The sequence below is a fragment of the Patiria miniata genome, unplaced genomic scaffold, assembly GCF_015706575.1.
Source record: "Patiria miniata isolate m_02_andy unplaced genomic scaffold, ASM1570657v1 HiC_scaffold_2, whole genome shotgun sequence".
Lineage (NCBI taxonomy): Eukaryota > Metazoa > Echinodermata > Asteroidea > Valvatida > Asterinidae > Patiria > Patiria miniata.
Genome location: NW_024037058.1, coordinates 3,376,124 through 3,448,212, shown reverse-complemented (window position 1 = coordinate 3,448,212; position 72,089 = coordinate 3,376,124). Strand labels below are relative to the sequence as shown.

General features: G+C 39.9%; 3 protein-coding genes across 3 annotated transcripts; 2 read left to right on the top strand and 1 right to left on the bottom strand.

Moving 5' to 3' along the window:
• Positions 1-34,781: 34,781 nt before the first annotated feature.
• LOC119726836 lies at positions 34,782-39,102 on the top strand. Its single transcript, XM_038198692.1, has 3 exons — positions 34,782-34,868; positions 35,373-35,533; positions 38,073-39,102. Exons 1-3 carry the CDS (start codon positions 34,782-34,784, stop codon positions 38,788-38,790), a joined length of 966 nt encoding a protein of 321 aa, XP_038054620.1. The 3' UTR covers positions 38,791-39,102.
• Positions 39,103-39,198: 96 nt separating this feature from the next.
• On the bottom strand, positions 39,199-61,693 carry LOC119727018 (protein ABHD11-like). The gene is made up of 7 exons (XM_038198902.1): positions 61,289-61,693; positions 51,192-51,333; positions 49,724-49,900; positions 49,051-49,221; positions 45,832-46,016; positions 44,579-44,739; positions 39,199-41,925 (listed from the first exon to the last, which is right to left on the bottom strand). Exons 1-6 carry the CDS (start codon positions 61,405-61,407, stop codon positions 44,604-44,606), a joined length of 930 nt encoding a protein of 309 aa, XP_038054830.1. The 5' UTR covers positions 61,408-61,693; the 3' UTR covers positions 39,199-41,925; positions 44,579-44,603.
• A 92-nt stretch (positions 61,694-61,785) lies between these two features.
• LOC119727019 (ras-related protein Rab-35-like) lies at positions 61,786-69,777 on the top strand. The gene is made up of 6 exons (XM_038198903.1): positions 61,786-61,970; positions 63,952-64,002; positions 65,792-65,915; positions 66,414-66,538; positions 67,414-67,538; positions 68,296-69,777. The coding sequence occupies exons 1-6, from the start codon at positions 61,919-61,921 to the stop codon at positions 68,431-68,433; spliced, it is 615 nt and encodes a 204-aa protein (XP_038054831.1). The 5' UTR covers positions 61,786-61,918; the 3' UTR covers positions 68,434-69,777.
• The last annotated feature ends 2,312 nt before the right edge of the window (positions 69,778-72,089 follow it).

The window sequence follows — 72,089 nt, the reverse complement described above, 5'->3', positions numbered from 1 at the left end:
AAACCAATTTTATTGGAGATTTTCTTAGCGATGTAGTCAATTTGAGCTGACCAGGATAGACATTCGTCCAACATTACACCGAGGTACTTGTAAACCTTGACGTGCTCAACGACGTTACAGTTCAAGGAGATTTGAATGTTGTCAAAGTGTGATAGTCGTTGACGAGTGCCAAGGAGCATGAACTTAGTTTTGCTAACGTTCAGGGTCAGCTTGTGTTCATGTAGCCATTTACTCACTTGTTCCAGGCCTGTGATCATGTCCTTGATAAACGCTGAAGACGTGTCACTGAACATAATAATTGTATCATCTGCATACATATTTATTTTGCACCGAGGAACTGTAATGCTTGCTGGGAGGGAGTCAATATGTCAATATAAACAGTAAAAAGTAAGGGGCTCAGGATCGAACCCTGGGGTACTCCAACCCCAACACTGGCCAAGTCAGAGAGAACACCGTCTATGTGTGTGGCTTGCATTCTTCCACGTAAGTGCGATTCAAACCATCTCAGTTCTAGGCCCATGACCCGGTAGCCAGTCCGTAGTTTTGACAGCAAGATTTCATGGTCAACAGTGTCAAAGGCCTTTTTTAGGTCCAGGAGAATAGCACCTGTCACACTACCTATATCCATGTTATGCAAAATAAAATCAGCAACATCTAGGACTGTTGTCTGGGTTGAATGATGTGGTCTGAACACCGATTGCTGATCTGCAAGGAAATGTTTTTTACCAAGAAAATCGCTAAGTTGGTTATTTACAGCCTTTTCCAGAACTTTAGATACAACAGGGAGCACTGAGATGGGTCTGTAGTTTGTGACCTGATCACCATCGCCACCTTTAAAGGTTGGCGTGACTCTGGCTGTTTTCCATTTCTGTGGGACGATACCTGAAAACAAAGATTTGTTCATAAGGTATGCAAGCGATGGGCAAATGGCTGGACAAGCAGCTTTTAATAACTTGCATGACATACCGTCAATGCCTGTTGCTACAGACGGATCCATTTCCTTAATCTGTTTTTCAACAAAGGCAACTGTAACGGGAGAGAAAGCAAAGTTATCTGCATTATCCACAGTTCCAACTGGTGTGAAGTCTTCTCTAGTCGATTGATCGCTCGGAAACGCTTCAGCGAGCTCAGCATCTATATTGACAAAGAAAGAATTAAAGTTATTGGCTATAAAGGAAAGCTTGTTTGAACAAGATGGTGAGGGAATGTTGTTTTTCTTGGAGCTCGCTTCCTTGGCCAGGGTCCACAATTTCTTGGAGTTTCTCTGGCTGTTGTTGATTTCACTTTCATAATAATTTCTTTTTAGTGATGCAGTGGGCAGAAACAAACGATTACACAAGTACAAGCAGCCGATTTTACTATACACCGTTGTTAATAAGCGAGACTTGTACGTCAAAATGCCACGCAATAAGCGGGCTGGTAATATATTATGGTAGGAAGTATGCACACATTTATAAGAGAGGCAAGTGGCTGTCGACACCCCAAGTTTAATTGAGCCTATCTCTCCTTCAATAATTAAACACGGATGAATGCTACAGATCTGAGCAGGAGTTTTCAAATCTTTAAAAGCCAGTTCGAACGTCCTCCGTTTTGTTTTTGCACGCTTGTAGCGTGGCAGTTTGATGGGCAAGCCTCCCTTATTAACAACGGTTGGTAGTCGGATCGGATGATACCAGAACATTGTGAATTGTTCGCTTTAAAGACTGATTGCTATTCGATAGCCATCTTTGTACATTTTTCGTTATGTTATTTTTTTATTTCTAATAGGTACTTGGAAGTGTCAGGATGGTACTGATGAGGTGGAGTACAGGAATTGGGACACTGATGGAAACGAACCCAATAACTCGGGAGGTTTTGAGGACTGCGCTGTGGTATCGTTTTACTATGGGAAATGGAATGACTTGTATTGTGATCAGCGAGTCCCTGCAATATGCAAAGCTCAGATGTCCCTGCGTGACAACTGCATGCGCTTCATGAGACCCAAGTAAACTCGTGGCAAACAATTATCTTGTAAAGGCCTCTTGCGGGATTCGAACCTGCAACCTAAATATAAAATTCTGTCCGAGGACTCTATCTGAAAACGAAAGCATCTGTTAATATTAAGAAAGATGGAAGCATGGGCGGATCCGGGGGGGGGGACAAAGGGGGCCATGCCCCCCCCCCCACGAATTCAATTTTTTTTAGTTACTTCGCAATAAAGGCAGGCAATGACTACACCACCATCTTTTCCTCAAAAACATCGGTTAAAGTGGTGAGAAATTACTTCAGACCGCACCACAGAGCATCTAGAATCCACAAAACTGTCAAGGCCCTTAAGCAGGCCCCCGAACCTCACGCCGTAAATTGTTTGGACAAACTTTTCGTGGACCAAATTTGTGTTGGCCACCAAAACAATTCTGTTCTGGATCCGCCCTTGGATGGAAGTGAATATGTTTACATATAACTTTCTGGACAAAAATTAAAAGTCTAGTAAGGTTTAAATCAAACTGGTTTTACAAGTCGGTTTTCATTAACAAATTATAAATTCAGACAAATCCAACGATGTAAAATGTTTTCATTACTTTCAATGTAATAGCAAGCTTAGTGATGTATTTTAAAATATTTCATATTTTTATTACATCAGTTGTGAAAGTAATTGTCATGAAAATGGAGTTAAAATTATCTTAAAAATTACAAGATGTAATCCATTCTGCGAAATCTCTACAACATTAACAGTGCAAAAAGAATAATCAGAAATATCGATGTAAAAGAAAGAGGGGTTATTAAATTCGCTTATATTTTGATTCCGTTGAGATCTCTTTTAAAGGTTATATAATGAGTTCATTGAAAATGCTAACTGTTTTCTAACAACTGTCACGAGCTGGATGTGATTGAAGACGATGGAAATAATTCGGTTTTAAGATTAATTGTGGTGGATTTATGTCTTAGATATACGAGTATATTCAGTAGATATAGATATGCATTATTTATGTATTTACTTAAAGGTGAGGAATGGAGGTGCATAGGTATTTTCATCGTCGCACAACTTAAAAACCAAGATCGAAAACAGAGTTCCACAATTGAAACGCACTTTAAACTGTGCAAATTGAAGTATTACGAGATGACTGATGCAAAATTATGAACTTGATTTCATTTCAAGCCGGTACAAAATTGGAAGAATTATAAAAACACTTTTTCATACTTTCTCAAAAGTTGTATAATGAGACCCTTGATAAAGCTGAATATATTTGTATTTCCCATCACTGCCTGCATATCTATCATCAGCAGGTGCAGGTCTGTGGGCAGCAGGTTTTTTTCAGCAATAAAACCCGACATCAGTTTGCACAACTGTCGGCTGAAATCACCACAAACAAATAAACCCAAAAAACTGCGTGCCTCTCTAACCCTGTGTCCAGCCCTCATAATGATGGCACCCCTAACTCCGTCCCATCCTGCTCTTGACCTCCCAAAGATGATGCCAATCAAAATTCCACCAATCCCGCCCTGGACCTCACAAAAACGATGCCACACCCCATCCCACTCTGGACCTCACAAATTAAGTTGGTACCACCTATAACTCCACCCCATCCCACTCTGGACCTCACAAACATGATGCCACCTATAACTCCAACCAGTCCCACTTTAGACCTTACACAGATGATGCGACATCTAACTCCATCCCATCCCAGTCTGGACCTCACAAAGATGATGCCACCCATAACTCCACCCAATCCCGCTCTGGACCTCACAAAAGCAATGCCACCTATAACTCCAACCCATCCCACTCTGGACCTCATAAAGTTGATGCCACCTATAACTCCACCCAATCCCACTTTAGACCTCACACAGATGATGCGACCCCTAACTCCATCCCATCCCAGTCTGGACCTCACAAAGATGATGCCATTTTACCCATACTTCGTGTGTAATATGAATATTGCATGGAAACGTAACACCTAAAATGTATGGCTGGTGCCCACCAATAGATGGCGCTGTTCAATCGCATACCTCGCGTAAATATGCAGAAAACAGTCAATATTTCCTTAAACTCGTTCCCATGGTGTAGAGCAGTGCGCTCTCCCCAATACCTGCTCTCTCACCCTGGTATTGGATGATTTGCATGTTCAAAAATCATGCACATGTACGGAAAATAGGAATCTTCTGGTGCCTGGCTGTGCTTTTAGTCAGTGTTTGTTTTTGTATGCCGTGTCTGTGGTAAAAATAGTATTAATTCGTCTCTGCGTGAGATCCGTTAATACGACATTCGTTATTTTAATGTCAAAATGTTACAATCTTATCCAGCCTATATGCAGTACATGTATCATATTACATATAATTATCAGCAAAGCAGAAAGGACGATTATTACGAAAGTAATATTAGGCGTACCTAACAATAGGAGGCGTATAGCCTATGCCGTGTGTGTTTCCAAATAATATTTAAACGTGTTACCTTAGGTGGTGTTTTTTAATTGAAAATAAATATATGATACTTGTGTTGTTCACACTATATGGGTTCACACGCAGAAACGTACGTCCCTAATCCTTCGCATCTCCTTAGTTGTTTGTTGAAAAAAGAAGGCATTTGAAGCGTTTTTTGAAGCGTGAAATTTTATTTGTAACTAATTGTTAACTTGTAACTTGCATTTATTTACCTTTTTTTTGGTTGCTTTGATATTAAAGTATTCTATTGTATATGATCACGCTTTGTATTGGCATTGTCAATGGAGAGTATTAAATAAATGTTTCCTCAACTGAAATGAATTGAAGGTTTAGGTGATCAAGTTCTACGCCAGCTGACTTATTCATTGATAATATTGGTAAGTGTTTGGACGTTGATCACACCTTTTAAAAATGTTTTTCTTATTTTATTTGTATAGATATTCGTGACTCCAAATAATGTTGCTAAAAACAAAAATAGGATTCAAGTATGCAAAAACCAAATTTAGGGGTGTTAAACGAACGAATTTTGCATGTTAGACATCTAAGTGTGTAAGCACACACATATCAGCCGGTGTTGGGCAGCAGTTATTGGGGCAGTAGGATGCAAAGTTGTCAATATGACTCAAACTTTGAAATATTATATGAAATATAAAAGATAATACATTCAAAGGTCACGTCAGTGGTCGGTATTTTAAGAGAACTACATTATTTCGATGGTTTAGGTATTTCCTTTTTTTTGTAATAAAGTTTGAAATCGAACATTGTCATATACGGAGTCACGTACGTGAGTGTTACGTTGACTGCACTGTTTAAAGGTCAATCTGTATAATTGGATGCATGTATCTCAATTACTGAATCGCACTACTGACGACTGCTGAATTGCACTGCTAACGAATAACATTACCGGCACACTCTCGCAAAAAGTGGTTCGCCCAGCTTTCTATGAAAAACCTCATTGGCTCGTGGTTTTTGCGTAAACCTTATCAGTCAGCTGATCACGCTCAATTGACTTCGGCAAAACCGCTAGTCCCATCATAGAGAATAATTTTCATCTATAACAGATCCTAGGTTTATACCAAATTACAACCAAATCGGGCCTATAGTTCTGTAGATATATGCCATAAAATACTTTAATGTGACGTCATATGACGTGTGATGACGTCATCATGACGTCACTCACAAATTCATCTGTAACATATCCCAGTCCATTACATTATGAGTAACAACCAAATTGGACCTACCGTTTCAAGTTTCATCTATAACACCTCCCGGTCTAGGTTCAACCATGTTTCAACCCAATCGGACATGTAGTTCTGTATATATGGGTCTTCCAAATATGCATCTTTACCATGACGTCACATTTCATGTGATAACGTAATCAAGACATCACTTCAAGTTTCATCTATAACATATCCCGGTCTTGGCACATACCGAATTTTAACCCAATCGGGCCAGTAGTTCTGGAGATAAAGGCGTCAAAATGCACCTTTTATGTGATGTCACGCATGCATTTATTGGCATCCGCAAACCATTCTAAGAGAAGCCAGACTGAATAGTAATGGAAGTAATTCTGAGAGTAACATGCCTTCCATTTCAACTTGAAATGTTGTGAGCTTTGTAACTTTAAGCCTGCAACAATTGGGTAGTTTACCATCATACAACATGCAAAGATTAAGAAGCACACAATCTAACGAGCATACGGCGACGGAATACGGATTGGTGACCATCGAACCATGCAGAATGGCCTTCCATCCATTATAGTTTAGAATTTTATCACGGACGCAATCAAGAGCTTGCCTTCAGATAATAACCAACATGTACCCTTGGAGCTACGGCTTGGCATCAGTGAATGATTGCATTAATAAAGCAATAATTACGAGCGCAATATCCAATGACCAGGACCTTTTCTTTTTTGAATAATTTGGTAATTACTGATGAGTCGTCTATGAACTAATAACTGTAGTGGCTGCTTATTCCCTTTCAATAGCAAATTGACTTCACCTTCAGAGCAACTCTCACACGATATTAGTTTTCTACGCGGCCTTGAGTAAAGGAACCGCCGGTGGCTTCAATTGCATTTTTGGCTGTTTCGGTGTACACATCGAAAAAGCTTTTGTATTTGTATTTTTTGTGTGTGTGATCCCGCCTAAAAGCGGAAAAGCCTGTTTTTGCTCATTTTTTTCTTTTGGTATCCAAACTCCAGACTGGTACATGTATTAATCAGCGCGGCACTTTTGACATAAAACAAAGTCCTACTACGATGAAACTTAACTCAGGTAAAGACCCTTTTACATTTTCTTCTACTAGCAAAATATGACATAAAATGCTATTCGATTGACTTCAAATTAGGTAAAGACAAAGATCCTCAGGTTAGGTATTGGCCCTGGAGAAGTGATATCACTATGATGACATGGCTGGTTTCTGCAATTTGTCATTGCATTATTACGTCATGTTATAGACTGATAGGACATACATGCAGGGTAGAAAAGTGTAGAGTGGCCAGGATCAATAGTTCCGTAGAAAAGTGCACCTGTAATGTAACGTCACATATCATGTGTTGACGTCATCGTGACGTCAATTCAATTTTCATCTATAACAGATCCTAGGTTAGGTTTATACCAAATTACAACCAAATCGGGCCTATAGTTCTGTAGATATTGGCCATAAAATACTTTAATGTGACGTCATATGACGTGTGATGACGTCATCATGACGTCACTCACAAATTCATCTGTAACATATCCCAGTCCATTACATTATGAGTAACAACCACATTGGACCTACCGTTTCAAGTTTCATCTATAACAACTCCCGGTCTAGGTTCAACCAAGTTTCAACCCAATCAGACATGTAGTTCTGTGTATATGGGTCTTCCAAATATGCATCTTTACCATGACGTCACATTTCATGTGATAACGTCATCAAGACATCACTTCAAGTTTCATCTATAACACATCCCGGTCTTGGCACATACCGAATTTCAACCCAATCGGGCCAGTAGTTCTGGAGATAAAGGCGTCAAAATGCACCTTTTATCATGTCACGCATGCATTTATTGGCATCCGCAAACCATTCTAACAGAAGCCAGACTGAATAGTAATGGAGGTAATTCTGATGAGTATCATGCCTTCCATTTCAACTTGAAATGTTGTGAGCTTTGTAACTTTAAGCCTGCAACAATTGGGTAGTTTACCATCATACAACATGTAAAGATTAAGAAGCACACAATCTAACGAGCATACGGCGACGGAATACGGATTGGTGACGATCGAACCATGCAGGATGGCCTTCCATCCATTATAGTTTGGAATTTTATCACGGATGCAATCAAGAGCTTGCCTTCAGATAATAACCAACATGTACCCTTGGAGCTACGGCTTCGCATCAGTGAATGATTGCATTAATAAAGCAATAATTACGAGCGCAATATCCAATGACCAGGACCTTTTCTTTTTTGAATAATTTGGTAATTACTGATGAGGCGTCTATCAACTAATAACTGTAGTGGCTGCTCTTTCCCTTTCAATAGCAAATTGACTTCACCCTCAGAGCAACTCGCACGCGATATTAGTTTTCTACGCAGCCTTGAATAAAGGAACCGCCGGTGGCTTAAATTGCATTTTTGGCTGTTTCGGTGTACACATCGAAAAAGCTATTGTTTTTGTAATTTTTAAATTTTTTTGGGGTGTGATCCCGCTATGACCCGCTTAAAATCGGAAAGCCTTTTTTTGCTCAGATTTTTTTTGGGTTTCCAAATTCCAACAGACTTGTACATGTATTAATCAGCGCAGCACTTTTGACATAAAACAAAGTCCTACTCCGATGAAACTTAACTCAGGTAAAGACCCTTTTTACATTTTCTTCTACTAGCAAAATATGACATAAAATGCTATTCGATTGACTTCAAATTAGGTAAGGACAAAGACCCGAAGGTGAGGTATTGGCCCTGGAGAATTGATGTCACTATGACGACATCAATAGTCGTGTGACGTCATCTTATAAGTGCATATTTTAAAGTCCTATATCTGGAAAACTTAATCGTGGAACGATGGTCTTGCATATAATTGACCTGACTGCATATGGACAAAACACAACATAAATTCGTAAAAAAAAAAAAAAAATGCGAAAAAGCCCCGTGTTCTGAACATCGAACAAACGTAGTTCTAGTTTCATTTTAGCTGTTGGGGTGAACACAGCGAAACAGCTATTGGTTTTGGTCATTTTTAAAAAGTGTTTCGTAAATTTGCGAAAAAGCCTGTGTTTTTGTTCTGATTTTTTCTTCTATTTTGTTGTTGTTCTATCTCAAATCCTCTATATTTTGTACACGTTTTTCTGAAAGCCACTTTCACTTCTTTAGCTAAGAAAGCCAAACCAAAGACCTGATACAAAAAAGATTGACGTAAGGCCAAAAAAAAAAGTCTCCGGTTTCTGGTATGGAGCTTGCCCAAAAAAGTGGTGCGGCGACGCAGCCTTTTTTTTTTTTTACCTGATTTTTTTTGCTTCAAATGTCGGCTGATGACTGCAAATGGTGCCCGACTAATCTTAGTGCAAATATATGGGAGTCCAGAGAGGCCACCTAAAGCTTATTCTCGACCATAACCCAATCTAAAAACACGTTAAAATTGTGCAGCAGCAGGATTCCAGTCAAACCAGTGAGTTTGGCGGTTTTGAGACATCATCTTTCATTGAAAAAAAAAACTTTTTCATTTTGCCGACGCGCATGTCTACGGCAACGCGCGCGCATACCAGAAACCGGAGACTTTTTTTGGCCTAATGATGACTTCATCAAGTGTCACGTGACGTCATCTGAAAGGTGCATATTTTAAAGTCCCATTTCGACAGAACTGTAAGTCTGATTGGGTTAAAAATGGGTATGTAGGTAGGACAGGACGTGTTATAGATGAAAATAGAGGTGACGTCATGATGACGTCTTCATGTGATTTATTATGTTTTTTTATATTTATTTTGAGCCTTACCGCCAATGCGCAGACATTCTTGGGGGCAGTGGAATGCTTGGTTGATGACACAACCTTTGAAATATTACATAAAAAAGAAACAATACATTTTTAAGGCATATCATTGGGTTTTTTTAAGAGAACTGTTTTGTCGGTTAAGGTATTTACTCTTTTATCAAGTTTAAATCGAACAAAGTCTTATGCAGAGGCACGAACGTAAAAGCGTTTTCTCCATTTTTATTCATTGAGATGCGAGTAAAATGTTTAAAAATTGGCAGTAAAAGCAAATGCCAGTTTTTATACATGCGACCCAGTTTGTGGAAAACGAGAAACGTAAACGTGGTCAAGTTATGCTTTAGGCCAAAAAAAAAAAGTCTCCGGTTTCTGGTATGGAGCTTGCCCCAATAGTGGTGCGGCGACGCGGCTTTTTTTTTTTTTTTACCTGTTTTTTTTTTTTGGGGGGGGCTTCAAATGTCGGCTGATGACTGCAAATGGTGCCCGACTAAACTTAGTGCAAATATATGGGAGTCCAAAGAGGCCACGTAAAGCTTATTCTCGATCATAACCCAATCTAAAAACACGTTAAAATTGTGCAGCAGCAGAATTCCAGTCGAACCAGTGAGTTTGGCGGTTTTGAGACGTCATCTTGTATTGAAAAAAAAACTGTTTCATTTTGCCGACGCGCATGGCTACGGCGACGTGCGCACATACCAGAAACCGGAAACTTTTTTTTGGGCCTTAGATAACTTATTTATTGATAATACTGGTAGGTGTTTGGACGATTCCCACACCCATTTAAAGTGTTTTTATTTTTGTTTATTTATCTTCCTATCTATGAAATCGTTCGCTTACGTCACACACCCGGGCAGCCACCAGAGACCCACTTGTGAGCTGGGGCAGTGGTGGTGGCCACCAGCGTAGACACAAGGATCACGTGATGACTAATCGAACGCTCTCATGCAAGTTTCACCTACACGTGTAAGCTAATCGAACGCAGCAGTCAATTCAAAGCCAATGAAACGAACCGCGGCCGGAGCCACTGCAGGTTTGATGCGGTCTGCTTTATGCGAGCATGACAGACAGTCTAATCATTTTACTGCTAGACCCAGGTCGGGTAAGCCGTGAAAGATGCTGCTGCGTAAAGGGTTCATCTTTGGCTTGATAAGCTTTCATCTGATGATGCGTTGCACTGGTGGTAATGAATCATGTAAGACCTCCTTTCGTGATACATGGGCGTGTGCACCTTCTTGGATACAGTGGGGTGGCAAATGCTACAAAGCCATCACGGAGCGCCTGACATGGTCCGAGGCCAAAGATGAGTGCATCAAGATGGGAGGTGTCTTGGTCGCACCACGGTCTCAGGAGGAAACTGATTTCCTAATACCGCTAGTGCCAGAGACTAGATACTTGTTTTGGATCAACTGCAATGATCACGAGGAAGAAGGTTGGTTGCAGTATTAATGTCTCATTAGATTTCTTTCACAGATCGTGATGTAGTGGGCAGAAACAAATTTTCACAGATCGTGATAATAATAATAATAATAATAATCATAATGATAATAATAATAATAATATAGTTTTATTTCAACAGGGTAGCCTTTTCAGTATTTAAACTGCTATTCTCAAGGGCCCTGATTACATTAAAATAAGTTATTGAATGAAACCAATAAAAAAAAAATTAAACAAAACCAAAATTCTTAAATAATAAAATGACAATATTAAATGAGTTTTTAAAAATATACAAAATATATAAAAATCAGAAATTTACGTAAGTAACAGGACCAAATCTATTAGTACAAAGAAGAGAAAATTGTTATAATTTAACATGAATAAATAAAAATAATAATAAAAAACAAACAAGTGGAGTCTTCTCTAGTCGATTGATCGTTCCGAAACGCTTCAGCGAGCTCAGCACCTATATTGACAAAGAAAGAATTAAAGTTACTGGCTAAGGAAAGCTTGTTTGAACAAGATGGTAAAGGAGTGTTGTTTTTCTTGGAGCTCGCTTCCTTGGCCAGGGTCCACAATTTCTTGGAGTCTCTCTGGCTGTTGTTGATTTCACTTTCATAATAATTTCTTTTTAGTGATGCAGTGGGCAGAAACAAACGATTACACAAGTACAAGCAGCCGATTTTACTATTCACCGTTGTTAACAAGCGAGATTTGCACGTCAAAATGCCACGCAATAAGCGGGCTGGTAATATATTATGGTAGGAAGTATGCACACATTTATAAGAAAGGCCTGTAGCTGTCGACACCCCAAGTTTAATTGAGCCTATCTCTCCTTTCAATAATTAAACACAAATGAATGCTACAGATCTGAGCAGGAGTTTTCAAATCTTTAAAAGCCAGTTCGAACGTCCACCGTTTTGTTTTTGCACGCTTGCAGCGTGGCAGTTTGATGGGCAAGCCTTCCTTATTAACAACGGTTGGTAGTCGGATCGGATGATACCAGAACATTGTGAATTGTTCGCTTTAAAGACTGATTGCTATTCGATAGCCATCTTTGTACATTTTTCGTTGTTATTTGTAATAGGTACTTGGAAGTGTCAGGATGGTACTGATGAGGTGGAGTACAGGAATTGGTGGACTGATGGAAACGAACCCAATAACAGGGGGGGGGGGGGGGTGTTGAGGACTGCGCTGTGGTAACGGGAATTGGTGGGCAATGGAATGACATGCATTGTGATGAGCCATACCCTGCAATATGCAAAGCTCAGATGTCCCTGCACGACAACTGCATGCGCTTCATGAGACCAAAGTAAACTCGCGGAAAACAATGATCTTATGAAGGCCTCTTGCGGGATTCGAACCTGCAACCTAAATCTAAAACTCTTTCAAAAAATAGACAGTAGTGAGGTCTAAGAAAAACTGATTTTCCCCTTAAAATGTTTGCGTTAGTTTAACAAGCAATGTGATGTTTTTGAAAATATTTCGTAATTATATTTAATCAGTTTTGAACGTAATTGTCATGGAATAAGAGACATCATAGAAATAATGAGATGTAATCCATTCTGCAAACTGCCTACAGAAGTGTAAATGGAATAATCAGAAACATCGATGTAAAAGAAAGGAGGTTCGATTCGCTCCTGGATACTGAGATCCTGGTTACATAGTTTGAAAAAGAAAAAGACTGGAAAAAGACATTGAAAAAGGTTGACTGTTTCTCAACAGCTGTCTTCAAGCATTGATGTGATTGAAGATGATGGAAATTATGTGGCTTAAAGATGGAGTTAGGACTCTTCAATATGTCTTCAATATGTCAATATTCAGTAGGTATGTACGTGTTTAAATGTGAGGGAATGTAGATGCACAATTAGTTTCATCATCGCACAACTTAAAATCCAAGATGCAAAACAGATTTTAATTATTTTAATTAAAAATACTTAATTTAAACAGCGCAAATTAAAGTTTTACTGATGCAAAAGGTATGAAAGCGATTTCATTTCGAGGAGGAAGAAATTTGAACGAATTATAAAAACGCTATTTAATCTCAAAGGTTTTATAATGAGACCCTTGATAAAGCTGAATGTACTTGTAGTTTCATCAGCGGGTGCAGGTTTGTGGACTGCAGATTTTGGAGCAATAAAACCTCAGTTTGCACTGTCTGCTGAAATCACAAAACCTGAGTGCCTCTTTAACCTGTGTACCGCCCCCATGATGAGGCAACCACCAACTCCACCCCTTCCCGCCCTAGGCCTGATGACACCAGCAACTCCGTCCCTTCCCGCTCATGCCCTCACGAAGTTGATGACACCCATAACTCCGTCCCTTCCCACTCTGAACCTCACGAAGATAATGACACCCATAACTCCACCCCATTCCGCTCTGAACCTCACGAAGATAATGACACCCATAACTCCGTCCCTTCCCACTCTGAACCTCACGAAGATAATGACACCCATAACTCTATTCCATTCCGCTCTGGACATCACAAAGGTGATGACACACATACCTTCGTCCCATCCCACTCTGGGCCTCACAAAGATAATGCCACCCATAACTCCATAATGACACTCTGGACCTCACAAAGATGATGCCACCCCTTACCCCCACCCCATCCCATCCTGCAGGAAGTAACACGGAGGATGCCACCCTAACACGAATTTATGCAATTTATGACAAATGATACCGAAAACGGTTGTACTTTTGTATACGTGCAGTTTGTGGTTCACACTCACACTACACGTATACAAAAGTGAAACTTTTTTTTCGATACCATTTGTCATAAATTGCATAATTTTGAACACATTATCACTGTTTAGGCCAAAAAAGAGTATGGCTGGATTGCTGAGGAATTTCTGTACTGATCAGTCCTAATTTCAGCAAGATGTGCCCAGTAGTTTTTGAGTTAGACAAAAAAGTATTAAGGGGGGACTTTCTTTTTTGGTTGAGTGTATGGTGCCACCCATGACTCCACCCCATCCCACTCTGGACCTCACACAGATGATATCACCCATGACTACACCCCATCCCACTCTGGACCCCATTCCCATGGTGTAGAGCAGTGCGCTCTCCCCAATACCTGCTCTCTCATCCTAGTATTGAATGATTTACATGTTCAAAAATCGTGCACATCTCTGTACTTTTTATCAGTGTTTGTTTCTGTTTGCCGTGTCTGGGGTAAAAATAGTATCAATTTGTTTCTGCTTGAGATCCGTTCATACGATATTCATTTATAATGTCAAATTGTTACCATCTTATCCAGTCAATATGCAATACATATATCGTATAACATATAATTATCAGCAAAGCAGAAAGGGGGATTGTGTTTAGGTGGAGTGGACCTAATGATTCACATTATACGTTAAATATGTAATACAGATTGGAAATTACAACACTTGAAGTACGCGATATAAATTCATGACTTCATGAATATAAATTCATGACTTCAATTCATGGCTATTACTGTATCGAATCAATACAGAAACAAGTTTCTCACCGAGTTTCTCACTCAAACAAGGTTTTTTTTTTTAAAGGTAGGCCCTTGGGAAGAGGTTAATCGCTGTTTGCGCAAAATGTAGAGCGGTATACCTAACGCTTGGTGGCGCTCCAGTTGCTGATATCGCTCTACCTGTAATTAGACGTACTTAACAATTGGGGGCGAATAGCCTATACCGTGTATATTTCAAAATAGTATTTAAAGGTGTTACCTTAGGCGGTGCCTTTTTATTGAAAATAAATATAAGATCTACTTGTATTGTTCACACTGTGTGGGTTCGCATACGGAAACGTACGTCGATCCCTAATCCTTCGCAGCTTTTTGTTTAAAAAAAAGAGTTTTTGAAGAATGGCATTATTGTATTAATTAAATTAAAGTTAATTTGTAACTAATTGTTAACTTGTAACTTGTATTTATTAACCTTTTTGCTGCGTTGGTATACATGTATTATATTTTATAAGATCAGGCTTTGTATTGGCATTTCGTTGGAGTGTACAAAAATAGACGTGTCTTGAACTGAATTGAATTGAATGGAATTAAATTGAAGGTTTTGGTGATCAAGTTCTACGCCAGCTGTCATTCATTGATAATGTATTGTTATTTTTATTTATTTATTAATTATTATTATTTTTTTACAGATATTCGTGACTCCGAATACGTTATTAAAAACAAAAATAGGTTTAAAGTACGTAAAACCACTTCTGGGGCTGTTAAATGAACGAATTTTGCATAAGACATCTAAGTGTAAAGGCTTACATATCAGCCAATGGTGGGATACCTAGTTGTCAATATGAATCAAACCTTAAAATATTATGTGAAAAAATGCAGATAATACATTTAAAGGGCATGTCAGTGGTCAGTTTTCAAGAGAACTGTTTCGACGGTTTAGGTATTTACTCTTTTTATCAAGTTTGAAATTGAACATGGTCATATACGCATTCACGTCGGAACTTGAATATCACGCTGATGGTACTGTTTAAAGGCCCATCTGCGCTAATTTGATGCAGGTATATCACTTGTTATTAAATATATAACAACGTAAATATTGTATAAGTAAATAACGTGGTTCTTGATTGAATGGGCAATGACATGTGTTTCCAAAAACCATAGGCCTATGCACAAATCAGTTACTTGACAACTTGTTCTTGTGGTGGGTGTTATAACTCCTCAGATCAATCCCGTAAAAGACAGACAAATTAGTATTTTCCAGTATAATCCCCTAGCAGTAACACAACCGTGTGGTTGCAAAGGCCGATTTCTAAAGGTTACGTAATACTTTATTTTGAGTGAAACAACAAGCACACAGACGTGTGGATGTTCGCGGGCGAAATCTTTGAAAATCAATTTCTCCCGTTTGGAAGACCGTATCTACGTGCAACTTCCAGGGTTTGTTTCCCTAATAATGATCCAATAATGTGCTAAAAATCGTTTTGATATGTTCAGTACTTGGAAAAAAGGCCTGGTTACGGTACATTTTTCAAAGTTGTAACACTGGCATTTGCAATATCTATCAATCTTTTCAAGTCTCAAGAATAATGAGGTTCCTATCCATTATGATATGTAGTTAAAATTGCTGAATTACATCCTTCACGAGTTATTAATTAATGAATATCACCCTTTTCACTCTTTATCACCCTACATCTTCAAGTAAATAAAACAAGCACATCAAACATTTGTGACATGTTCTTTGCATCTTGGTTCACAAACTAAGCAGAAGTGATCGAGCGACAGGAATGCAACAGAAAGACGTCCAGTGAAATTAAAGGAAAATATCAGAGCTGATGCTCTTCAAGACGATACAACTTGATGTGCAGTCATTTCTTTTAAATACAAGTACAATGTCTTTATATAAAACGATGTATACAAAATCATGCATGGCGTAACCATTACATCTTAGGCTTCTGAAACTGCACAAATTGCCTCACGTCGCAATTTACAATGGAGATGTGAATAAAAGTTAATTAAAATTAAATACCTGATTTCGCTTCAGTGATCTCTCAGGGTTGCAGCGCCGTCTACTGTCGTGAACTGCCAACTGATGATTGTATGGAACTTGTATTCAATGGATCTGTGTACCCGGCATTTTAATATAACACATAATATGTGTTATTCGTCTTCACGGCACTGAAACTGGGAGAGCACAACCTGTTGAATGACAACACAACGGTATCAAGCCTGATAAATTCAGAGTTTCACGGTCACAACACAAACTTCCTACGGCTTTTGTACCATGCAGCCGATCTATACATTCTCAATAAGGTATCAGAGCCTCCGTTCTGCCCAACGAGATGATGACTACACGTCCAGTCGTATCTAGAGCTAAGAATCTATCTTATATTAAGGGAATAACCGTCAGTGTGAGGAGCCAGTCTTCACTGCGTGATAATGGCCGGGTTTGGGGGTGACCGCTGTTAACGGACCTTCGTCGAGGTCCGTTAACAGCGGTCACCCCCAAACCCGGTCATTATCACGCTGTGAAGACCAGCTCCTCACACTGTTATTCCCTTAATAAAGACTTCATCAAAATATTCCTTACAGTTCTCATATGAAAGTATACTCTCTGAGGTACAAGATGGCCCCCCCCCAAAAATGTTTTTTCTGTTTCGAAAGTAGCGGCAGGTTGCAACATTTTTTCACTGCAAAAATAATCATATAACTTATAAGACATGAATCTGGGACCATGAGGACTGAGAAATATTTTCAATATTGTTAAGAAATACCTAGAAAATGTTCTTGACTCTTCATTGACTTCGTATACAATCGCGGAAGTGGCGTCAGGTTGCAACATTTTTTTTCCGAACGGGGTCCTAAACTACACAATCGCCTAGTACAACTCAACTTCATGTAGCACACTCCGGAATGTAAAAATGGAAGTAGCTTCATTAACTCCAGCTACAATGCTCATCCGATATTCCACATAGAGCTGGAGCTAAAGCTTTACTGTAGATAGCCTATACTGTAGATTCTAAGAAGCCCCAAAAGGGACTCGATATCTGTACCACAAACATGGTTCCCGGCTTTCCCTCTGGTGTCCTAACCCAGATTCTATTAAAATATCAATCATGATGATGAGTAGACCCGTAAATGTCCACGTGCACGGGTCTAGGAGGCATGTTTAATGGAATTTGGGTTGGGACAACAGAGGGTAAAGGGACCATTGTAATACAGATAGGCTATAGAGAGTCCCCTTTTCAGGGCTTCTTTCGTATCAACAATATAGTTTTAGCTCCAGCTCTTTATACATGCATGTCGAATTCCTGAGCATTGGAGCTGGAGTCACTCAAGCTAAAATGAAATTACACGTATGAACAGCTACAAAAATCAGTTTATAAACCGTGAAAAACATACTCACGGAGAAAAAAATTCTTGCGGATGCCCGGTCATAGGACGACATTCGGTGTTAAAAAACTTACAACACATCAACCACATGTACATGTACTACTAACGGCGAAATCGATGACAAAAGTGTAAATCATACATGGCGTACGTGTACGTGAGTACGTAATGACAGATACATTACCACTCGTACTAGTTGTGGCATAAGAAATAGTGAAATCGATGTGTTCGTGAAATTGCATCAGGGTGACCGTAAGGTCAGAGCAAAATTCTGCTAAATGCAAATCAAAAATCTGTCCGATTTATCAAAAATCTGCCAAATTCCTCAGAATCACTCGAAATACACTATAGCCACATAAAATCATATGTAGAGTGGTAGTATTGCCTTAATTTTAGATTAAAATTACATAATAAACAATCTAATAGTCACATAAAGATGTGAAATTATTGCTAAATTTTGGGCAAAACGCGGATCTGGATGGCCACGACGAAGTCCGTTTCCCAGTGAACCTCATCACCTAGACCAGCCAACCGTGTCCATTATGCAAGCGTTTGTTTGAAAGAAATGAAGCGTTTTTTAAACAAATGTACACTTTTGTGTTCAAATTTCCTGTTTGTCTGTCAAATAACCATTTTTTGCAGAATTCTGCCAGAAATATGCCATAAAGTCCATTCTGTTAAATTCTCTGTCAATCTCGTTTTATTTAAAAAAATCTGTCAAAGTAAGCCGAAAATCGGCTAAAACGGTCACCCTAAACTGCATGGACTCTACATTATACGCGCGTAATTATTGCGGACGTAGTTTGTCAAACAGTTTTGGCATGACAAAAGTGAATGCACGGCGTACGCGGAAGTAGGCCTCATTTTGGCCCAAAAAAAATTCTCCGGTTTCTGGTATGGTGCTTACTCCAAAAGTGGTGCGGCGACGCGCCTTTTTTTTTTTACATTTTTTTCTTCAAATGTTTTTTTCTTCAAAATTGTGCAGCAACAGGATTCCAGTCAAACCAGTGAGTTCGGCGGTTTTTAGACATCTTACTTTGAAAAAAAAAACCCACTTTGTAATTTTGCCGACGCACATGGCTACGGTGACGCGCGCGCATACCAGAGACCGGAACCTATTGGGGGGCTTTTTTTTATAACTACATTGCCACTCATCGACATCGTTCAGTTAAACAGTACCTTGCATGATTTGCATCATTCATTGTTAGCAGGTGAATTGTGGCATAAGATATAGAATTGAATTTGAATGGGAAAGAGAAGACATTAAATTTTAATTGGATGCGCGTCAAAAAACAATGCAAAATTTCATTTTAAAAGTCGGGGTATTTATCACTAGGGTCTATGGCAAATCATTTCTGGTTTGCAACCAAAACCCCAATTTGACAAAAGCTGTGTTTGGGATAATACTTGGGTCGTCATGTATACTACCCTCTTGTGTCGTCATGTATACTACCCTCTTGTGGCTTTAACTGAAACCCTTCAATGTTTAATTTCTCTTCAGACAATACAGAAAAGATTTCAGATTAAACCTATTGTACATACCTAACGAAAATAGCACTCTCCCATTTTGGCTGCCATAATGTCATACAGGAAAATTGAATTAATCTCAAATGTATCAGTCATACCTCTGGCGTCGCCGCCTTGGAACTTACTTTTTCCAAATGTCCATTTGGTAAAAAAGAAACAATTCAATTCATTCCAATTACTGACCTTTTTTACAAATACAAATGTCTATGAAAAATAAAAACAAACAAAAATCATATGCAAATGAGCTTCATTACAACTGTGTTTATTCGTTATTAATTTTATTCAAATTCTTCAACTCTTTGTTACATTTGTGAACATTAAATTACACTTTGAAATGAGTAGAGAATGATTCGAAATTTAAAAAAAAACAAAGCCAAAACAAATCTTATGCTGTATAAATTTCAGGCTTTGACAGTTGCAATTGTTCTAGCAATTCTATACAGACATCACACACAGTTTGATAAATACTGCAAATACAAATGTACAAAAATGTACTGCTATTTACAATATAAACACAATGAAAATTGATACTTTAAATCACCCCTCCCCCCCAAAAAAAGAAAGAAGAGAGGACCCCAAAACAAACAAAACTTACGCACTTTATGCATGTTGGAACTATTTTGTCTTTCTTGGGGGTCACGTGTTTAAGAATCACCCATGTTAATATATTTAATATTCCATCAGGTATGGAAATAGGATTATTTGACTACCACACAACTATGGGTTCATCAATTTAATAAAAAAAATTAAATGGTTCTGATTGCACATTTTGGCTGTTCACATAGATATACAACTTCAACATTAGTATCCATTTGAAAGATAAATATGTAATGGAAACCACAAAAAGTACACTTCGTTCTCTGTTAATCTACTTAACTGGTACCCTGTAGTAGCTTGGGCCTCCCCTGCTTCAATGCAGGATGAGGATGTAATCAAATCAACAAAGACACATTTCACGAATAAAATTATGCCAAAAGCTTGTAAACTATCGGTGTAGATGCACACTTAACCAGAAGCGTAAATCCGGGCCGGGGGGGGGGGGGGGGGGGGGGTATCCCCCACTTATTGACCGGGGGAATAGGCTACTGATTCACCCCCCACCCACTTTTTCGTTATGATAGAAAAAAAATACTGAATTTGAGGTACGTTCCGAACATCCCAACAACAAAGATTTATTCAGTAGCACTGAAAAGTGGAGAAACAAAGTACAAAAGCTTTTAAAATGCGCCATTTTGATGAAAGCGCAAGACGCAAGTACATGTATGCATATTGATACACTTGCATATATGCTGAAGAGTGCTCCCTAGTGGAATATGGTCAAACCCCCCCCCCCTTCAAAACTCCACTGCCGGGCAAATCCCCAATCCATCCCCCCCCCCACCACTTGCCGGCATAGTTTTATGCCACTGAAGTCAAGGATGACTGAGCACCATTTATTTAAAGGGAATATACATCATTTGCTTTTGCTGTAATTTTCAGAAATGGATGGAATTGGGGGGTTGGAAATATATAGGAAATATAGTTACACTGACTTTTTTGAGGTTTTGGGATCGAAAATGCTATAAAAACCAAGAAAAACAATCATTTTCCTGTAGTCTGGTTCCCTGACTCCATTTAAGAAGAAACAGAGCAGTTACACATATTGGGGAATTGTAAGGTCAGGGAACCAGTCTAGCTGGCTTGTACCCGTTCATAGGTGTGTAATCGATTGCAAACAAGTGCGATGGTCAACTGGGGTCAGTATTTGAAAAAAAGCCAGTTTTTTCCAACGCTGGTCGGCCAATCAGCGTTGGAAATTGATACAAAAATACCACTTTTCTTGAAAATGACAGTTTACCAGGTGCCATGATTTTACAGGATGCTTTACACTGTCATTCACTAACAGTCCAGCAAGGTATTTCAAAATGATTTGGTAGTTTTATTTTTTGATGTTTGCAAATGTTGTATTTTCCCTTTAATAAAAATAAAACTATAAACCTATTTGGAGCATGCGCTGTCAAAACAAGGCGCCATCACTGTGGACCGTAGGGTAGAAGGGAAGTCAACACTTGTACTGTCCATAGTGACGGCTTATTGCTTGGACGGCTCATGTAGCACATTGTTTTAATACATTGACTAAACATATATGGGAGTCAGTTACCATTGCTGTTTATAGCAACCTTGCACAGAGTACTCTCTCTCTCTCTGTAGCAGCAAAAACCCCTACTAACTTTAGCAGAAGCTTGGGCTTAATACAGTATGCCCCTTTCACATGTTAACAAGGAATTTAGGCTATTGTGCATGCATACCGGTACATAGGATTCTGTGTTTACAGATTTAGCACAATTTTCTGCTAGCGTGGTCAGCACAAATGTGATCGTAAGCATGGAATTCTGTAGTTAGCAGAGCAATGAAATTGGGTCCAGGTCTCTGTTTCTGTCATACGCATGGGTAGACACACAAAGTTTACTTTTCATAGTCAATGAATTTGAATAAAACCTAGCCCCCAGTCATCTGATGAAGGAGCTATTGGCAATTTCTGTGCTTAATGAGCTATGCCCAATATTTCCAGCATTTATTGCTGATGTTGCTGACATCACGACTTTGGTTGTGATCCTTGTCTATGGCTGCTGACTGGATGAAGGGGGTTAATTCATAGTAAAGTGGACTTTACAAGGACTTAACTTGACCCGGAGATGAGGAATGCAGAATTGCATTGGTTGACATAGGTTCAACTTAAAAAAACGAAGCAGCCACAAATTCTGCTCATTTTTTTTCAGGCCATGTGTTACAGTGGGACACGGAAAGCCACAAGTGGCCAAAGTACAGCTGTTATGAACAGTATCCGATTCTCGCTTTCTACATGAATTTGGAATGATTTGATGTATTGTAGCAATAGCACATAGCTGAATGAAATGAATGACTGTAAGTTGGTATGCAGAGGTCTTATGCATGTATACGGGGCCATGTCATAAGTCCGAAGCCTCATTGGTCCGAAACTTTGACCTATGAGGTGTTGAACTTACATGTATGAGGCATAAATCACCTCAAAGGTTTGACACCTCATACGTCCGACAATGGACAATCACTGTTTTGGACTTTCGTGGCAATGGAGCTGTGAGGCACTGGACTTATGTGGCGTCGGACCTATTAAGTGGAATAAATAAATGTTAATATGCCTCATAGGTCTGACGCCTCATACAGGTAAGTCCCAGCCTCATAAGTCCGAAATGAATTACTACAAATGCATTACTTCAAATGTATTACACATGTAAAAGATGTAGACATGCATGAGCCATCTAAGAAGTCTGTTTAGTCCAAGACTGTTCAGCCCAAATCAAGGCTATGATACTGGCTGCTGGAGCAAGTAGGCAAAAGGATCGTGTCTACCTTGATGAAGAAGAGTGTGGACAAGAAAACAGAAGTTAAACCACATTATTACATGACTGCGTGTTATCGTTAACACTGTCAGACCCTCTGAAATGTAAATCCGGATTGTTTTTGTTACATTTTTACAGGTGGTCTGTTGAGAAAAGCTGGCTGATCAAACAGTATTAAAGGACATCAGAAGAAAGGATACGATGGCAACAGAAGTTCTGTTACAAAGCTCATGCCACAAAGAAGACATCATTGTGAACATTCTGTAACAATTCAATGCTGATAATTGTTACTCTATCTGATCGTTGGAATGTTTATTAGGGGATGCTATAAGTAACGGCTACAGTTTTTTTCACACTTCTCATTTCACTTTCAAGCCATTTCAGATTGAACAAGGAATGTGTTTTTCAAGCAAAACTATTATCATTCTTCAAGGGTACTGTACACCAAGACCATAAAGACAGAATCCACCGACAGATGTCATGCAGTTGTCACACAAGATAATATGTCGACAGTTTATTGAAAGTGCCATAAATTCCGGGAAGGAGGTACAGAAAATGACCAAGCCTCAACACTTGAAGTTGCTATTGCAGACCTTTTAAGTCCCTCCTGCCCCCACTTGGGCCTCTAACTGCACAGTCAGAGCCATGCTTGAAGCAGTGGCTATGACTGAAGAGGAGGAGGATGTACAGTAGAGGAGGGTGTAAGTAGAAGAATACATGCGCGGCTTATCGTAACTGATAACTTGTTTAGTTGATAACACTTAACAACTGAAATGAGTTCGGGGTGCCCATTCTGTCTGTCATCAGGTAAGAGAGTAAAAACAAGTGAAAAGGCCACACACATGCGTATCCCTTCAACAGCGATTTCACATCAGGTCTTGAAGAGCCAAGAACACATAAACAATCAAGTCTTAAAGAGCCAAGAACACAAACAAACTGGAGAATTAGCCAAGGAGGTACAGGACTATATTGTAAGAAAAGGCAAAACAACAATTATTAATGGTGTTAAGGCTATAGTTGTTTCTATTTTGTATTTACATTTGACATGACTAGAGGTATAGCAGTTCATTATATGCATGGTGTTATGCTCGGAGTGATAAAAACGCTGATTAAACTGTGAGTTGACAGTTTTTAGGCTCAAACCCTTTCACATTTCCAAACGTATAAAAGAAATCGACCGTAGACTTATAAATAATACACCTCCAAGTTGGATTTTCAGACCACCTAGACCAAATACTTCACCTATTCTTTTGTCACTAGAAACTTCAAACAGTACTAAGTTGCACTCGCCATGCATCTAATATCGTGTGCATACCAATTTCACGTCTATACTTTTTATATGATGCCTCAATTGCATGCTCCATGATCAATATCGGAGTCATTCACCATATAAACACCCAATTTGTTTAGCCATGGTTTTGTTTTTATGATAAGATTTGGATGTTACCACCAAGTTTTTTAACTTCGATATTCCTGACCTGAAGTTTTGAAGAAAAGAATTTTCCTTTAGTTTGAAATTTATTTTCATTATTTTGCTGAAATTCTCCAATGTGAGGCCCCCATGACGGTCAAAGAGCAGGTGGTGACCAGTTTCTGCGATTGGTGGAAACTTTCACCGAAGATGCGGGTTTTCAAGATCCAGCCGCGTTTAATAGCGTACGCGAGTGCAAAAGAATGTACAGCTTCTTAAAGGAATGTTTTGATTTCGCTATCGAAAGTAAAGGTGAAGAGATCAAGATTCCTACTAATTCAGCTGAAGCTGAAGAGGTTTATAGAACTTTAGAGCGGTTGGTTTAACTTCCATGTTTGTAGCACAATTGGAAAGCATCTGAGTAAAGGTCATTTCTTTTGTTTTATGCAGTCCCTTGCTTTGGGGAATTCTTCCCAATGGATATTTTCAACACCTCTTTTTACTTGTTCAGGCTATGTTTATACTACATGTACTTTCTTACTTTGGCATTTGTCAAAGATATGGAAACTCACTGTGCCTGCTTGATGCAACTTATCGAACAAAGAAGTATACTCTACCACTGTTTTTCTTGGCTGTTCGAACCAATGTTGGTTTCAGTGTAGTAGCAGAATTTGTTGTTCAGGATGAAACCACCGAAGCCATTAAGCATGGACTGACTACCATCAAGAAGTGGATGGAAGAAGATGCTGACAAACCTACCGATTGGCAATGGAGGCCTAAATCAGTTTTTTCTGATATGCCTTGCATTGGTCACAGATATGGGAACTCAATGTGCCTGCTGGATGCAACCTACCGGACAACAAAGTACGCTCTACCATTGTTCTTTTTGGCCGTGAGAACCAATGTTGGTTTCAGTGTAGTAGCGGAGTTTGTAGTTCAGGATGAAACCACTGAAGCCATCAAGCATGGACTGGCTACCATTAAGAAGAGGATGGAAGAAGATGTTGAAAAACCCATTAATTGGCAATTGAAATCCAAATTCTTCATGACAGATTTTTGTGAGAGGGAAATTCTGGCAACTGAAGAATTATTCCCAGGTATTTTAAAGCCCCTGTCCACATTATTTTTTCTTGCAAGGCATGGCTTTCAAATATGAAGTCATGTTTGAACAATATGGTAACGATACTAGCGACTATATCTGAATACTAGCAATCCTCTTTTGAAATGAGTATTTAGGAATAATTTCATTGTTAAAGTGCGTACACATTGTATAATAACATTCATTGTTTTTCAATTCAGGATATCTGAACTGTTCTGTGAAAGAAACAGCCAGGTGTTTTTGTGCAAGCGAAAGAACCATAAAGAGACATCTTGCTGGGTATAACATCTCCATTGGAACACTGTACTGCAACTTCTCAGATGATGAACTGGATGGCCGTGTTGACTTCATTTTGCCACTAATACCAAGAGCATGTGAGATGATTTGTTATTTCTGTTTGAGGTGATTTCGGGGTCCCTTTAGACAAGATTTTCATCTAATCTAGAGACTAAGTGCTGTACACAACCCTATGTACCCAGAAAGTTATCCCTTTCCCTTTTCCTGGAGGAATAGTTCCCCGTAACGCACCCACGAGTGATCCTACTTTGCCTGCTAGCCACTGCTCTCGGACTTTCTTCCACTAGAATGTCCAAGTCAGCCGGTGTACAAATCTCCCATAGAGATTCCTCCCATTGATGTTGTACATGTATGCATTATTCATGACTACCAGAATCCAATGCTCTCATTGGCTAAGATGCGCACCCAATTCTCTATATAAAGTGTGTAGAAATGGCATTTCTGGTCATTGTTCAGCCAAGCTCTGACCTAGGCATAATTCCTACACATATCATGTATCATATTGATTGTCTGGGCTCAACCACTTCAGCACTCCTTGCATTATGTACACATAGATTGTTGAGATGGGCTCTGACCCACACACAGAGCTCCCATACAAGACATTGTACATGTATATAGTGCTCCCTCTATTGAGATGTAAATATTCCCGAATAAAATAGAGAATAGTGTGTGTGTAAGATATTGTATCTTATCTGACTCTTTATTGCTAATGTCTCCCACCCAAGACAGACGTTACAATATGATGGCTCTTTGGAGCCAGTTGGCCCAAAGGATTTCAGCAAAGAAAGACTGGTATCTGGCCATCCATTTGTGTTAATGATGCGGGCATGGGCATTGCCAGGGATTGTTGGTGGACAACTTTCACAGGTTTCAGGTGGGAATGATAGTTGGACTTTCTGTCCACAACTTGCCACCAATTGCAAAGCTTAAAGAAATAGATGAGGCCAATTTGACCACATTCACTGTGTCACAGTTTTTGGTCAAACTTCACAGGGTTGCTAAGCAAAGAGAGCTGTTAGACCTAAACGGACGGTTATTCTATAGGATTTCCAGAATTGACTAGAAAGAGAGGCTGACTGAAGAGCCAAGCATTATTCTCTAAAAGAGAAGAATTGGAACCTTAACACAGAAGTTTCACCAGCCTGTTTGGCACTTGATTAGTTGAGCAAAGTCAGAAGTACCATTCAAAGGTTTTAAAGACAGTGCCACTATTCGAAAATGTTGCTACCAAATATACTGCTTAACGCTTGCATCATGCAGTCTTTTAAAGAGGTTGTGGAATGCTCGAAGACATTTCCGTCATTCTTCAGGTATATGTAGCCTAAGGTGTGATGAACTAAAAACGACTATTGTTTCTGTCATGAAATGAGTACAAAAGGTACTTTTGAGAGCCGTTTTTCAAGTCCTGTCATGCCTGTTTTGACCCGAACGTGCAATTTGAATAAAAGTCGTCGTTGCGGGCAGCAAACAAAACACAGTAAATCGTGAGGTAATAAACAGGACTCCCGATGCAGAGTAGCATAAACGAGTCCTGTTTATTACGTCACGATTTACTGTGTTTTGTTTGCTGCCCGCAACGACGACTTTTACACAAATTGCACGTTCGGGTCGAAACAGGACCTGAAAAATAGCTCTCAAAAGTACCCTTTGTACTCATTTCATGACAGAAACAATAGTCGTTTTTATTTCATCACATCTTAGGCTACATTAACCCAAAAAATGACGGAAACGTTTTCAAGCATTCCACAACGTCTTTAACATGAACACTATTGGGTGATCATTCTTCAATACATCATGTGTCAAAAAATCAACAACAACAACAACAGATATTCGATAGACAAGGTGGTATCTGTGGATTGCACTATGACTACTCACCAATAAAGATGCATATAAATGTGTATTTAGGATGCTTGATATGAGAAATGGGTGAAATGTCAAGCATTATAACAAAGAGATGTCAGTCACATAGAAAATCAAGCCAGTTTCCCAACCATTCCAGGATACTACAGTGTCATTCAGCTAGGGAAACTATGTAAGTTATGGTACCAGCTCTGAAGTATCTTGTGTGTCTACTGCAGCAAGAAGACAGGGACAGCCCAAAACTCTGGGTCATGAAAGTGACCATGCACGCTGAACAAACTTGGCCAGTACTTGAGACCCTTTACAGTATAAATGTCATATTATTCTTGAACAGCATCACATACGTTATTTGTCAAATTCTCTTGCTAGCTGCCTGCTATGAGCTAGTGTCTTCCATCAGAATGACACTTGGTTAGGCCAATCTATACTGTCACGTGCACTGGGATATTATTCTGACTTTTACACAGAAACAGGTGCCTTGAAGATATCTTTACACAAAAACTGTCATTCTCAGAAGACAACTTTCAATGCCAAAGAAGATGGACTACCTCTGTTAAGTCTTGCAGGACTCAGTTGTGGGCCATTTTGTTCTGCTTTCATCATTTTGCACCATTCGTTGTGACTGTCTATTGTGGGAATCAAAACCAACCTCAGTTGATTAATATTTCAGACTTTCTTTACGAATTCCAACACTTAAAAGAAGATGGCATTGAGCATGATTCAAACTTGTTTCAGGTGTCAATTAATGCTTTTCATTTGTGATGCCCCAGCAAGAGCTGTTCACACAAAAATCTCAATTCTTACTTTGCTTGTGAGGGATACACACTACAGGGTTCAAGGAATTGAAGAGTTGTGCACTACTCAAAAGATATGTTTCCATCAAACACAGAAGAACTGTTTAGCAACATTGAGTATGAAGACTACAAGACAGGCAAATCACCTCTTATTGATGCTGGAATATCCTGTGAACAGACTTTGTTCTTAACTATAGTACATGCACATGGTGTACTTTGGTGTTGTCAGGCGTATGTTGTGTTTTTTTAAAGTTCACAAGATGTTGTCGGCTGTCCGATGGTCAAATCAGTGAAATACATAAAAAAAATTCATCACTCTGGAAAAATACCACGTGAATTTGCACAACCGAAGGATTTGTCACATCTTGACAGATGGAAGGCAACAGAGTTCAGGCAGTTTTTGCTCTACACTGGTCCCTTTGTTTTAAGAAACTTGGTATCAAAACCAGTGTTGCAACATTTTCTCACACAATGGTTGCAAAGGCTATAATGCTACAGTCAGATGATGATAAAAGGAATGCGTACATTGAATATAGCCACTTACTCCCTGTGTCTTTTGTGAAGAAATGCAAAGTATTATATGAAGACACTTTTACAGTCGCCAGTGTTCACAGTCTCATCCACCTACAATGTATATTGAATATTTTCAACACCTCTTTTTACTTGTTCAGGCTATGTTTATACTACATGTACTTTCTTACTTTGGCATTTGTCAAAGATATGGAAACTCACTGTGCCTGCTTGATGCAACTTATCGAACAAAGAAGTATGCTCTACCACTGTTTTTCTTGGCTGTTCGAACCAATGTTGGTTTCAGTGTAGTAGCAGAATTTGTTGTTCAGGATGAAACCACCGAAGCCATTAAGCATGGACTGACTACCATCAAGAAGTGGATGGAAGAAGATGCTGACAAACCTACCGATTGGCAATGGAGGCCTAAATTCTTCATAACAGATTTCTGTGAGAGGGAAATTCTTGCAATTGAAGAATTATTTCCAGGTATTTTAAAGCCCCTGTCCACATTATTTTTTCTTGCAAGGCGTGGCTTTCTGAATACTAGCAATCCTCTTTTGAAATGAGTGTTTAGAAATAATTTCATTGTTAAAGTGCGTACACATTGTATAATAACATTCATTGTTTTTCAATTCAGGATATATGAACTGTTCTGTGAAAGAAACAGCCAGGTGTTTCTGTGCAAGCAAAAGAACCATAAAGCGACGTCTTGCTGAGCATAGCATCTCCAGAACACTGTACTGCAACATCTCAGATGTTGAACTGGATGGCACAGAACTGTTGAGCAACACTGAGTATGAAGACTACAAGACAGGAAAATCACCTCTTATTGATGCTGGAATATCCTGTGTACAGACTTTGTTCTTAACTATAGTACATGCACATGGTGTACTTTGGTGTTGTCAGGCGTATGTTGTGTTTTTTAAAGATATTGACAAGATGTTGTCGGCTGTCCGATGGTCAAATCAGTGAAATACATAAAAAAAAAATCATCACTCTGGTGGAAAAATACCACGTGAATTTGCACAACCGAAGGATTTGTCACATCTTGACAGATGGAAGGCAACAGAGTTCAGGCAGTTTTTGCTCTACACTGGTCCCTTTGTTTCACTTCCCATTCCTTTCGTATTGGTGCAGCCACTTGGGCAGCGATGGCTGGCATTCCCGAGCACAAAATACAAAGGATTGGTCATTGGCAATCTGGAGTTTATCGCCATTCTATTCGCATTACCCCAGCACTTGTTCAATAATATCAATGATATATAATGAACCTTGCTCCTGCTTAGTATTCAATTATCTAACTTGTGCACTAAGACTGAGTGTATTTTCTGTTTGTATTGTTCTTTTACTTTCATGGCCTTTAAAAGTGCAGCCCGCCTACAAGCCCTTGGTGTGGGTCGTTGGGGATACCTTCGTCCACTGGACTGGCAGGGCTGCTGCTACTTCAGCTGGGGTACTCCACCTGGCTGACTTCAATAATTCCTACACCGCTGTTGGTTGACCAAACAGACTAACCCCAGATTATATCACTATCCATGTAGGCTCCATCGATCTGGGGATTCTCCCCAAGAAAGCCGAGCTGAAGGCTATTAAGAGTGTGCCGAAAAACTGTGACACGGTGTTTGTTGCCGCATACAATTATGTTTGGTCGGCCATACTGCGGAGCGTCCACTACCCTGGGGCAAACCACCAAAACAAGGGCGAGCAAGCCCAGCTTTGTACCTTCAATTCCCTTGAACCACACAGTATTGGATATCATAAAGGGCTTAGCTAGGATCTAAAAGAGAAACTGAAGTCTTGAAGTAGAAAAAATAATGTCAGAGGCAAACAAAAACCAGCAGATCCTTGGCAACATTCCCTGTAATAATCAACAAACGAGGCATTTGACAGGGGAATTTTCAAACTTATTTTGATAAAATGGCAAACAAGAGCCAATTTATCTGAACAAAGACTATGCTTTGGGTATTGTTAGTCCCCCACCAAGAGGAAAGTAGGCAGATTTTCTTCACATTTATGTTGCACCTCACTGTGTTGAGCAAAATGCTATCCCTGCTGAAATACGAAAATTTATCAATATCCCAGATGACATCAATGAATACGATGTTTTCAGCAAACGTTGGGCTAGTCTTTATTATGTACTGTGAAAGATGATCCAGAATCGCAGTTGCTACCCGGTAAACCAGACGGCTCTCTTAGACAAGCTGATTATTCATGGGGTTATAACATGGAGATGAAACTACAATTTAAGAAACACCCAGCATGTTTCTATCAACTATTTTGTATGCCACATGGAGAAGACTGACGCCATACATGATCACGTACATTGATTACATGCGTTATGTCATTTACTCATCTACATTTCCAATGAGCAGGTTACAGGCAGAAGGTGGGGAGCAACTGAACTATGTGCATAATCAGTTTTACTTTTAAAACACAAGTATAAAGTAAACCCACAATTATCACTGCTATCGACCATGTATCAGAACTTGTCCTATAAAAACATGTGTTTGCAATCTGGAAAAGATTTAGATTGTTTACCAAGAAGCACACTGTTGCACACGGGGATTCTCCCCAAGAAAGCCACATTTGAAGCACTACTAGTGGTCACCGTGATGCAGTCTTTATTGGCCCATACCTTTATTGGCAAACAGCCAAAACAAGGTTGAGCTAATCTAATCCTATTTTGTATTCAATTATCTCATTCATCCTAAGATTGGGTGTATTTTCTTTTTGTATTGTTCTTTTACTTTCATTAGGCATTAATATGCAACCCGCCTACAGGCCCTTGGTGTGGATCGTTAGGGATTCCATCGTCCACTTAAGTGGCCGGGCTGCTGCTTCTTCAGCTGAGGCAATACTGGATAAGGTGGCTACCGTCCGTTGGCTCGGAAAGTGGGGGCTACACCTTGATGAATTCAATGACTTTCTGCATCGCTGTTGGTTGACCAAGACCATATAGTTATCCATGTAATCACAAACGATCTGGGGATTCTCCCCAAGAAAGCCATGCTGGAGGCCCTATGATATCTCCTTACGAAGCACTTCTCAAGGAACTAACATATGTCTTTCCATGTTTGCCTATGAAGGATGGAATGGTATGTCATCTGAAGGAGGGCAGGGTGTTTTTGCTTCAGCAGTTTTCATTGGGTGTGTCTTGTGTGTTGCTCATTAACAAACACACGGGGATAAATCGATGTGCACCACTGAAGAATATTCCAGTTGACATGGAGAACGCAGCAAAGGAAATTGGATAATGTTTCACATAGTGTCTGCATTGGAGACATTCATGATCAGATGACTGAGGTGAGACAACTGTCAATAGAGGGAACCATTGCACAAAACCCCTGCACCTTTAATCTCGTGTCACGTGGTCCCTAACAATGTCATTTCGACGATTTTCCTCTGATTTCCCTGAAATTCGTTTAGTAATCCTACGTTGGAAGTTGGAAACTCAGAGAAATTATCATCGATTACGGTGGGATGTCAAAAACGTGAAGAAAACCTTTGGAGAAAACTGCAACTATAGTTTCATGTCACGTGACCCTTGATGACGTCACAGTGAGGATTTTTCTCTGATACCATCCCAAGTGGGTAGACGAAATATGCACCATCAGTCCGATGGATGAGTGCCCAAGAATTTGACATAAGAAAAAAAACATGCAAAAAAAACAATAGAGAAAAACTGCACCTTTAAAACCTTGTCACATGATCTGCGATTGAATCGAGATTTCTTTCCAAAATATTATTTGATATTTTGAATTTTGGGAATATGAGGAATCAATTGAAGATGGAAAAAAAAAGTACGATTTCTTTTTTGTTTTCATAGTAATTCCCATCTGAAGTTGAGAGTCCCTCTGTCATTAAGACCAATAAAAATCCGTGTCGAAAAACGTGTACAAAACCTATGGAGAAAATTAAATATTCAAAAATCAATAACAAATAAACTGATGACGTCATCATTGTGAATTTCTTCGGGACACATCCTTGGATGGTCATCCAAGTGTCTGCCAAGTTTGAAGTTCATCGGATTAATTTAACTATCAAAGTGGCGGAAGAAAACGTGTACAAAACAAACAGGTAAAGTGGCTACAACAGAAAAATAAAGAATATAAAAAACGTAACGATTACAATAGCTGGTTCGGCTGAACGGCCGAACCAGCTAACAAATGAAAAAGTGATTCTGGAAAGACACCAGTCAAAGAAAAAGAGAAATCAAAGGAAAACAAACAAGAAAAGAGAAACAAAAGAAATGCTGGAAAGACACCAGTCAAAGAAAAAGAGAAATCAAAGGAAACAAAAGAAGAAAAGAGAAACAAAAGAAATGCTGGAAAGACACCAGTCAAAGAAAAAGAGAAATCAAAGGAAACAAAAGAAGAAAAGAGAAACAAAAGAAATGCTGGAAAGACACCAGTCAAAGAAAAAGAGAAATCAAAGGAACGAAAGTGATTTAGAACACATAAGCCTCAAAAAACAAGGCTGGTACTAATGGGTTCACTACACAGATTACATGTGCATGATCCCTTGACCCTGGCCCGGCAACTAGGTTTGAATTACACATTCATTGGTGAACACAACTGAGCCAAATGCCAGCAAGATAAAAAAAAAAAAAATTAAACTACTTCAAATGAGAACCCTGCTGAATGCAACAGATTCCAGGCATACCAAGGCCAGTTCCCTGCACAAAGCAACACGATCCAGTCCTGCAAACTGTTGCATTTAGCAGGGTAGATACTTGGTACCGAAGCCAGTGCATATGAGTTCCCTGCTAAATGAAACAGAATGCCGAAATGCAACAGAATGCACTGCGGCATTCTGTTGCATTTGGCAGGGTTCTCATTTGAGTGAGTTGCTTTCTGTTGCATTTGGCAGGGTGCTTAGAGAATACCTTGTGAGGGTTAGGGTTAATGCATGAACATTAGCAATAATATAAATATAACCAACATACAAGAATATAATATTTTCTGTATGTTACATTAAAACTTTCCCCGACTTGATGCCTTAAAAAAAAATTGAGGCTATCCAGCATGGTGTTGAAGCCATTGTAGGGTACGGGAACCCCAATCCCTAAATGGTACTGCCCAGCCAAGTGGACAGAGGGCTGACTGTGTTGGCTATGCTGGTCATTCATGGCAGTGTATGCATTGAGTGATCAGCATATCCAACATAGTTCCCCTCTGCCATCTCTTTTCAGGTATGTACTAACATTTTTATATTTTATAATGGAATATACCCTGTAGATTTAAAAATGATTTGAAACTATCCCAAAGCCTTGAGTTCTCTTGACAGTAACAATGAGTAGAGATTACCGCAAGTTTGATAACACCCTGTAATTATTGTTGGGATCTTGGCAGTCACATATATGAATATTTTTCTGTCTACTTTTGGGCTTTCTGCCAAAGTTTAGTTTCTGAACATTCTACACTTCAGTGAAGAGTCAGAGTTTTATGGGGTGTCCGCATTGATGGTCAATTCCTTTGTCAGGATTTTAGTTAGTGAATTTGTAACTTAACTTGGGACTTGTAATCCCCAATTTCTTGGTGTCTCAAAAATCTTAGAATAGTTTTTCAGATATATCTTCCACTTTTGTTTAATGTATAATCACTTAGTAACTTTATGAATGGTAGCATAGAGCATAAATGTAGATAGAAAAGTTTGTTCATTTTAATCTATAAACTTGGGTAAAGGGAATGCCTATGTACTGCACACACTGTCCCTACACAAGGTGAGGTCAGCCTAGGGCTGCCACATGGTCCTGTGTGGACATTCCACAGACAGGTGGTCACTCACTTATTTAGCTCTGGTGGTCTGTCCAGGGGTCTGTTTATTAGCAACTAGGGAGGATAGGCAGGGGGGGGGAGCTAGCCTGGTTAGAGTGTTTCATTACCACTCGATGTTAGTGTTTATGCCTTGAAGGCAAGGGCCAGGCTAAAGTCTGTTGCCATAGAGACAGCAGTGGCGGCCAAACGGATTTTAAGTTCTGCTTCTCATGGATTTGTGGCCACTCAAATTCTATGTTGTGTTTCAAGTTTACTGTACATGTATATTACTAGAGTGTCTTGTCACATTTGGAGTACTGGATGGGATTTAGCTCATTTATTGAAATTGCCGTTACTGATATTATGCCCAGTAAGATGATTTAGTAATTAGCGGATTCATGGCAGTGTATGCATTGAGTGATCAGCATATCCAACATAGTTCCCCTCTGCCATCTCTTTTCAGAATAAACAGAACCAATTCGAACCTATAGAGCGCCCTATTACACCAGCACCATGAACAACTATTACGCCAAGCAGTACAGAGGGTCAGTCAACGATCGACAACTGAACTGCATCAGAAAGCAAAAGGAGAAGGGTGGGGTGGTTGAAACGGAAGAAAAAAATGCCTCTGTGTAGAGGACAACAATCGGGTGTTGAAGCCAGCACAATGAACAGCTACTATGCCCTACTATGATCAACTACATAAGAAAGCAAAAGGAGAAGGGTGGGTTGTTTGAAGAAAAGATGCCTCTGTGTACTGGTGTAAAGGATGATTGGACAACCATTGGGTGTGGAAGCAAGCACAATGAACAGCTACTATGCTAAGCAATACAGAGTGGTAGTAAACGATCAACTAGTCAACTACAGTTACCAAAAAATCTTGGCAATTCACACAATAAACTGCACAGTAAGTGCATGTTAGGAAAACGGCTTTGGCCAGCTGGGGTTGACTCAGAGACAATCCCCCACATCGCTGTTGAACATAAGGCGCCACATCTGTGGCAGCTCCACACCTCTACAATAGAGTCATCATGAGGTGCATAAAATATGAAGATGTAGTTTCAATTGTCTCTGACACCTCCATGCTTATATCTTGTTTTACAGAAGAGAGATTACAGATCCTGCCTTACCACTCTGAAAGCTTTGTCGTGGGCAGACTTACAAGGAGTATGCAGTGACATGATCCCTCATGTCATTGCTATGAAGCAGCAGGTGAACACTAACATCAGCATGGCAGACTTCCCTGCAAACAAGGTGGACGAAAGGTTGGTTTATCTTTCATATCATTGAAACTTACACCCCGAATGAAAGACCACGAAGAACAGATTTTCATTCCAGGGGGAACTGATTGTAATGATATCTGAAAGCTTATTACTTTATTAAGTTCATATTATATTTGAGTGATTGGGCACAACTCGATCGCTGTTTTATGGTTGCAATTTATTTTTATTACATTTTTTTTTTCCAAGACAAAAATCCATGCATGTTTTTCTTAAGTTCATGATATGAACTTGTAACTTATTTCAACATATATCGGCCGATCAAATCCGGTACAAAAAAAGTGTTTTTGTTCAGTTTCTATCATTCATAACTTGATCGGCCAGGAGCCTGGCAGCTGGCCCTTAAGTCACTTAGAACTTTTGGGGCCAACATGGAGAAGAAGTAGAAAAAGGGAGCACAAGCACGCTGCAAGGTAGCCTGAAACCTCTCCCCACTGTGGCCGCACTGACACGAATGACAACCAACTGCATCGTATTTAAGTTCTTGGAAATATTTTAAAGATAATGGGAGTAGGCCTATGCGTACAGCAGGGTAATTTTGATATCCCAACAAAAGCCAGAACACGGAAACCCTACCTCAAAGACCTCTGAGACAAGTCACACCCTTTTGATTAATAAGGATTATGCAATGCCCATATTGTCTCAGAAAAATGGAAAGAGAAAATAGATTTCCTGTATTTTATTTTATGATGATAAGCCACATGAACGAATGAAAGAAATGTGTCTTGAAGCGATAATTGACATTATGCGAGGAATATATATTGACGTCATATGCCCAAAATAGATTCTACGAAGGTGGTACTGGCAAATGAATGTGTTGGTTGAGGGTCACAAAGCCCATAGATTATTTGAGAGACACAATAGTGATTTTTGTTCTATGTCGGGACGACATTCAGAAAGCAGGCAAAAATGTAATAGGTTGAATTTTGTGCCCCCCATTTTTTTTGAATTCGTAAGTCCCCCAGAGTTAGGTCATGCACTTTTTGGGGTTGTTTGGCAGCGCGTGAGGGCAGTTGGTAGCAGAACTTGCAGCCAACCACAAAAGTCCTTGAGGAGGAACTGTATAAATTCAGTGGCCAGTGAACTTTCCCTTCACTTGACCACTGAACTGCAATTAACAGAGACAGAAAGATGGCAGCACCCAGCTCCACTGTTTAACTGTCTCTGTAACCCTCCAACTGAACCTGCCATATTCATATATACATTCTGTCCTGCTCTTGGAACGAAGGGTACAAGTGCTTTATAACTGGACAGTTGAGAGCTTTTGCATTTATCAACTGACAGCTAGAGAAGAGGTATAGATAATCCTTTTGGACCCCTTTCGTCCAGTCATCTTTATCTCATTGTTTAAAGCATTGAGAGTCTTCATGTGAAGTCTTCAAGTTTCCCTCAGCACCGAGTCAAAGAATTCCGCCAAGCTAGTCTACTATTTCCGCCAAGTTAAGTCAAGTCAAGTCAAGTCCCGTCAAGTTCCGTCAAGTCAAGCAAGTTCCGTCAAGCAAGTCTACAACAACGGATCAAGATAGGCCCTTTAATCTTCCCTTTTATATGCATTTTGCCATCATGCACGCTACATAATTGGCGCCCGATGTGCGGTTTACGTTGTATTTTTCTTTCAAATTGATTGTGTGTAACCATTCCGGTACACCTTTCGACAGCTAAGTAGGGATACCCACAATGTTCTATTTTGATATTGTTTATTTTGCACGTCTGAATTGCCATTTTTTTGCATATTGATACTTGTTCTCATACATTTGATACTGATTGACCTGTTAATTTATTTTGCCATTTTCTTGCTACTGTGCTTTTATCATTTTTTATCATTGCATTGTTTCCATTTACATTGTTTCATATTGTATTGTATTTCATATTTGTATTGTATTGTCACTTTATATTGATTTCATGATGGAAGTTTCACCTTTGAGACGCTTCACTAGAAGCACTGTTCTTGTGACCAATCTTCCTATTCAAGCCACTGCAGAGCAGGTACAGAGGCATATGAGGAGGGCAGGGTTGATTCAATCCGTCAGTCGGCTGTATCATTCCAGTGGTGATAATGGTACATATTTATATTGCCATTACCGCTTCCCGGATGAAGCGCTAATGCCATTCATTTATTAGATCGTAAGCTCTTCCTCAATGGCTACCCGCGCGTGCTGCGTTCATTCAAGCAACCTCCCCTTCGTGGTACTGAACCAATCCCTCTAGCCTCCCTTCTCCCTTCTTCTGATACAATGTCATCACTACCAATCATTCATCTGCCAACACCACCTCCAGTATCGCGGTTTAATACTCCTCCGCCAGCTACTACTTTGACGCAGCAGCGACCCCCTCAAATTACAACATTCTCAAGTGCTTTCTCTGTAGTAACATCTCCAGTGTCTGTCCATGTATCACCTATGGGCGTGGCCCATACTGCCCAACATTGAATCTCAATAGAGTACTAGACCATGTCCCCCACATGTTTAATTCGGCCCATAATTCAGCTCATGTGACATTCGACTACAACCCTCCCCAATCTCAGCCACTGCACATGGCGACTCCCCAAACCCAACACCCTGTTCCTGCTTACCAACCATTGGCACCTCCTCCATTGCCAACTGGGTATGTTCAACCCCCACGAGTTTCGCTTTTTCCTGGGTGACACTCAGAAAGGTCATGGAGTTGATTTTGACAATTGGAAGTTTGAAGTCGAGTCTCTCCTTCGTGATGGGACACATTCTGAGAGGGTTCTTGCCCCATATGTCCGGCAGTCTATTCGTGGAGAACCAAGTCGGCTCATTCAAACGCTAGGCCCCAATGCCTCAATCCGTCAGCTTATCCAAGAACTCGAGGCGAGTTATGGAACTGTACAAGATGGGCCCGCTCTCCTCCAGAAAGCTTACAACAGCCATCAGGAGGTTCAGGAGTCAGCAGCTGCATTCGGTCGGCGCCTAAAACTGCTAGTGTTCGATGTTTCCCGCTGTGGCGGTCTGCCCCAGTCATCCATGGACACAGTCCTCCGCCAAATCTATTGGCGGGGACTGCGCGATCCAGACGATCCAGAGCATGTCCCTGTTTGTCCCCCACCACAGTCTGCCCCACCTCCAGCCACTCCACGACAGCCCTTTTCCGAGGCTGTGTCACAGATAAACTCCACACTGGCTGAACTGAAAGTTGCTCTGCACCCTACTGCACCACATACTGCTGCACCACCAAAAGCCTCAACCCCTGCCAATAAACCTACCATGACCCCAACTTGATTCCATCCCCAGCCTGTCGAATGTTTTCGGTGTGGAGAAAAAGGTCGTATCTCTAAAGGTTGTCGAAATCCTCCGAAAGCAAAGAATGCCAATGTCCCACAAAAACCTTTAAACGGTTCTCTGCCTCCACAGTGGGGAATGTGGCAGGCAGCACACTCAAGTCCCCAGTTGACAACATCCACCCAAACCGCATAATTGATAGATTAGTAGGTAGTGCAAATGAGGCAAACATTAATTGTGTCGGCGTATGCATTTTGCCATCATGCCCGCTACAAATTTTTCCCAAATTGACACCACATGTATAATCTTTGAACAACCACAAATGACTTTTCAAAGTTTTTATAAAAATCTTGACGTCATCAGACCGGGAGTTATCAGAAGAAGAAATTGAAAATGATCATTTTTTTAATTATTTAAATCTATCATACCAGTGTGTCTTTGTTCATCCCGCTCTTAGCCACATCTACTGTATCCTAACATATAAGTATAGTCAAACATCCCAAAGACTATATTCAAATTCTATATGTTACACTGGTAGAAGCGAGTGTTTACCCGCACATGCCGTTGAAGTGACACCTCTTCTAGTTCTACATCTCATCTGCAACTAACTTTGTCGCCTGTTCCTGCTGTTTCTGCTGTTCCTGTTGTTCCTGCTCCTATTTCTACCTGTTCCTGCTTCCAGTTTCTGCCTGTTCCAGAAGTCCTGCCTGTTCCAGTTTCCAGTTGTCCTGTTTGTTCCCGTTTTTAATGGCTCGCCAAAGTCCCCCTTTCTGCACTTCCTGAGCCGTCTCCCCGTGGCTGATTGGACCTGTTCCAGCCTCTCTGCCCAGTTCCTGTTGCCACTCCTGTTGTTCCTGTTGTTTTCAAGCCATCTCTCCATGTCTCAACCTTGTGTGTCTTTTCTTCCGAACTGTTCCTGTCTTCTAACTGTTCCTGTTTCTCAACTAGCTGTGTTCCAGTTCCTGTTCCTGTTCCTGTTCCTGTCCTCTCCGTCCTCCGTACTTCTCGTCGTCTTCCCAGCTGTGTCCAGCCAGTTCATCCAGTCCTGCAAGTGCCAATCATCCCTGTGGACAGTGCATCGCCGACGGACCAACGCTGACGGTGCCCAGCTTATTTTGTTTTGGCATATTTTTGTACCATTTTCCTTGTTTTATACCCTTTTAATTTCTGTGTTTTCTTTCATCACTCGTTTTTCACCATATATTTTGTGCACATTGCTTATATAGCCAAATATATCATTGTCATTGTTTATTGTTGCAGTCTTCATCTACGATATTCTGTCTTCTGTCTCCTACTTCTGTAATTATACAAGACCAGGTTTTAATTGAGTTCTTGGGAATAAAATAGTTTCTCCATATAGCTGAGCTCATACCAGTGTGTCTTTGTATTCTTCGTAGTCATCGTTCATCCTGCTCTTAGCCACATCTACTGTATCCTAACATGTAAGTAAAGTCAAACATCCCAAAGACTATATTCAAATTCTATATGTTACAATATCCTGTATAATTTGGACCTTTGACTTCCAAATTGCTGTGACCTAATGTCACATTTCACTAAGGTTATCTTTTTTCGCCTTAAATTTCTTTTAATGGGGTTCTTGCACAACCTGTGGGAGCCAAAAAAAAGACACCAAGCAGACTACCAAGTTTCTGGTCTTAGGGTTATTCATTTTCAAAGCATGTGAGGGGAAGATGTTTGCAACGATGAGTAAGGAAGCAGCAACAGGCCCCACTGAGATGGCAGAGAAGAGTAGTGCTACCCTCGGAGGTACCAAACCCCACCTCAAGTAATCAACACAGAGCAAGAACTTGCTGATAAGCACGCTCATTCAAGGTGCACAGCAGAGGTGAGTTTAAAGCTCACTTCGAAAAAAAAGTGTCCAGACTCGAAATCTTTGACAGCAATACACCTCGGAAAGGATATTGAAGTAATTCTAAAGAGTTGACTGGTGAATAAACGCAAGGTCTAGGCCTATACCTTCCAGCAGGCAGACTTGTTCAGCCTGAGAGCTTGCAGATGCAATCATTTCTGGACTGGATTTTTAAAGAACTTTGTGGTGCTGCCTGTCAAATATGGACTTCAAAGGACTTTGGAACACACATTTGAAAGAAAGAATAAGCATACAGACAAAGCCTAATAGTCCTTCTAGCAAAGCAATGAAAGTATTTGTATGTACTGACAACCATATTGTGGACAGCTTTATCAGTGTTTTTTCAAGACAATGTAAAGTAATTTCTGAAGTTACAATGAAAATGTAGCGGTTGTTACGTTTATAGTCTGCTGGCTCCACGAAATGCCACTTTACGATAGCAATGGTGTAACATGCATGGAGCTAACATGAAATAAGCTTCTGTTTGGAGGAACATGTTAAATGGAGTCTCAACCAACACATTCCATTTGGCTAGAAATAACAACCAAAGTCATGATGAAAGCAGCATTAGCAATGTTCCTAGCAAACATAGGAAATGGCAGATGAATGCCACTGATGTATGATAGGCCCTACATCTTTTTCCTGATCCCAGCGGGCTTAACCATGCTTGAATTTTGGTGATTCACAATGCAGTACGCCACCAAGAGTTTGCCTCAGAGAGTTAATTGCATTGTGGGAGATGGTCGACAAATTCGCAGCGTGGGACATTTGAAATTGTTCGTTTTTGCTGACAGTAGTTTTGTAAGCATGTGAAATTTGCCCTTTTATTGTCTTTTTATCAATATAGTGTTTTTTGTAAGACGGCAGAATGCTTTGCCCCAATCTATAACAAATTAGCTCAAGTTGTCTTGAGACTCTCATTCAAATGGGCCACTATTTTGTCAACTGAAACTTGAAAAATGGACACTCCATGGCAAACTATCGGTGGAGCACTGAGTTGTGAATCGCTGGAATTGTCTTGTTATTTCAAAATATCAAATGAACCACAAGGAGAAACTGACTCACATACACTTTATACAAAGTGTGGTAGATCACTGAATATTGACCCATTTTTAAAACCTGTAACTGCCAGAGTACAATAGTAGACCTCTACATACTGAGCTTTCCAGGTGTGACTTGGGTGATGTCCAGACTAGTTGATACTGCTTCTCAGAGAGTGCCATTTGGAATACACGAAACCAACGTGTGTCACCAACGTCAAAAACCTGCAAAACCGAGACAAATCACTCAAATGCATCAAATAGGACACAATGTATTCTTTATTTTAAAAGGTAGGGTGATAGTTTTATATTTGTGCATTTTCTTTGTAAGGAGCAACAAAAAAGAGCAAAATGTAAAGACGGGTGTTTAGCAACTAACCTTAGCTCTGTAATGTTGTATTTTTTCCAAAAAACAATATTCTATTGCAGTGATGTGAAAAGTAACTATAATTATTATGCATGGCGGCGAACAGCTGCGCAAGTGGGCAGCTGCGTGCGTGCGTGCGTGCACGCGCGTTGTGGTAACTTCGATAATATTATTTTGTTCTTAAAAAGAAGGGGAAGTTGGCATTTGGGTGGCAATGAGGACGGTTGGTGATGGCTGGTATCGTAGTTGGTGTTTGGTAGGGAAAGAGAACGGATGTACACTGTAGTGGGAGCTGTAATAAAGTCTGAAGATGTTTTGTTAACACAAATGAAGTGTGACCGACTGTTTTTTGTGCAAGACTGAAACTACCATTTTTCGTGAAATTTCCAGATTCGCTTGCACACGTTTGCGTGTCAAAAATTCAACATATAATTTCACGAAAAATGGACATCTGAAAAAGGCAGCACTTTCTGATTAGCCTATAAAGAGGGTGAGTATGCTTCTAAAGCAAAAATAAACTACAAACTAAGCCTAAATGTGAAAATCAACATTTGACAAAGTTCGACATGTTCGGGTACATGTTCCAAGTGAGGCCTTTATTCACGGAGGTAGTCCAGTAAATTGGCCACATTTTGGGGGCTACCTTTAACCATAATAGTTGAGCTGGTCCTGTGTACCTTTCTCACTGTCTGAATGAATGACTCACTAAATACTTGTGACTTAGTTTAAGGCTGGTGAAGAGAGGCTAGCAGTGTGCTTTACACCGCTCTAAAATACACCAGGCTTTGATAACTGGCTATAGGACATCATATGAATGGATTTAAACTCTTGCCCATTGTGAAGACTAGACGCATGAAAAGACTTCTTGTGCATGCATCCATTCCGTATCAGTTGAATACAATTTGGTGCAAACTGATCCAACTTTACTAGGCTTGCCTAGTGTTGAGTTTGAATAATAAAAGTGGGGCAAATGTTCCCTTGCTGATTGATTGCATTTGGCAGCCATCTTTAAGGTGTGTTTCGTTTTATGTTAATTCATCAACAATGAACGCACAATAAGAAGTCTACTCATGCATATTTCTATTGAACAAAAGCACACTGCAGTTAAAGCTGGCTGCAGTATAGGGCTGCCCATTTTCGGGCAATTTGGTATTTGATTACTCAAAAAGTTGGAACAAATATTCGGATATTCAAAACTGCTAGCTGCAACTGCATGCTGTGCCCGTGAAAAGTTGCAAGAAGAGTGTGCTGGTTGAAATTTGCGAGCGGCGATCGATATGGGGCACTGGAGTGTTTTGCAGCAAGTATTATATAACTGTAGTCTGCTCAAAGAATAACAATGAACCATCTCCGACAAAAACAACACATTACAGACAACAACAACAAAAATGGCACTTGACAACAAAGCGCCACAACTCTATGATAAAATAACATCACAGTCGTGTGTGTATTTGAATATTCACACAGGCAAAAAGCTACTCAAATATTCGGTCGATGATCGAATATATTTCACTTTTCTGTATATTCGGACAGCTTATTGGATCATATACGGACTAAAACATAGCTGCCAACTTTTCAAAATCCCAATTAGTAATCAACCCGCGCGGTCATTTTCAACTGCTCGTTTTATCAAAAGCTTTACCAACATCGAGTACAGGTACATGGTTTACATGTACACATGCATGTGCATACCCTTCTTGTTGTGAATAATAATGTACTGTAGGCCAAAAGATAATAATTTTTTATTTTTTTTTTAAAATTAATTTTGTTTTTATGTCTGTATTTGTTTGTTGAAGTCAAATAAATAATAACAATAATAACGTGCGCGTATTTTTTTTGAGATGCATGCTATCGATGTGGAGTTTTGAGTTCGTATCATGTTTTTACACACAATGATTTAGGGCCACCGTATGCAATAGAAATATCCCGCAAACATACCTTGCAAACGCATGCTGATTTATCTTTTCTGGACGTTGTGACAAACTCAAACTCTATTACCAATTATTCCAACCATACTCTTATTAAATTCCAGGATTAAAATCTCGCACTGATGGGTCTCATCCCGGCAATAAGCGACCAAATGTGCTCACGATCGTCACTGAAAAGTACTCACACATACAGTACACACACACAACCACACATCCACGAGATGCACACAAATGACACACCATTGACAAATATTTTTAGTACGGTCCTCAAGTACTCCACTGCGCACACTGCATTGATGTCTATCAGGTGCTTGACTGCATTCTTATTAGACTTGTCACCAGTCCATCCATTATCGCGACATTTCGCCAGAAGTTTTTGGTCAAAAACGATACTTTACAAGTATTTTTTTCCCGTTAGGTAGAAAATGGGAAATTCGTAATGTTTTAGTGGCAAATCGTATTTTCGTAATTTAACAAACAATTCGTAATAATTACGAAAAATTTGTAATAGTTGGCAGCTATGATTAGCATATACAAATAAGTAACTTTATAAAAGTGTATCAGATGTTCGGAATCTATTTACCAATTCGCAATGTCCACACTTGCTGTTAGCTTCTCAAAAACGGTGCAACAGTCTCCAGGAACTCTCGAGGCTTTTCGGAATGAACAAAGTGTCCGGCGCCCTCTACTGTTGCAATTGTTGCAGTAGGGAAAAGCTTCTTCATTGCAGGAAGGTGATCCATTCTGAAAAACAACATGAAAAAGACAACGAGGTTGACTGAGAGAATATTATGTACCAAGATTTTTATAAAAGTCTGGTTGCAAAAGGCTGTGAGGGGAAATTATGGTAATGACGTGCTAAGAAAAAGATTCATTGGTAACCTAGAAAAAGATACTTCTCCATAGGATTTCAAAATATAACTTGAACAAATTAATAATGATGGTTTTCATACCATTGCATGAGTGTTAAACTTAGTGACAGAATATTTTCACATCTTGTCTGTGTAAAACTGCTAAAGCTCCATAAAGTAACCTTGATTTCCAATATATGACAGTAATTGCTCAGAAAGTCACAACCAAATTGATATCTTTGTTCTTTTGTCAAGTGCTGACGCATCTGATAATAAGCACACTTAGCCTGTCTATGCAGGAATGTAAAATTACAAACTATAGGTTATGGAATATTAGAGCTGTATGTACCGGATATCTGAATATTCCCAAATTTTCGAATAGCTTTTTGTCGGTTTGAACAATCAAAAAGAAGAAACTATGCACGTGCGCACATGACTGAAGTGACATTTTAATCGTAGAGTTTTATTGTCAGATGCCGCTTTTTTTGTTTGCGGTAACTTTCTTGTCGACACCTTCATGCATTTCTTGGTCTCATTCTCTCAGCTGGGTCAAGACTCCGGACATTTTCACAGTTACTTTATACCGCAGAACACTCCTGCGGCCAATAATATCCATCACTGTATGCAAATTTTTACCGAAGCGTGCTTTGCAAGCAACTTTTGACCAGCAAGGAGGGCAGGTGCAGCTGGCATGTTTAAGTAATTCGTCAACTGCAGTTTACAAAAATCAAATACTAAATTATTCGAAAATAGACCCCCAACAAATATGTAATGACATTCCATGCTTAATGTGGAAGTGTACTTCCTCCAGGAATGTACTTCCTCCAGGAAGTTCACACTTTTTCTAAAATTTGTTTTGCAGCCCTTCTCAAAAATGTGACAGTGACTATAATCTTCCTCCTTTGTGAAATTAAGTTGCAAGTGGATGGACTACCTGATACGTAAAGTTGTAAATGAAATAATAGGCTTATAAATGTAGACGTACCTAATATAATTCGACCTGCTCCCCCTTATGAAGACCACTGGGCCATCATAAGTGTTATTGAATGTTGGTAGGTCAGCATGGAGATCTGGTATACCAGCCTCCAGACCATCTAGGTTCAGTCTCCATTGACATACACCGTCACGCTCGGTAACATTAGTCAAAATAAACTGCAATAGACCCACATCCTGAAAATAAAGACAGCAAGCATTCCAAGTGTGCATTAATAGTTACCAAATACTACGACTTGTATGACAATGTACACAAAATATTCACTGCTTTGAGTGATCTGGTAAAACTAACCCCCGAGGGTGATCCATGCAGAGTATTATTTTCCTGAGGCAATGCTGAGGGAAAGTAGAAAGCCTAACCCACATATACAGCTGGTTTTTAGACATGTTAAAGGGCCCATGCAATGGATTTGTTAATGCAATCCTTAACAAGTCAGGTGTGTTTACAAACACAAATGCCCCGCAACCGTGACTGTTCCCATGACATAACACCACTCTTTTAACATCAACTTACATGTACCTTGGTCACATGGAACATTCATTGACAGCATTATTGTCTTCTGTAGGTTTTATATGAATTAATCCCTAATCCCTATAATCTCAGAATAAATACAAGATTTCTATTGTTTTAGCCACTGTGAACTTGACCCTTGACCTTTTGGCCCCAAATTCAATAGGCTTCTTAGGATTACCAAGAACAATCCACAAACCAAATTTGAAGTTCATATGTTAAGTATTTCTCAAGTTATCGCGCTGACAAGATTTCTATTGTTTTAGCCACTGTGAACTTGACACTTGACCTTTTGACCCCAAATGCAATAGGCTTCTTAGGATTACCAAGAACAATCCACAAACCAAATTTGAAGTTCATATGTTAAGTATTTCTCAAGTTATCGCGCTGACAAGATTTCTATTGTTTTAGCCACTGTGAACTTGACACTTGACCTTTTGACCCCAAATGCAATAGGCTTCTTAGGATTGCCAAGAACAATCCACAAACCAAATTTGAAGTTCACATGTAAAGTATTTCTCAAGTTATCGCGCTGACAAGATTTCTATTGTTTTAGCCACTGTGAACTTGACCTTTGGCCTTTTGGCCCCAAATGCGAAAGGCTTCTTAGGATTGCCAAGAACAATCCACAAACCAAATTTGAAGTTCACATGTAAAGTATTTCTCCAGTTATCGCGCTGACAAGATTTCTATTGTTTTAGCCACTGTGAACTTGACCTTTGGCCTTTTGGCTCCAAATGCGAAAGGCTTCTTAGGATTACCAAGAACAATCCACAAACCAAATTTGAAGTTCATATGTAAAGTATTTCTCAAGTTATCGCGCTGACAAGATTTGTCCGGACACACACACCCACACACCCACCCACCCACACACACACCCACACACCCATACTTGTTTCACATGACTAGTGTGGACTTTCCATTGCTTTCGTGTAGTTAAGAAAAACCAGTGAAAAAAATCATTTTTCTCAAACTGTGAAAACTCTTTCAACCCAATTTTTTTTCTATGATTCCCTTTAGTGTTTCTCTTCATTCTGCTACAGATAAACCTAACCCCAAAATGCCTCTAAACCTGTTTTCCAGAAATGGGGAAACACTGTGTGGACGTGGGGTAAGTCCACACAACGTCGGTGCTACCTACATTATGTGGACGTCTTTTGTTCGGAAGTCCACACTGCGTATGTAAGACAAACTCACACACACACACACACACACACACACCCACACACACACACACACACACACACCCCACCCACCCACCCACCCACCCACCCACCCACCCACCCACCCACCCACCCACCCACGGAAGGACAAGGCGGAAACAGTATGCCCCTTCGGCTTCGCCGCGGGGCATAAAAATGCACCTTGGTGTCCCATATATCTCTACCGGGGTATTTTCAATTTTTGTTTTACCCTTTTTCAAGGGTATTTTTGGTGCCTTTTTGGTTTTTATGCTAATGCCAAGTTCCATATTCATGCGCAAAAGTGTGATGCATTTCAGACAGAAACCTCAATGTTACACCTGGTTTCACCAATAAAAGTTGCCAGAATTTTGGATATTTTGCTGTCGCAAAATGTTATTGTAATGATGTGTTGTGTCAGTATATGGTAGTACATGTAGGCCAATGACCAAACTTTTCTCACTAATGTTTTTAATGAACAATTTTTTTGGTTCACAAAACAGAAACACCTAAAAGATGAACCCTCAATTGACTGGAAAAGTATGGAAAATTTTGAATGTTCAAGTGCACTTTTCAATTATATTAACCAAAAAGGGGATGTAACATATCTTTCACACATGTACAATGTAAGAGTAGAAAGTTACACAGAGAGAACCTTTCAAATGAACTGTTTTACTGAAAACTATTTGGTACTGTATTTTTTTAGAAACTACATGTAGTTAAATATTTACTCCCACTACCCCTTAACTTCCTATACAAATGTACATTCTCTACCAAGTTGTCCTTGCAGTCAAACTCAATCATGACTGTTTTAACAGTTAAGAGCTCCCAGCCTAAATAAAGCAGGATTGACTGGCTGTGACTGATTATGTAACTTATACTGCTATGCTTTAACTACATGTATACATGTACTGATTATGTAACTTATACGGCTATGCTTTAACTACATGTATACATGTACTTATGTACATGTAGGTGATTGATAAGCCAGCTGTCCCAACCAATTTCATGGCTCTGCTAACCACAGAATTCTGCGCTTACAATCGCTATTCTGTACTAACCGTGCTAGCATAAAAAATTATGTGCTTACCCTCTAAGCACACAATCCTTAGTAACAGGATGAGCATGCACATAAGCCCAAATCCCTCCCTAACGCGTGAAATATGCTTACCGTAAGCACATACTTTTCTGCTACAAGTAAGCAGGGATTTTTCGCTAACTGTAAGCAGAGCGAAGAATTTGGGCCCAGTTTCCTACTTTACGGTTTAGAGGCATTTTTTGGGTTTTATTAATCCATTGCAAAATGAAGAGAAACACTAAAGGGAATCACAGAAAAAAATTTGGGTTGAGAGAGTTTTCACAGTGTGAGTAAAATGAGTTTCCATAGGTTTTTCTCAACTACACGAAAACAAAAGGATGTCCACACAAGGTATGTAATGTAAGCATGGGTGAACAGTTTCTGAGTAATCTGAATCATATATACTTTCGACTTATGTTTACTGCACCAGAGTCTTCTTACCTTAATAACTGCTTGTAGTTGTTTCCCGGCATTCTTTCTATTTTGTGCCAAGGAGACAGACTGGTCAAATTCTACTGCCTTCATTGCAGCAATGAACTCAGGAATCTGAAACGCGCTGCCGGTAGGCACTGGAGATACATCAACAACTACAAGTTTGTCTATCAGATGAGGCTGCAAATGTTACCAAAAAAAGGCACCACCAAAAATAAGCACTGCATAATTCACTTCGAAATAACTGCCAATACAAGTACATGTAGATCTACTCCACAGTTATCACATCAACGATGTTAAAAATGCACTGTCCATGTGCTATTTTGAGTTTAACCATGAAAATATCATTTGTTTTTGAATTGCTTTATATCCAAACAATACAAAAGTTATTCACTTTTGAATGAAACATCATGTGACAAAATCCCATCCATATTTAGTATTAAATGGAATACTTACTTTACAAATTAGGGAATATCTGCGTCCCAACAGTAATTCAGACGAATCTTGTACTTTGGAGGCTCAAGAGCACCCCCCAAAGAAGCTTTTTCAGATGGTTACAGCTTTATATGGTCAGTATGTACAATTTCTACACAAAGTGACTTATTTTGCTGAAACTGCTTAAAAATACTGAGTTTTTTTTGTACAATGAAAAAAAATAAGAGAATTGAATTTTCACACACACCTTACTCAATGCAGTAACCATGGCGATTCTGCCTCCCAAGCTATGACCAATCAGAATGCAGCGATCCAGCCGGAGTTCGTTCCTCATCAGCATCAGGAGGTCATCTCTCATGGCCTCCGTCCCCATCCCATCACCATGCTCACTGTTTCCATGGTTACGCACGTCAACGGTGAAAATCTAATGACATAAACAGACAGACAATTTGCTCTATATATGCTATCTACTCATATTATTGTTGGTACCAGAGGCCCACAACTGACTAACTGTCACTTGTAAGTTAGCCTGGTTGTTGGCTGGTGAAAGAGTTAATTTTATTTCATTTTTAACTACCTACATGTAAAGCAGCTTTTAAGCGGGAATAAAAAGGTGAATGGAACGAACCTGTGTTCACAGGAACAGAGTGCCCATCTCTCTTTCGAGGCGCCTGGGCCAGGCTCATATGCAGCTGTGGGGGGATCGCCACACAACCTCCACACTGAGTCTTACTCTATTACCTTCCCAGCATTGAATAACACCGGTACCCATTTAACACCTGGGTACCCATTTAACACTCGTACCCATTTAAGACCATATTTTACATGGACATAGAGCTGGATAGCATGGCTATGTTCAACAAAAAGTTTGGAGTATGAAGACCAAATGCAACTCCGTGTACATCGAATAATGCCGGTACCCATTTAACACCCGAGTACCAATTTAAACCCAGTACCCACTTAACACCATATTTTACATTGACATAGAGCTGGATACTGATATGGCTACATTCTCCAAAAAGTTTGGAGTCCGAAGACTAAATACAACTCCATATAAATCCATCGACAAAATACCGAAAACTGCCGGAAACAGATACATGTAGGATTGCTATGGTTGTTCCGAAGGGTTTATTCAGCCCCACCTGATTTGCATAGTGGGCCTAAGCTGCGAGTGAGGTTGCTGTTCCCACTCTGCACAGTACATGTGCGTGAGTGCACTGTTCGCGGCCAACTATCAAGCATTGGACTTCATCATCAATGCCTTGACCAATACTACTATATCTCAAGAAAGACAATTCGGGCAATTCACAATGCAGTGTGCCACCAAGAGTTTGCCACAAAGATTTCATTTTTCCCAGTGCATTGTGTAAGATGGTTGACAAATTGGCAGCACGGGACATTGCAAATTGGGTTTTTTTCCGGTCAGTAGTTTCGTAAGCGTATGATTCGAGTATCTGTTTGCCCTTTTAATTGATTTTATATACATGTGTTTTTTTTTGTAAGGCAGCAGAACGATGCCCAAGTCTACGACAAATTAGCTCAATTTGTCTACTGACTCTGATTCAAATGCGCCATGTTTTGTCGACCGTAAATTTGAAAAAAGGACTCTCCATGGCAAACTCCTGGTGGCGCACTGCAATTATGAATTACTCGAATTGAGGAAGTGCAGGGCTCCTCCAATTGCAACCAGCCTCAAACCACTGAAACATACTTACGGTTCTCTGTGTTTCTCTGTGAATCTTCTTAGCAAAAGTGGCCCAGTTGCTCTTTGAGCCAAATAGTCCATGGAGTATAACAACTGGAGAGTTGTCCGTGAGTGATGCAGGTCCCACAACATTGTACGCGAGTTTAACTGCTCTGAAAAGATAATGAATTGAAAATATAATGTATTGATACATTTAGTGCATTTTAACGGTTTGCAAAACATTCCTTAATCAGTAAATGCAGTTTCTGTCAGGGGGCTACGTAGGCTGTTGTCTAGCGGTCAAGACACTGTTGTTGAAAATTGGATATGCGATCCACCCGCTGAAAGAGGAAAATATTAGTACCAACAAGTGTTGGCAAGTTTCTCCAAAGTTACAGTTTCGCAAGTCAAGTACATCCACGTCAATTTTTTCCTGGCCGAGTCGAATTTTAAGTAATTTTTTTCACAGACTCAAACCAACTGAACATAATAACGTCATAACTCACATGACACATCATAACTTAATCATGTTGAATTTTTGAAGGACATTCGACATGCATTTGCCAAGTATTTTCGTAGAACCAGAAGAATTCTTGTTTATAGTACATGAGTAGTTGTTTTCCCGTCATTTTAAGATGCGAGGCAGTGTGGTACCTAATACACAATTGTGGCCAATGCCACTGATCCACATGGCATAACCAGCATTGCTACACCAGACTGCGTATAGGTCAGCACTCAACATCAGCTGGAAGAGTTACACATTGCAACCAATCAAGAGCTCTACAGACAACTACCCAAAAGCAACAACTACATGTACATGTACTATCAAGAAGAGACGGCTCCAGTTTGCAGGGCATAGCATTTGTAGAAGATCCAGCAACAAACCAGTTGCCAGCTTGATTCTCTGGCAACCCAACCAAGGGAAGCCAAACGTGGGACGACCAAAGACTACATATATTGATACACTGTGCCAAGACAACCAGCTACAACCAAGGTAAATTCATAGTTGCATGACACTTTGACAGAACGTCGATCTTGAACAGCCATCACCAATGTCTGACATGTGACAGAAGTCGCTGTCAGGGTAAGAGTAAGTACATGTAATGCACCACTTCATCAGGTTAGTTGCAAGCACCCATCTTTAGATTTTGAGCTCTTTTGTTGCTTCAAAAAATGCACTGATGACAAATAGTCTATACTCTACTTTTGGAGTAGGAACACTTAATACGACAGGGTTTTGTAACAACAAATAACTGAGGCGCAACACAGCTAAGTTAAATCATAGAGCAAGGAACACAACTACAAAATCCCTGACTGACCTTGGTGCAAGTTATATTGCTGAACTGTCAACAATCCAAGTTACTACAGAGGGATTTTGAAAAACTACTTCATAATTTGAAACCATAAAAAGCTCCTGGTCCTGATGGCATATCATACAAGTATACACTGTACATGTATGTGCCCTGTAACTCTGTCCACAAATCCAAACCAAAAAGACTTGTTAAAGAAAAAACATAAGATTCTCTAAACACTGGAAAAGTGATTTCAACTTTCCAAATAAACAATCCAGACTCTGCCTAGCCTGGCGATTGCCTCCCTGGTTCAATCACACAGAAGGGAAATACAGTCCCCAGCATAGCAGCAAGTCCCAGGCCAGCCTGAGTACTACAGTAGCTACCCTAGTGGAGCCCCAAGGCTAAATGTTAATTGGGTCTGGTATTCCTCCATGGCCCACCCAGGGACCCCATGCAGGGACTGCGCCACAAGGCCTGGCTGGGCCATCAGAGGCCTTAAAGGGAAGATACAACATTTGCAAACATCAAAAAAACAAAATGATCAAATAATCACGAAATATATTACTGGATTGTTAGGGACTGACAGTCTAAAGTATCATGTAAAATCGTAGCTACTGCCTACTGTACTGGTGTGCTGACATTTTCAAGAAAACTAGTATTTTTCCAATACTGGTCGACCGACCCGTGTTGGAGAAAACTGGCTTTTTTTTTTTAACCTGCTCCAATTTTTCAAATTAAGTTATTCCGCATTTTCTTTGCAATTGATTACACACCTGTGAAGGGGTACAAGCATTCTCGACTGATTCTATGACCTTACAATTCCCTAAAGTCTATAACTTGCTCCGTTTCAACTAAGTCAGTTGTAAGTGGGGTCAGGGAACCAGACTACAAGAAAATGGTTGGTTTTCTTGGATTTCCCAACATCTCCGAACTCAAAACGAGCAGCAAGTCAGTTTAACAACATTTGCTAACTAATCCTCCAAATCCATTTATGTCTGAAAATTGCAGAAAAAGCAAATGTTGTACATTCCCTTTAAACTCAAGAATAGAAAATCATATTCATAAAACAATATAACTATAAGACACATAACACCAAGAAAATACATTATTAACTGTGTGGAACTAGAGTTATTTGAGCAAAGTAACAATATGGTTTAAAAGAAAACTCGATAAGAAAATGTACATTGAACACTCCAGACCAACATATGGTCAATTTTGGTTCGGAGTGACCACATTTGGTACACACACTGACCATGCACTGACAAAGTTGGTTGAACAATAACTGACAAAAGAACTGTAGAAAAACAACTTCATTTAGGTTCACAAGAAAACAAGAACCAAACTTAATAACAGCATGATAACACTAGCTTGCTAAATAATTGAAATTATCAGGATCATGGCCCCCAAAAGGGAAATTTCTTACCTGAAAGGGAGAGACTGGAGAGACAGGACACAATGCATGCAACTTCGTGTGGCAGATCACTTAACTTAGCATACCAATCTGGCACACCACCAAGATCACTGCACATTCCTGTCCAAGGGTCACTCCACTTTCAGGAAAGGGGGTCTTGGACTAAAAAAACAATAGTCTTCCAGGCATGGGACTTATCAAAATAACAGTCAGGAGGGAAAAAAAAATAGAAATTGGCAGGGGTATTTTCAGGGGAAAAAACAGGGGGGAATAAACTGAAGTATGAGAAAAAAATTTAAATCACTTGTCGGAGCACCCTTAAAAAAAAATAAAAACATTTTTGCATGTGAAAGAAATGAAAAAGTTTCCTTTTATGTACAGTGAGTATACAAAAAATGCAAGTAAAATATGACAGAATGACAGAAAGAAAGTGTTTAGAACTGTGTTTACTCGCTTAAAGGGAATATACAACATTTGCAAACATCGAAAAACAAAACTACCAAGTTTTTACGAAATACCTTAATAGGATGTTGGTAAATGACAGTCTAAAGCATCCTGTAAAATTATGGCACTTGGTATGAAGTCATTTTCAAGAAAAGTGGTATTTTTGTATAAATTTCCAATGGTGGTCGGCCGACCACCGTTGGAAAAACCCAACTTTTATTCAAATACTGCTCCAAATTTACCATTTTTTCAGTCGAAATTTTGTTTGCTATTGGTTACATGTTCATGAACGGGTGCAGGCCAGCTAGACTGGTTCCCTTACCTTACAATTTTCTGGCATCTATAAATTGATCCATTTCATCTTTAGTGGAGTCGGGGAACCAGATTACTTGAACACTTTTTGGTTTTTCTTGGTTTTTCCAGCATTTTCGAACACAAAACTTCAAACATGTCAGTGCAACAATATTTGATCTATTACATAACATACTAACCCCTCAAATAGTTCATTTCTGAAAATTACAGCAAAAGCCAATAATGTTCATTCCCTTTAACACTTTTTTTTGCAGGCCAGGCAATTATCCACAAAGAAGCAATTAGGTTACCTTCATGGCCCAATGCCTAAAAATGAATACTTGGTCCCATGGTCAATTTGGCCTCTCTTGGAAAATTACTCAGATTTGTCAAAAATTATGAGATTAGACGTTTGATGTCTCATTTTAAAGTGAAGAGGTGTATATTTCAAATATTATCGCTGTCAGCTACACATTCTACGTCTGGCATTAAGTTATATTTTGTTTGCATTTTTTTGGACAAACACTTAATGTAAATTTCTTAGACGCCTCTGCAGCGATGACGAAGAGTTACGACATCATTCACAGCCATGGGATGGAAGAATTCTCTCTTCGCCGTGGCTACATGAACCTACATGTACACTCCGTGCATTCAAACGAGTGACTGCTCTCATCCGCGAAATTGCCGTACACTCTATCCAGCATTAACCCTAACCCCTGGGGCTCTTTTACTAGAATAGAAAGTATCCTGAATCCGCCAAAATCCATCAATTTTGTCATGCAAACAAATGTTGGTGGCCAGTGAGTCCATCAGAATCCACCAGTTACATGTAGGCGGGAGTAAATCTGTTGAGATCCTAAATCCGCCAGAGTCCCCCAACAGCTCAATATACATGTAGAGGTATCCTGAATCCATCAAAATCCTGCAGTTCTGCTAGGCTTACAATCCTGAATCCATCAAAATCCCCCAGTTTGTGCAATATGAAGGTATCCTGAATCTGCCGAAATCCCCGAAAACAGGGGTGCGGATTTTGATGGATTCAGGTACGTTAGGGTTATAAGACTGCATCCAGCCTGTCTTCATGTATTATCTACTAAACTTAATACCAGTTCGCAACATAATCCTAGGACATTTCAAGATGCTTCAAGAGGACCCCGCTACCCGTGAAATCTTCAGCGGGTCTTACAGACGGGACAATCAGTGACAACATAGTCCATTCAAGAGAGTTCCTGGCATACAAAGTAGTCACCACACTACAAGCACCGTCAATATTACTCGATTATTTGATACTATTTTCATATCAATATCTATTATTCGATATTATTTTATATTGATAATATCGCAATTTTTTAATGATCATATCAAAATATCAACATTTTTGATATTGAGGCATGATACCGAAAATATCGAAAAATGTGTCAGATATCGACAATTGCATGTACATGTAGGCTTAAATTAACATAAGTATAAACAAGACAAACAACACGATACGACGGATAAAATAAATGTAACACTGGTGTTATTGCATATCTTTCTACAAGCTGCTTCACATCAGAACTACATGTACCTAGAATGAGCACAGACACAATTTCTGCTGTTTTCTACATATCGTACAACTATGATACGTTCGTGCACTGTCGTGCCTGGATCCACAGGTACAGAGATAGCATGCGTGCTGAGAGTGGCTTCCTCCCCCCCCCCCCCCCCCAAATTCCACAGCCGAGCGCACTACAATATGCTGCCAGGTACCGCATCTGTGCCCTGTGCAGGGTAGGCCTATTCTATCTAGGAGATTGCATGGTATTCTACATACTGAAGTAGCTTGTAGGTCACTTTGGAGAAGTTTAGCAGAAAAGTGTCTCTCTGCGCTGGACTGTGGATGGGTTTTCAGCTTTACTTGATCCCAGACTGGTGTTTTGCAGACCAGCCTCACATTGATGCTTTTGCTTCTGGAAGGATTTCTTTATATTGTGCACCACCTGCTCTCTCACTATCTTCGCATCGGTTTCTCTGAAGGGCAAGATTACCATATGCGAAGTTCACTAATTTTCCTCTGTATTGACTAACAAGCCCCCAGATAGCAATTTCATGTCATCAAAGTCAATTTGAGCAGTGAGAAAATACAAGCATTTTCTTAAAAAACACTTAGAATTTTTCAGTCCACTCTCATAGGGTTTGTACACAGAGTGTTGAGTGAACTTCGTATATGGAAATCTTTCCCTCTGAAGCACAGGCAAGATGCCATTTGTTGAGTACAACATCACAACACAAAGGTCACACCAGTTGTGAAGTGGAGGACAGAAATGAGAACAAATGCAAATTCTGCCACGTCGTGCATATCCCAGAGGTATGAGGGATGTAGGGAGTGCATCATCCTCTTGATATTACGATTGACCCGTTCAACCCAGTTGGTTTGTACCGGTAGGTGGTAAACAGATGTGCTCCACATGCTATTTGTCCACAGCTGCCATTGTTCTGGAGACGTGCTAGAAGCCAATATTGAGCAGAGGATTCTTTGGGCTCTGTAATGGCAACTTTCATCTGGTTTGATGATTGTATGCAGTGTGTCCTGAGTGCAGCTGAGACCAATCCCGTGTGAAAGGTTCTGCTGCACATCAGGCAGACATGGTCAGCACCTGGAGATGTTGTCCCGACAACCCTGGACTTGCGGAATTTCCTTTTTTTTTCACAGCTTGGCTGGTCCATTTCTGCTCGGAAGAGGTAGCTCCTTTCCTGATGAGAATGAACCAAGTCCCCCTCTCTGCAGCAAGGCTCTCCCACGATACAGGGTTGATGCAAAAGTCTTTACCAGAGACTTTGAGACTGTCTTTGTAGCGCAACTGGCAACTGTCTTCGTAGCACTTTCACTGTCCTCTGTAAAACCTTTTCTCCTTAGCCAGTTCACTTCAGGAGGTGCTTATTTCCAATAGTGACAACACGGCTGGACCAGTACAATTGGGCTCTGCAAAAGAGTGTGGAAACTCAGAAAATCAGCATGGCAGAGAACTGCAGTGTCTGAAACCTTATCCTGCCAGCTTATTCGGCATTAATTTGTGCAGATGGTGCATGTGGAACCAATTCAGATTTCTGGCGTGTCTGCTGTAGGCAGTCCACGTCTCGCATGCCTGCGTAAAGTAGGGTGGGAAAGACAACGGCCCTGCAGACTGTCAGCTCTGTTTGGAGGTTGAGTCCTTTTCTCTCCCAAACATTCTGGCGAAGTCTGCCAAACCAGAACTGGCTTTCGCGATTCTTGCCATCGGTGCCATCCGCTCCGTTCACACGTACCCCCCTCACCGGCAAAGGAAGTACAGTTGGGGGTGACCAACCCACACCATCTTGCCTGACTGCAATTCATTTCCCGCGAAGCGCGGCCACTGCGTGTACAAAGTACAAATCCCCAGGTGTACGTGCGTCACACACAAGGAACAGTGCGCGTCAACCAGTGAAATGTCCCACCCATGGGACGTCGTTGCTAGGTAAAAGGGCGCCCTCTTTCAGTAGCGTACGGAGCTCATATTGTAAGACAATGGCATCTTCCCTGTCCCGGTAGGCTTCTGACGGCATAGCAGCAAACATCATGCTAAACAGTGTGGGGACCAGCACACAATCTTGCCCGACACCGTTGGTCACCCTAAAGGCCTCTGATGAACACCCCCCCCCCCCCCCCCCCCTGTCAGAGAACTCTGGCAAGCATCCATCTTGGAATGACTGCATCATGGCTATGAACTTGCTAGGATAGCAAAATTTTGCCATAAATCCCAGAGTCCTTGGCACACTGTGTTAAAAGCCCTGGCAATGTCTACAAAGGTTGTGTACACATTGTTGTCCTACTTTAGCGAATACCATCTCTGTGGCCGCACTGGCTTTTGGACAGCAGTCCCCTTTCAATATGTTCAAGCAAGCGGTTCAGTACATTTGTAGCTACATGGAAAGACATCGATCAGGCTCTCACAAAGTTACGCACATCACTGCCAGTGTGTCTTATTGCGCTTGAGACAGGTGTGTGCACGCGAGGTCTCAGCAGATCTACAGTTACATGTAATGCAATAATTGACACACATTAGGTGGTACCAGATCTGACACAAGTCGCACTGGATCCAGTCAACAAAATGAATGTCTGGTTTCTTGCAGATCATTGCGGCACACATCCATGCAGTGCTTCATACCGTCTTCATCAGAGGGCAGGTGAGGTTTTACCATACAGCTCCAACCACAGTGTTATGAGCTCTGGTCGGTTGTCTGGCAAAACATGGAGTGCATTCTTGCAATTGCAAAATCCGTCTGGCAAGTCAGCCTGTCAGCTAGGCCTCCCTGAACAACCAAGTGAGGGCCTGGTGGTTGGTCAAGACTGCACAGCGTTGACCCAAGTAGACATGTAGACAACTGCAAGTCTGTTATGTTCCATTGTACTGTTCTTCTAGTCCCAGAGCTTCTGCTGCTTTACCTGACAGCAGAGATGAGGGAGCATCCTCCACGATCTCGAAGTGGATTTTCCTGGTGACCCCATTGATCTGGCAGCTCAAAGTGGCAGCTCTAACAGGGTGAATGATTGTGCCATTGTACAGTATCAGCTAATAGTTTTTGATGGCACCGGAGGTGTGTCACAGAGCTGCATGTAGTCTGCAAGCTTCATGGTGCTGCAAGTTGCACCAGAGTCTAGCTGAAATCTGATGGTCTTTGTCAGATCTCTTGTTGGTGTTGCCACTGCTAGCTCAACAAAGTACTGCTGCTTGGGCTTTGACTGCACTGTATAGATGCTTTCGTCGCTGTTGCTTTCATCTCCTTCAATTTGGTGGAGCTTCTGTATACATGTGTGGATTTCTGCGGCTGACGTTTGGTGCGGTCTTTGCCCGATTATTTGCAAACCTTCACATAGTGGTTTCGTTTTTGGCACAATAGAGCAAGTTGTCCCATAGGCTGGGCACTTGCCTTTGCTGTGTGATATCTGCCACAGTACTTGCAATTGATGTTCGGAGGATTGCTGGGTTTTCAACATTTCTGTGTCCTCTGCTTGTTCTTTACAAAGTGAGCTGTTTCTGTCTCTACCAGACCCATCTGTTGTAGGTGGATCGCAGCCTGTTCACTGCTGCGGCATGTGTCGATAGCTTTCTGCAATGTCAGTGACGACTCAAGCAGCAGACGGGCACAAGTGCTGTTGCCTACTACTCCTATGACCAGCCTGTCCCTGAGCATTTCATTGAGCAGCGCTCCATTATTGCATGTTGTTGTCAACGTTCTCCAAGACTGCCGAAGATTTGGCTGGGCCTTTACGGTAACTGGCACTGGATTCAGCTAATTTCTGACACCGTGTTCTAAAGACAGCAGGAATCAAGTGTGGCATTCACTGAAAAGCGGTATATAGCCCGTAATCACATCTTACATTGGGATACGGTGGCCGCATGAAGCCCTCACATGTGTAGTGGTTAGGGTTTGTGTAAACTTGGAATCATGTTCAAAGTAAAACCATGTTGAATGTCACAATTTATCAGCAAGCTCAAATTTGTGGAAAGTGGGCAGGGTTTTGATTTATGAACGGAATTTTTAAAACCTAGGGGGTGTCAGAAAGGATGTAGTTTCAGACGCCACTTCTTTGGTTGTGCTTCTCATGTACACTTCACGCATGCATAGTAAAAATGGCTAGCTTCACGTAAAAAAGATGGCGGCCAACACTAACTCGACAATCTCGTCGTACGTATCGCACTGAAAAAACAACTTTTGAAATAATTTGAACTTTAATTAATAATATATGCTAACGCCTAGTGAGGGTGTTCTTTGTCGCTATGTAATTCAGAACAAATAATGCAACCTGATATTGATAACACTTTTTTCTTCATGTTCATGTATCATCTCAATGAAGGTCAGTCATCGCAAAAATGTTGATAAGAGTAGGGGCCTACTAAGAAACATTTCCAATTTTGTTAGGAAATACAAAATTTTCTCGACTCTCCATAGACTTTGTACACAACTGACAACTGCTGAAGTGGCGTCAGGTTGCAACATTTTTTCCTTTAATTCTACATTAGGTGTTACAAAAAAATTATACGAAATTTGTTGACGCTGGGTTGACGCTTGGTGAGTTGATGCTTTTACACATTTTTACGACCGCGAAAGTGGGGTTCTTCGCGGGTGATCAGGTGATAGTGAAGTGTAGGGCCGGTTCCTAGTATAAGCGAACAAAATCTACTTTAAATTTATTAGACCTACCAAACTAGTTGGCGACATTCTCAATAAACAGGTATGTCTTAGATAAAGGGCTGGGTTTTGATTTTTTTAGGGAAATTTGGGGGTAAGATGACGATGACAGCGCGGCAACATGACAACACGTGACCCGAAAATAAAGATGTCGATCACCGCGCGATGTACGTACCGTGAGCACGCACGGCGCGCTGAATCGCAAGGCACAAACCGTGCAGGAAAATCGTGATTTCTACCCCAAGAATCTGTTCAAAATTGATGGGCGTCATTAGAATTGAGAAAAGTCTGCTTTTGATTGTAAAGTTGATTTTTGAGCAATAAAAAATATTTTTGACTCTAATTTGATCAAAACAAAACAGGGGCCCTACACTTCACGATCGCCATTCGCGGCGTGGGCGCGTTGGACGGTCATGGCTTGCACTTTGCAATAATAATATGAATTTAACATGTTTAATAACCAGTTAATAAAATAAGCAGATATGTTGAACTTACCTTTTCTCACATGTTCTTGCACTTCTTGAGAACAGGCGTCGGCCATGGCAAAATGGTGATGGATAGTTCCATGGATTGCCAAATTTCCCTAACAACAGACATTTCATAACTCCCCCCATTTTACTACGACGACACGTGGATCAATGAGTGCTGCATGCAATGTACACCCCGGTGGTACACAGTACGATATGCATGATATGTGTGTGACGTTCCCAGGGAGTAATGTGGCAAAGCCCGATAAAGTGAATAAAATGGAATGAGGGGTTAAGATGAAAGCAAGGTTGAAATAGTACGGATTTACACTGGTTCCGCATAAAAAGTATATTCGATATCATTAAAATGGAAAGGTGGGGACCAGCAGCCAGTCAAAACAGCCCGTTTTCATCGTAACGTTCCCAAAACGTTACTATAATAGCGGTTGCTATCTAAGGACGTCGAACGAGGTTACGTTAACCTTCAACCTTCAACTTTCGTCCGCGATATCGACCGATGACACATATCGTGACGTCACAGGGGCAAGGCGGAGTTCCCGGTCGTATTTGTGAACGAGTGACAACCAAAGTTGGTCTGTGATTTCACCGAAACTACTCATTCAACAAAATACAACTTTGGACTGATCTCAATTACATTATGGCAAAAGAGTATGATCATTTATTCAAGTTGTTAATTATCGGAGACAGCGGTAAGTATGACCTGTTTGTGTAGTGACAGTGTTGTGTTTTTGCAAATTGTTCCATGATGGCAGGAAATACAAATTTGGACATGTTCATGATCATGATGTTGTAATTCAGTCATATTGATCATGTTGATGTGATGTTGTAATTTATGTAACTCATTTGTATGATAATGTGTGTTTTTGATTAAAGTCATATTATAGCATAAGGTGAAAAATTGTGCACTTGACTTTTAAGTTTTAAAAACAAAATAATCAGACACAGATCATCATGATCATGTGATGACCATGATGACTGTCATGACTGTCAATCATGACTGTATTATAGCAATGTTGATATCACTAAGAATTTTCACTATTCGATATATCGGAAATCCAATAATGAGTGATATCGAGAATATTCAATATATCAATTATCCATAAGTAAAAGTTAAAGACCAGAAAGATGACACTTGTTAAAACAAATCTGAAGTCCCACTTTTCCACGGCTTACTCAGCACTGAATCTGAGTTTGAACATGTTGAAGGAGTGGTTTTAATTCGAATCGAGTCAAGTCTTCTGATGAGGGAGTCGAGTCGAGTCATTTGCTTGCAGCAGTCACTTGAGTGGAGTCAGTTACTCGTTGGCACTCGAGTCGAGTCAAGTCGCCAAAAATTGTGACTCGAGTCGGTACAACTATGGGCTGTTAAATGTCAAACAATCATGTAGAACTGCGTACATTGCAATTTTCTGTAAAGAAAAAAAGCCACATTTTTTTTTTCAAGCAATATCATAATCCTTCCTCCGGACATCCCACAAATGTGTGGCCAATGCATGTTAGGTAGCAAACATGCCGAATGATGGCACATTTACTGTCACTTCGCATATCATTTCCTTTAATGAAAAGCAGGAAATATGCATTTTACTGTTTCTATTTTTGGTAAGTTTTGGTTTATTTAAATAACACCAAGTCAGCAGCTGACTGATATGGCTGATGACATCGGCTTACAATAAGTTTGAAATTCATTGTGTACATGTTTTAAATAAAAAGAGTTGTTTTTGATAATACAACAAAAGCCATGGATTAAATAATGTTGAAACATTGATCAAGTAGGGCCCTACTTATTTAATCAAAATTTGCTCTTAAAAATATCAGAGGATAGTTGCAATTGCATAAAAAAAATTAATAAAAAAAAACAACTTGATTATTAAAAAACTGCAAAATGTGCATTGAATGGATTAGGCAAAACAAATATTTCTGCTTCCGGATTCCCTACCTACCCTATTCTGACAGCCCCTACCCTAATTTTTTTGGGGGAAAAAATGAGAAAAAAGACCACCTAAAACCATCTACACTGTACATGTATAGTGTAGTACCGTGTAGTCTGCGTGTAGTCAAGGGTAAAAGGTAGAAACCTTTTACCCTTGACTACACGCAGATGCCTCCATATGATCGTACTCAAAAGAATGTGCCAACAAATAAAATTCCCTATCTACCGACCCTTTTTTTCGAATGCCATGTAATCGGAAGCAGAACTATTTTTTTAGCCTTATGGATGCCAGTATCAAATAAAAATCAGAGTATAAACAATTATATAGCATCAATTTTGATGGATTTGGCGCTATACAAGAATTTTATTATTATTACAATGTAAAACTGTTACATGGGTCAGAGCAGATATATCAGTACCATGAAAGGTGGCAAAACTTTAATGGTGGCAAATTACTTGTTTCATCACCATGATCACCATAAATGAAAAAAGTATGTGATAGTCTTTACTTATGAGTAGCTTTTAAAGTCATTTTAGATTTTTAAAATGATGAAAGGGGGGGGGGGGTTGCCAAAATCTCTGTGCTGGATTGGGTCCAATATATTGGACCCAATATATTGAGATTAAGCCATTTGTAGAACTCTGCAGTTTTTTTGTGAACTTAACTTCATCATTGTTCTTGTACCCCTGTACATGTATGTAATTTATCTGTTGACAATCTATATTGTTTTTTTTTCCAGGTGTTGGAAAAAGCAGCCTTTTACTTCGTTTTGCAGACAACACTTTTTCAGGTACAGTATTACCGAAGAGTGATACTGTGTATTGTGTGCAGTATCAATGTTGTAATGTAAATTTGTTGGTACAGGTATACTATGCATATAGTCCTATAGTCCGAGTATCACCCAACCCTCGATACATACTGGTATTTCATTGTGCACTTGCCGCCATAGATATTTGTGATTCATGTGACTATCGGTATTTTAGCCAACCAGGATAATAAATTATAGTTTGAGGTGTGTTGTAACACATACAGTGGTGGTTCTAGGGGGGGCTGTAAGGCCCCCAAAAATTTTGTCTAGCGCCCCCCCCAAAAAAAATTCCATGGAAAAAAAAAAAATTGGACTAGCAAAATGTCAGAATGTGACGTACATGCGAATGGTCTCCCCCTAAATAAATAGTCGTGAGAGGAGGATTTTAAAAAGTAAGTAAAAGGTACAGGGGGCGAACCTGTGTTCACAGGAATGCAGTGCCCCTCTGTCTTTCGATGCGATTGGGCCAGACTCAAGTCCATGAAATGCTGCTGTGGGAGGATCGCCATACCTCCTCCACAGCGAGTCTGTTACCTTCCCAGCATTGAATAATGCCGGTACCTATTTAACACCTGGGTTGAGAGGAGTAATTGAGGTAAAGCGCCTTACTCAAGGGCACAAAACGCATGGCCACGGTGGGGCTCAAACCCACAATCTCATCATCATGATCCTATGCTGTACTGCTAGACCATAAGGTTAATAATTTAGCAAAACACACCCAAAACTGACACTCATTTCCTTTAGTCACAGTAGTTTGCATTCAGACATGTAGTAGAGGCCCTGTAAGTTACATGCACTTTATACATTAATTCTATCAAGATAGAAAAGCAATCTCCACTAGCTTAATCCACGGTCATGATGTACACATCTGTACACCTCACACATTTTGTAAAGCCTCATTGCTGGCAACTTGCCAGTTACCCTTTTGAAGAGAGTGTATCAACTTGTCATAGACAATGTGCAACTCCCATTGGACAGGAAGCAAGCGTGTCACAATCTGTCTGTCTGGTTCATTCATTAGACACTGTAGGCTGTGAAGCTTCAGTGTACAAATGTACATTGTAGCTTTTTCCTATACCGTGTACATTGTATGCTACAAATTCTTAATCGAGCTACATGTAACTGCTGTACATGTACGAATCAGGCTCTCGTGAAATAAACTTATTTATGTTATTAGGTTTATATGTATCTATTAGGCCTACAGCCATGACTACACAGATTTACAAACTTATTCTTGTATTTTGTCTTGGATGTTGATGCTATGCATGCATTAAAAGACCCTAACCTTCCTAAATCCTCCAAAATCTGCTTTGGAGGATTTTGCAGGATTGAGGCTATGCAAAAGTGTTGCTGATTTCAGAGGATGTACTTTGTCAAGGTCTTGGGCCGGACCTTGTGTTGCTTATGCTCAGCCGTGCATAAATTTAGGCCGAGATTATACTTGCAATCCTCCGCATTGCTCCAGGATGTCACTGACACAGCCTGAACATTATAAGGACAGTGATTACTTGAGCATTTTGCAGTATTGAGGCAGTCACCCCGCCAAGGAACCAATTCAAGAAATAACGGAGGATTTTGCAGGGTTCAGACTGTATGCAGTTTTTACATGGAGGTAGTTGGAGGATTTTGCAGAAATGAAATTGCATCTTAGCAAAAATGCCTGGGGAGTTAGTTATTTAATGTTGATGAGTCCATTATTCACAATTTATAGTTGTATTTATCAATACTATGTATCTTAACTAATGTTTTCTTTAACCATTTTTAAACTCAGGAACATATATCACAACAATTGGAGTAGACTTCAAAATCCGTACGATTGATCTTAACGGAGAGAGGGTGAAACTACAGATATGGGACACAGCAGGCCAGGAAAGGTTCCGGACAATAACATCAACGTAAGTCAACATGAAGTTGCTAGTAATACAAAAACTGTGGTAATAATTCAGTTGATCAGAGTTTGACTTCACTGGTAGCCCGCTAGCTAGCCAAACGCTAGTCAAAACAGCGGCGGGCTAGTCAAACTATTCCTTAAGTAGCCCGGCTGGCGCGTCATAAATTAATGGGCTTTGGCAAAGATGAAAGGAAAGAAACAAACAAATTATTAAATTCAGAAAGCAAACCTGTAACAATATTTGTGTCTAATGTTATTTAATGTTCAGGGTTAAATTATTAGGTATGTTTATTAAAATCACCGACAACATTGCCTCAGAAAACTATTTTCAACCCCAACAGTCCAAAATCCTCCAATTTTAATATCATTATTAAATGTGTGGTTATTCTTTAACGTAAGTAAATATAGTTGATTCACAAGTACATGTATGAAGCAAGTTCTGGAATCTTGAATCATCATTCTTAATTTCAGTTCCATAGTTTTGGTTTTATTTTGTCAACAGGTATTATCGTGGTACCCATGGTGTTATAGTAGTGTATGATGTTACCAGTGCAGAGTCTTTTGTCAATGTTAAAAGATGGCTGCACGAAATTGAACAAAATTGTGATGATGTGAGCAGAATATTAGGTAAGTCACCTACTGAGAAAGGTCACGATAACCGATGCTAGCAAACTAGTACATACAATGTGCCGTACATTATGACACGCTGTGGTCCAGTGGTTATGGTGTTCAACTCGTGTGTGTCGTGGAATATGGGTTTAAATGCTGACAGGGAACATAGTGCTTGTGCTCTTGAGCAAGGCAGTAGTTTACTACGATTTCCGAGTCTCCTGTGTTGGTTTAAACTGCTTTTCAGTGCCTGTTCGGTTTCTCCAAAACGTCTTGCCGCAGTCTTCACCACCACCTATAATTCAGTAGACTATAGCGGACTGTTGTCTTAGGATTGTTTATCTTTGACCTTGACTAATTTCTCAGGCAAGGTGTTGATTGGTTTGCAGCATGTGGTGATACCATGTTTTCAACCTGATTCCTCATGACCACTTCTGTGGATGATCAATATGTCCCAGTGTTGATGCACCGCCCTCACCTTACATGGCAAATGATAGTATGAAAGCCAAGTGTAGGTACACGAATCTAGGATGATTGTGTGTGCCAGCTCCATGGCATATATTCGTATATATATGCATATTCGTATAGATTCGTATTTTTACTCCCAATGTTAACAGTATTTTTTTTTGCATGTACCACACTTTTAATTTGGCCTCAGGGCCACGACTGGTGTGAAAATTAATAAATCTAATCTAAATGAATCTAAATCTAATGGCAATCACAATGCTAGCGCAATACGGAAATTATATTTTATGTTCATTGTCATTACGTACATGTACGTAATACATGTGTGGTATTGCGATGTGAATATTTGTTAAATTGGCATCCCTGACGTTTTACTATACTACAGTCATCGTGATATTTATAACATAGCTCAAATTCATTCATTGCAGTTGGCAACAAAAACGACTGTCCAGAGAGGAAAGTGGTCTTGACGGAAGATGCAACAAATTTTGCTGAACAAATGACAATTCAGTTATTTGAGACGAGTGCGAAAGAGAACATCAACGTGGAAGAGGTAACATCAGTGGCTGTCATTTTATCATTCTTAATTTCTTGTGATTCTTTTAAATCAATTAATCAAACTTTCACTTGTGAATTAGACTGGTTACCTATTACACTTATTGACTGTCACTTGTGAATTAGACTGGCTGCCTATCTCACTGACTGACTGTCATTTGTAAATTAGACCGACTACCTATATTTCAAATAAAGGACTGGTTGTGGGCAAGAGATTCGGAATACGCTAGGAGGATTTCCTAGTAATGTATGCAAATTATATGCTAGACTGGTTCTGTGTTCCACCATTGTCCTGCGGACTTCAAATGTAAGCGCGGAACCAGCCTATTGCAAAATGGCAACAAGGCTACCACTAATGGGCAGTTTGTGTGGTGATGCATTTTGACTTTTGCTGGATTCAAAAGTGTCGCTGGTCGCTATCGAGAAAGAGAGGGGCACTGCTTTTCCGTATTTGAAACTTATGTAGTTGAAATGCTTGAAATTTGCCTTTGTGGAGAAACTATGACAAATTTGCATTCTGGTTATGGCTAGAGTCAGTGTTCTGATTGCCATGTGTTCAACTGTCATCCATGCGCTAGAACGTAAACTTCTTTTTAAAAAATAGAAATTGTACTGCATATGCGCAGAGGTGATCCAGTCAAAGGCTTTACATTAAAACTAGCTACCAGTCCCCATTATGGGAGCTGGAACCTTGACTCAACCAGTCTAGGCTACCTATGACCTTCACGATGTTGTTCTTGATATTCTACGTACAGATGTTCAACGCCATCACTGGGCTAGTACTGAAACAAAAGAAAGAGAGTGCTGCAAAGCAGTCAGCTCAAGAAAACAGCCAGACGGTCAAGCTAACTGCCAGGGGAGGCAAAAAAGGCAAAAGCGGCTGCTGCAAATGATCCAATCATTCTAGATAGTTTACTAGGCTTCTAACAGGTCCAGGCTCCAAGCAGTTCACCATATAATAGAGAGGTTTCGCATGTGAACAGATACGTATATATATACATACTTAAAACTATCTGTAATAACCTATCAGCCATTCCACCATGTACACATACATCTGGAAGCCTTACCAATGGCAGTAGTAATCCACAATGGCAGCATCCAATCGGAGTCTTGGTTTCAAGCATGCAGATATATTTAGCAATCAGTCCTCATTGGATCAAATTGCACATGATTCAATTAAAAAGGAGAATGTGAAAATCGACAATTGACATGATACACACTGATGTGTAGCGAGTACATATATCCATGCCGTGTTGATATGCAATATACATGTATATGTCGTGCCACAGCTGATAGGCCTATTGTGAATGTATCAAGACATCGTATGCGATTGGCTACGTGATACACACTGATGCATAGCCAGCAATGTATGTACATGTATCCGTATCCTGTTCATGCGCACCTGATAGGCCAATCATGTCTGATATCGCGTATGATGTCACAAGACCACACAAACTGCTATAAGTTATCATGCGAAGCCTCTCTAATGTCTTTCTGGTCTACCACATCCACACTCGTCCAAAAATTCAGTCAACTCAGGGCTGATATTTTCAATCGAGTGTTGAGTTGTTTCCAAGGCTAACTTTGTATGTATTTTATTTTGATAAAAAATCTTAAACCATCAAACAAAAAAGGTAATGTAATTTGGACTGCTGTACTTCACTCTGCTTATAGCCTTTGCTTTTTACTGTACACATTTTGTAAATATTGAGGAATGTGTAAAGGCTGGTTTGCAGTCGATCACACAAGTGAAACAAATTATTATAGTTATTACTCATTTCCAGTAATGAAACCAAGGATTCCTCAAAAGCGCCCAAGGCACTGCAGCTTGCAAGCCAGAATAAACCTGTGGAGAAAAGACAATGAGAAGAAATTACAGTTTAAGAGGTGGGAGGAAAAGCCCAGGGGAATATTCTGGGGAAAACCCACTGAATCAGGTAGGGACTGAAAACCGAATCCACATTGGCTCAGGCAGGATTCGAACCCGGGTCACAGCGGTGGAAGGCGAGGAAAGTATGGCTACGCCAACCCAACCTGAACATTGATTATGTTCACAGTTTATAGTTGTCATTGAAGTGCTGGCTTCTGGTCCTGAAGGAAAAATTGAACTTTGACACTGTCACTGACCCAGCTTTTAACATCGAACCGGTATAAGTGCTGGTTCGGAAAAGAACAATGAATGTAAAAATGTCATAGAAATAATAATAATAATAAAACGGTTCTTATATAGCGCATTACACAATGTCTCAATGCGCTTTATTATTATTATAGAAACAAACAAAATGGACGACATTGATTTCAACATCACATGGCTGACTATACACATGACTGACTCTGTATAAAGTATGCCAAAAAAGTGCAACATTCAGAAAACAAATACATGTACATGTGCATGAAATTAAAAAACTGTTTGATGATTTTTTTTTCAATGAAATTACATATTACATTAAAGCCTGACTATTTCTCAATCCACTTGTTTTTACCCCATTCCATTTGGGTCCCTTGATCCAGAAATACAATCAATTAAAGTGAAAAGGGTGTGAACTTTACTTGGGTCACTCTCACCTGGACATGCTGAATCAGGGTCAAACATTGAATAGGCATTGAAGTTGGTAACATCACAGGTGACAGTGGCCCAAGTAAAATTTACACCCTTTCACTTAACTGATCTAGGTACCTATATGGAATGGGGTAAAAAGGATTAGACTGAAAAATCGTCATCAGCACCACAAACTGATACTCAGTTGTGGGCGAGTGCACTGCACCGGCTTATTTTGAGTTTCACAAACTGACATCCTCCACAGTGCAGAACTTCCAGAGTGCACCCCATACAATTTAGGATTCATGAACTGACACTGACCTTAATTTCAAAAAATTAAAACAACGTTTTTTATTTACCGTTTTACCGATGCTTTAAATTCCTGTAAAATCTTTCAAACCATTTTCTCCATTCTGTATTGCTGTATCATGCTTCAGTGTCGGTTTGTGAAAAAGAAAATCTTTTTATTTCGCGCCAGTGCCGATGTTTGGTGCACTACCGGATGTTAGTTCGTGAAATCGAAACTTTTGATTACATGGTTTTCACGAACTGACACCCACTTGCGTGCGAGTGTCAGTTTGTGGTGCCGATGACGAAATATTCAGGCTTTAATGTAGTACAGTGGAGCGTCGCTATAACGAACATTGTGGGATCCACAGAAATTGTTCGTAATAACGATCATTCATTATAGCGATTTTCACACATTAGTGGCAACCTCTTTAACTCGATTGTTATTGTGTAGTTGCAGTTACAAACCACCCGCGGAGTCGCCAAACTTGTCCATTAATATTTTCAATTCTGTAGCAGAATTTCATCAAGTACGCCGTGGTAGTTACTAGAAGACGACTTCAAACGCGTGCGACTGTAGAATCATGTAATTACACAGTTTTTAATAATAGCCATTTGTCGCTCTTCTGTTGACATTTCCAACAACAATGTTCGGTACGTTTTGTACACAAAAATTGGGAGCCAAGGCTGATGTTCGGTATGGCCCAATGTTCGGTATAGCAGTGTTCGGTATAGCGACGTTCCACTGTATATACTTTCATTGAAGAAAAAACAACTGACAGTTTAACTGTTTGTTTTCTGAATGTTGTACTGAATGCTGTAGATTGAGTCACAAGCTGCACCTATATTTACATCACTGGTGAACATGCATCCTACATAAATACAGCATAGAAGGTTATAATAGTGTTGTGCATCGCGGGTCAGGTTAACCAGGTCAAACCGACCGGAAACAATATAGATATATATATACCAAGTCCAAACTGAAACCCATCTGAAATCCCTAAAACTGACCCAACAATAATTCAAGGAAAAAATCCAGATACATCCCCATGGGCATAATTTTGCACAATTGCCCTTGGTATACTATCATGGTTACAGTCTCCTAATGACAAATTTACCTTCAACATTTGCGTTCTTTTATAAAATGTGTTACTTTTTGTGAATTATTTCAACATTCCTTTTTACAGTGACAATTTCTATACATGTACATATTTTTTAATCAATAAGCTTGACTTTATCAGGAAAAAAACATCTCATGACTATATTAAGAAGTTAAAACAAAATGGGAAAATTGATATTTAGCCGTTCTCTGAATGAACAAGTACCCTTTTTGGGGGGGGCTATAGCTTTTGTTGTCCACCAAATCTGCAAAAACAATAACAAATATTTCCTGTTGCCAATGACACCTGTTTTTTTATTATTGGTAATGGCAGTATGAAAGATACCTGCAGAAAACGGGAGCTTCATCTGGGAACACAAGGCCTCCAGAAAAGTGTGAAATTGGGTAGATAATTGCTAGACTTTCACCACTGGGCACAATCTGGTACAATCTGAAATGTATGGAGAAAAATAGAACATTTTAATCAAATCAAAAGTCCTATGACAATTTGTTGAATGAGGTGCTATTAAATCAATCAACAAATTATTGGATGAATGTACATGAACCTTTATTCCCTTACAATTACAGAAAAATGGCGTGCAGAAAGCTTGCATTATGTAAGG

Bases quoted from the DNA above. Each gene is read 5' to 3' on its own strand.
- LOC119726836 (XM_038198692.1), top strand. From the start codon at position 34,782: ATGAACAACTATTACGCCAAGCAGTACAGAGGGTCAGTCAACGATCGA. The intron at 34,869-35,372 runs GTGGTTGAAACG...CTTGTTTTACAG, and splicing joins AGCAAAAGGAGAAGGGTGGG to AAGAGAGATTACAGATCCTG. The intron at 35,534-38,072 runs GTTGGTTTATCT...CCCCAATCTCAG, and splicing joins GCAAACAAGGTGGACGAAAG to CCACTGCACATGGCGACTCC.
- LOC119727018 (XM_038198902.1), bottom strand. From the start codon at position 61,407: ATGGGGGGAGTTATGAAATGTCTGTTGTTAGGGAAATTTGGCAATCCA. The intron at 49,222-49,723 runs GTGTGTGTGAAA...TAACATTTGCAG, and splicing joins TGGTTACTGCATTGAGTAAG to CCTCATCTGATAGACAAACT. The intron at 46,017-49,050 runs GTAAGAAGACTC...CTTTATTTTCAG, and splicing joins AACTACAAGCAGTTATTAAG to GATGTGGGTCTATTGCAGTT.
- LOC119727019 (XM_038198903.1), top strand. From the start codon at position 61,919: ATGGCAAAAGAGTATGATCATTTATTCAAGTTGTTAATTATCGGAGAC. The intron at 64,003-65,791 runs GTACAGTATTAC...TTTTAAACTCAG, and splicing joins TGCAGACAACACTTTTTCAG to GAACATATATCACAACAATT. The intron at 65,916-66,413 runs GTAAGTCAACAT...TTTTGTCAACAG, and splicing joins TTCCGGACAATAACATCAAC to GTATTATCGTGGTACCCATG.